Source organism: Polypterus senegalus, chromosome 2 (assembly GCF_016835505.1).
Source record: "Polypterus senegalus isolate Bchr_013 chromosome 2, ASM1683550v1, whole genome shotgun sequence".
NCBI lineage: Eukaryota > Metazoa > Chordata > Cladistia > Polypteriformes > Polypteridae > Polypterus > Polypterus senegalus.
This window is the reverse complement of record NC_053155.1, coordinates 279,099,497-279,171,585: the sequence shown is the minus strand read 5'-3', so window position 1 is coordinate 279,171,585 and position 72,089 is coordinate 279,099,497. Positions and strand designations below refer to the sequence as shown.

The 72,089-nt window shown below is 37.8% G+C and overlaps 1 protein-coding gene and 1 pseudogene across 1 annotated transcript; one reads left to right on the top strand and one right to left on the bottom strand.

Moving 5' to 3' along the window:
• The first annotated feature begins 7,512 nt into the window (after positions 1–7,512).
• Positions 7,513–8,517, top strand: LOC120524532 (annotated as a pseudogene).
• A 46,394-nt stretch (positions 8,518–54,911) lies between these two features.
• Positions 54,912–67,125, bottom strand: LOC120524531 (olfactory receptor 51E2-like). Its single transcript, XM_039746367.1, has 2 exons — positions 66,325–67,125; positions 54,912–55,925 (listed from the first exon to the last, which is right to left on the bottom strand). The coding sequence occupies exons 1-2, from the start codon at positions 67,123–67,125 to the stop codon at positions 54,912–54,914; spliced, it is 1,815 nt and encodes a 604-aa protein (XP_039602301.1).
• Positions 67,126–72,089: the final 4,964 nt, after the last annotated feature.

Genomic DNA, 72,089 nt, shown 5'->3' with positions numbered 1-72,089 from the left:
ACCCTGTAGTTAGGATATAGCAGGTTGGATAATGGATGGATGGATGAAAATTCATATTAAAAATAAATGTAAAAAACAGTTTATGTCTCATTTAGTTAAAATGATTTTTACCAATGTTTAGTGAGCAAATATAAACAGTCATAGAAAATGCTTATGGTCACGAAGCTGTAGTAGAAGCAGACAATGGCCAACAGTGAGATGAATCACGTTGCCGTCGTCGTCGAAGAACTCCAGGCACTCGACAAACAGATTCAGAAACTCCTGTCCAGACGAAGGTACCTTAGAGACTTGAAGGCTCGGCTGCTGGATAAACCATCCTCGAAATCTGAAGTCGACGTAACATAAACCCCACCTGGTGCCGCTCAATTCCAAGGGCAAGTAAGCTTCACCCCCGCACCTCGTAGGAGCGACGACGATGCCGATGAAGACCTCGGCGTGTTTCAGCTATGCAGACGGGGGTTCAAGGCTAGAACACCCCCATCGGCACAGTCGAGCACCTCAATCCAGAACCGGTTCGACCCTCTCCGCATCCCCAGTTTGCCTTCAACCCCGGGTGATGTAATCGTGGTAGGTGATTCGATTGTACGAAACCTCAATATCACATGCCCTAATAGAAAATCTTTTGTTTCTTGTTTTCCCGGTGCTCGAGTCCGGGATGTGATGAGACGTGCGCCGACCATCTACGAGAAGCATAAGAGAGCAGTTGGATCCATTATTTTACATGGCGGCATAAACGACATAAGGCATCGACATTCGGAGGTTCTCAAAGCTGACTTCGCAGCACTAGTTAAAGACACGAAGGAGAGGACCACATCGACAAAAATCTTCATCTCGGGTCCACTACCTCTCATCAGACGATCAAATGAATACTACAGTCGTCTGCTGGGTTTAAACAACTGGCTGAAAGGCTTCTGCAAGACTCAAGACATCGGGTTTATTGACAACTGGGACCTCTTTTGGGAAAGGCCGTGTTTCTTCAAGCGGGATGGACTGCATCTGAATAGATTTGGTGCCCGGGTCCTCTCCGAAAACATTGCTAAAGTAATTTGTCTATCTTGACTATCTATTTCTACTGTAAACCCCTTCCGTAAAGGACATAATGGCTTAACAAAGTCTTCCGTAAAAGTACACAACATTAATATTCTAATAACCAATCTTAATGCATGTAAAAAATCTAGGCAGTGCAGCATAAACACCAATAATTTAATTGCAATTACTACTTTAGATCAACAATGCATTAAAACTATAAAAACAGATTGTAGATTACATAAAAATACACACAGAGCGTTAACAAAAATAACTTAGTTTTTGTTCCAAATACCAATAACGCACATAGAATTCAGCTCTGCCCCTCCAAAACATTAAATATGGCACTAGTAAATGTTAGAGCTTTAACTAACAAGACATTTTTTATAAACGATCTCATTAGTGATAGAAACATTGATTTTATTGCACTAAGTGAAACGTGGCTTAACTCAGATGCGCGGCTGTTTTAATCAAATCTGCGCCCCCGGATTACAGTTTTACTCGTGCAGACCGCCAGGGAAAAAAGTGGGGCGGCTTGGCAAACATTTACTCGAGCCGGTTAAAATGTAAAGATGTTAGTTTTGGTAAATTTAAGTCCTTTGAGTATCTTGCCGTTGTTATTCATGAAGATTCTCACGTTCTAGTATTATCCGTGTATAGACCTCCTAAATTTAATGCGTCTTTCTTTGAGGAATTCTCGACTTAATGTCAATTTTAATTACGAACTATGACACACTCTTAATAGTCGGCGACTTTAACTTTCATATCGATAATCAGTGTGACCAAAAGTAAAGGAATTCATGAACCTCCTGGACTCTTTTGATTTGAGACAGCTCGTTAATCAACCTACACATAAAGCAGGTCATACGTTAGACTTAGTGATTACTAAAGGACTAAAGTTGATATAAAGCATCATTGATATTGGTCTATCAGACCACTTTCTTCTACTATTTAATATAGAAATAATGATAGAAAGCATTCATGAGAAGCATATTGTTAAAAACGCTTCTTTGACTCATCAGCAGCTTTAAAACTTACAAACATTCTAAGCAATCAGTCCGTTTATAGTGCCAACTATAATAGCGAGGATAATGTAAATAGTAAGGTGGAAAACTTTAATTCTAAAGTAAGAGCTACTGTTGACATAGTTGCACCTGAAAAGACATGGAAGACCCAAAGAGTGCCTGATTTAAAAAGAACATGTCATAGAGCTGAGCGTAAATGGAGGAAAATTAAACTAACTATCCATTATGAGATATTAAAGGTTAAAATAACAGAATACAATAACAGTCCGTCTTGAGAGGTGCTGCTATTTCTCTAAGATTATAAATAACAATGCTAGTAATCCCAGTCTTATTTTAAATTGATCATCTTTTAAACCCAGGTAACACAAAGGAATGCCCCCAGAATACTTTCAGTGAAACCTGTGAGAACATTGCTGTATTTTTCAATCAAAAAATTAATGATATTAGAAATAACATAGTATATCTCCCCAACACTGCAGAACCTCCTAAGCCCCAGTACTCCATTATAAACAAATTAAATACTTTCACCAGGATAGATTTACCTGATTTACAGGTACATAGAATAATCTCTCAACTGAAACCCTCCTCCTGCGTCCTTGACCCAATACCAACAAGGTTTTCCAAGGAAGTATCAGATGTGCTAATTGATAATATTCTTTACATAGTAAATTCGTCATTAAATACGGGGGTCTTCCCAGACTGTCTTAAGACTGCTGTAGTTAAACCTCTGCTCAAGAAAAATATTCTTGACCCCTCTGCTTTTGAGAATTTTATCTCTAAACTGCCCTTCTTAAGTAAAATTCTAGAGAAGGCAGTCATTTTGAAGTTAAATGACCACTCAATAAACATGCTATTCTTGATAAATTTCAGTCAGGTTTCAGAACAAATTACAGCACAGAAACTGCACTCGTTAAAGTAGTAAATGAGTTGCGGGTAAATGCAGACAGAGGCCAATTATCTGTTCTCATCCTCCTAGATCTGAGTGCCGCATTTGACACCATTGATCACAATGTTCTTAGAAATTTCCTTAGTCAATGGGTGGGCCTCTCTGGCAGTGTCTTAAATTGGTTTGAATCCTTCCCTGGCAGGGAGAAAATTCTTTGTGAGTTGTGGTAGACCTCTTATATCATTAAAGGATGCTGAGAAATTAATTCACGCTTTTGTTTTCAGTCGACTAGATTACTGTAACGCACTCCTCTCAGGACTACCCAAAAAAGACATGAATCATTTGCAACGAGTGCAGAATGCAGCTGATAGAATCCTAACTAGGAAAAGAAAATCCCAACACATTTCTCCAGTTTTGATGTCTCTACACTGGTTACCTGTGTCTTTCAGAATTGACTTTAAAATTCTGCTTATCTATATTAATAAAAGGCAAAGCCCTCACTCACTTACTGACTGACTGACTCACTCACTCATCACTAATTCTCCAAGTTCCCGTGTAGGTTGAAGGCTGAAATTTGGCAGGCTCATTCCTTACAGCTTACTTACAAAAGTTGGGCAGGTTTCATTTCGAAATTCTACGCGTAATGGTCATAACTGGAACCTATTTTTCTCCATATACTGTAATGGACTTCAGCTTGATGGCTGTGGAGGGCGGAGTTCCGTCTTACATCATAACGCCTCCCACGTAATCACGTGAACTGACGCAGTACGTAGAAAACAAGGAAGAGCTCCAAAGTTAATTCATAAGTGCAGCTACTGTGGAAACAAAGCACAGTGTAAACGTAAGTTTAAATGAAGTTTATAGACACGCTCATACTAATGTTTGTCATGCCTTCGACGAATACTTCATTCGCGAGGTACAACTTTAATGACTTTAAAGACACGAGGTATAAACGAGACTTTGGATCACTTTGTAACAGAGTTGAATTTGCTGTAGTGAGAAACTTTTAACTATAAAAGGTTGCATTGATTTGTGGCAAGATTGCTTTTCTCCTGGACAACTATACGTTGCATTCTCAAGAGTGAGCTCGCACAGCTTCGTCATATTACAACCGGAGTGCAGCCAGAAACGTTTAAGTGCCGGGTCTTTGCTAACATTAAATAAAGCCGTGGACATCGCAACCTCACACAAGAGAGCAGCTCACGTGAAATGCCTGAACAGAGTACGAGTAATCACTTCCAAGCATCAAACCTGTTCAAAAAACGCATTACACAATTGACAAGGTGATGGCTTTATATGTTGTTCGTTTATAAAACAGGGGAGAAGCTGTGTAAAGGCTGTTTCACAAAAAACCAGCGGAGCATCTTATATGAGCAGGCAGTCAGCTAAAGAAGGGAATCAATAAATATCTATATAATTGTAATAAACGAGCAAAAATTAACGTACAAGCCGCGGATTAAATAAAGGAAATGGGTACCTGAACAGTAAAGTAAGTCTGGAATAGCTACACAATAACTATAAGAATCGTAATAAACGAGCAATAAAACAGTACAGAACCACGAAGCAAGGAGAAATGATGGCCTTATATGGCGTTCGTTTATAAAGCAGCGGAGAAGCTGTGTGAAGGCAGGTACACAAAAAAACAGCAGAGCGCCACACTCTGAATGTATTCCTGGCATCACCGTTATACCCTCTGATCTCCCATTTCAATTGAAATGCCTTAAATTTCCAGTAAGGCTCTGCTTCGCGATGACAATTAATAAGTCTCAGGGACACACTCTAATAAAGGTTGCCATTGATTTGAGGCAACATTGCTTTCCTCCTTGATAAAACTATACGTTGCATTCTCAAAAGTAATAAATATATATACACACACCCCAATCTACATACTGTCAAATAAACAAACCAGACACAGTGGTGCAACATGAGAGGCTTCGCCTCTAGCGCTGACGTCCGAGGATCGATTCCCGAGAGGGGGTGCAGTGAGTGTGTACTGCCTGATGAGCCCAGAATTAGGGCGAAACACGTGCCACGTACTGTTTCAATTATTTGACAGTAAAACTATTTCAATATATTCAATATATATATATCAGCGCTTCCCGATTCATTTTACCGTCGCACCCCCTTGGTTTGAAAAGAAGTATGAAAAAATATGAGGTTAACGCAGAAAAACAAGTACACCAATTGAAGCTTTATGAATAATGGATACTTTATTCGCCATCAATAATTGTTTTGGTAAAGCCATACTCAGTGTAATCCTCCTTCCATGTTATAATTTTTCCGCGACTAGCCATGATTAAATGAACGGTAAAAAGTAAGTGACTTATTCAGGCAGGCGACAGCTCAATAGCTCGAATTTGGATATAAGTAGGTTCTATTTAGTCGACAGAAATATCTTTGGTAGGAATGGAAGTTGAATTTAGTCTTTAAATATCTATGATGAAGAAAAAAAACTTATGCAATGATGACTAAATTTAACTTACATTCCTACTAAACATATTTCTGTCGACCAAATAAAAATTACTTATATTTAAATTTAAATACAACTTCAAACAGATACGATAGTTCATAATACCCACGCAGCACTAAGTGCATGTAAGAGCAGGAGTCATCTGTTTTAACAAGCAGCGTATTGCACTGATACGAAATAGCCTGCCCATTTAATTATTTAGGAATGGATAGATAAATTAAGATTTTGTACAAATAATGTTTTTCATTTTTCTTCCTCGATGGATTCTGGCACCCCCAGCAACAGTTGCTCGCACCCCAAAGGAGATATATGTATATATAGATATATATATATATATAGATATAGATATAGATATAGATATAGATATAGATAGAGATAGAGATAGAGATAGAGATATAGATATACATATATAGATATAGATTGATATAGATGATGTGGAGCCGACCCGGACACAGACAGGCGGACGTGTTGTTCTTCACCACCACACGTATTTATTATATACAATATTTACAAATAATGGTCACTCAGACCCAGTTCAATGTGCACAAACCCCAACACACAGTCCTGGCCTCACAAATGCCTCTCTTCGGGCCGCCTCCACACTCCTCACGTGCCTTGTCCTGCTTCCACCTGACTCCAGTCCTGAATGAAGGGAGACGGCCCCTTTTATACGCTCCCAGATGAGCTCCAGGTGGTTCCCGGCATTCCCTCGTTTGCCACGCCCCAGCGTAGTGGAAGTGCCGGATGTTACCCCGGCAGCTCTCCGGGTATCCATCTTAATCTTCCCCCCTGCACTTCCTGGTGTGGAGGAAGTGCTGAGGTCATAAGTTCCCAAGGCATTGGGGCACCTCCTGGCGGTGACCACGGGCCCCTACAGGGTGGGCTTCCATGCCCTGAACCCGTGGCCCCCAAAGAAACCAGGAAGGCGGCCCCCACGTGATCCCAGATGGGCACACACCCACTTCCGGTCCTCCAAGGTGTCCCAGCCAGGTCGTCGCCCCTGTCATCCGCGACAATAGATAGATAGATAGATAGATACATAGATAGATAGATAGATAGATAGATAGATGTGTATGTATATGTGTGTGTGTATATATGTAGATGTGTATGTATATATATATATGCCAGCAACACTCTTGACAATGACAAAACAATTACATTGTCAATCATGTTATGTTATTATTAAAATGTTTCCTTTTCTTTTTCATTACTTCTTTAACACACTACTTCTTCCGGTTTCTTCGCGCCACCACCACCTACTCAAAGCATCATGATGCTCCAACATTGATGGACTGAAAGCCAGAAGTCTACGTGACCATTATCATCAAGTCCTTCCGTGAGAACCCTAAATACAAAGAGGACTATTTCATTTATGTTAGGTAGAATGCCCAGAGGGGACTGGGCAGTCTCATGATCTGGAATCCCTGCAGATTTTATTTTTTTTCTCCAGCCGTCTGGAGTTTTTTTTTTGTTTTTTCTGTCCACCCTGGCCATCGGACCTTACTTATTCTATGTTAATTAATGTTGACTTATTTTATTTTTTACTGTGTCTTTTATTTTTCTATTCTTCATTTTGTAAAGCACTTTGAGCTACATTTTTTGTATGAAAATGTGCTGTATAAATAAATGTTGTTTGCTTGTGCCAAAGTTAACACGTATTTGTTTTCAGATCTTCACAGCTTCAAGGCACATAGCAGATGATGTCTCATGTGTATCATTAAAAAAATACTGGTAAATGGTTAAATAAAATAACATACGTATTCCTCTGGGCAGTCTAACGTCTCTCACCAATGAACAATGAAGACTGTAGATGTATAAGTAGGCACTTCTGGATAAATTTTAGTTTTGCTGTTACTGGATAGTACGTCAGACTGTCAAAAAATATATATGTGAAAGGTTTAGAAAAAATCCATTTAATGAAAGTATTGAATATTGTCAGCAAAGTACACATCGTAAGTTTATTAGTTTATTTACTACTGTCTAAAGCTGTTTACATGTTTAGAATATATATTATTTTAAAATGAATTAGAGTCATAATTTGTGTAATCTTTGATAAAAGGTATAATTTTTAAAATCTGTCTACTAAATGTATACCTATACTTTTAATGATTCATATTATTTCTGTTTATTTTGCAGAGACCGCAGCAATGCCAGTGGGCAATATCTCCTCCCTGCATTCACCAGAGTTTGTCCTTCTTGGGTTTCCAGGGATGGACAGTTACCAGCATTGGCTTTCTATTCCTTTTACTGTCATGTACCTTTTAGCTGTTGCAGCCAATTTCATAATCATTTTCCTGGTTCGACTTGAAAAAAATCTACACACTCCAATGTATTTGTTCCTTTCTCTTTTAGCACTAGTGGATCTTGGTCTATGCACATCAACGTTACCCAAAATGCTTCACATATTTTTCCTTAATGAGAAAAGAATAACCTTTGAGGGCTGCTTTGTTCAAATGTTCTGCATTCATTTTTTTTCCTCTCTTGAATCTTCCATATTAGTTATTATGGCTTATGACAGATATGTTGCGATTTATAACCCTTTACGTTACACTTCAATATTGTCAAACAAATTTGTGGCTAAAACATTTTCAATATTTCTCATACGAGGTTTTATTTTAACTGGCTTGATTCCAACTCTTGCTTCAAGATTGCCTTATTGTGCCACAAACGTCATTTCACACTGCTATTGTGATCACATGGCCGTTGTAAAACTGGCATGTACTGATATATCAATGAATAGCTACTATGGTCTCTTTGTCGCATTTTCTATATTAGGTTTGGATGTTATATTTATTACATTCACATACGTGATGATTTTGCGGACAGTTTTAAAGCTTGGCTCAAAGTCTGCTCAGCTGAAAGCATTTCACACATGTGGCTCTCATCTTTTTGTGATTCTTTATTTTTATATTACATCATTGTTCACTTTTTTAGTTTACAGAATTGGTTAATCTGTGCCACCCCAGATACACATTATGTTTGCAGTTTTATATCTTCTTGTGCCACCAGTGTTAAATCCTCTTGTTTATGCTACTAGAACAAAGGAAATTCGAAATGCATTTAATAAGCACTTTGCAAAAATGCAAATTAAATCAGTAAGTAATCTTTAAAAGTAAGTGAAATTTCTTTCATTTTATGTTTTATATATGTGCAGTATGCAGTATTTTGATATTATAGTGGGGTACCATAGTTGTTTGCTGACCAAACAAGCTTAATAGACTCAATGGTCTCCACTAACCCGTAAAGATTTTTATGTTCATTTCTAAAGGTTTTGTGGATGTGAATCAGATGTGCAATCTGAAATCAAATAATTGGTATTGAATCTGAATTGGAATAACATGGCTCTTGAAAGGTTTATATAGAGAAATAAAATTTTTCTTGGTCAATTCGGATGGTGTATTGGCATGTATCGCAAAGGTTACAAAGCCTTCCATAAAATTAAAACATATTTAGCACAGTAATCAGTAAAATATATGTCATTCACTCCTTTAGTACTAACTTTGATATTACTGTTAGGCTAGGTATATCATCAGAACCCCGACTATATGTATTTTTTTACAAAAGTGTATGAGGTGGTGGTTGAAAGAATTTGAAAGAGAACCCTGATGTACGCATGCAGTCTCACAGTTGTGTTTTGTTTTTTTTAATTTAAAACATGGACAAGAAAAAGTAGAGAAACTTTCATTTATGCCAACACATCCAACTTGGCAGTGGCATTTCAAAATAGGGTGGCGCAATGGGTAGCGCTGCTGCCCCGCAGTTAGGAGACCCAGGTTTGCTTCCCGGGTCCTCCCTGCGTGGAGTTTGCATGTTCTCCCCATGTCTGCGTGGGTTTCCTCCCACAGTCTAAAGACATGCAGGTTAAGTGCATTGGTGATTATACATTGTCCCTAGTGTGTGCTGGGTGTTTGTGCCCTGCAGTGGGCTATCGCCCTGCCTGGGGTTAGTTTCCTGCCTTGCACCCTGTGTTGGCTGAGATTGGCTCCAGCAAACCCCCGTGACCCTGTGTTAGGATATAGTGGGTTGGATATTGGATGGATGCATGGATTTCAAAATAGAGGGTGTACATGCTCAGGCAACCAGGGCTCATTAAATGTTATTGTCAGATTCAGATTCAGGAGTTCTCGGTAACTAATTTTCAGTAAGAACTATGACATTATGAAAGACTGAAATGCTGCACTTGTGAGTACAAGCAAAAGGGGCAAGCCAAAATATATCTGATTGTTTCTGAAAGACTTTATCTATCATGAGAGCTTTGAGTTTCATAAGTTTCTGGTACCTTGATTCAACTGATAGCTTTTAAAAAGGTAAGGTTTTAGGCATTTCACATGAAGTATGGAGCGAACATTGCAACCATTGTCATAGGTGGTGCTCTACCAGAAGCATTTCACAGACCAGTGTGCTGCACTCCATCTCTCTAGGTAAACCAACCATAATGTTCTCCTTTTTTCTGCTTAGAACATCTAACAAAATGCTTTTAAATTAATGTTATGGCTTGAATAGTGCCACAGCAGTTAAAAGTACTACCTTACAGAGAAGACTGGAACACTGCATTGGTTTTAATCAGAGTACTGATTCTTCCACATCCTAACAATGTAGGTATTATATTCAGTGGCATCTTTAAATTACCCTGTTATGAGTGAGTGTGCCCTGCACTGGACTGGTGCCTCATCCAGGGCTGCTTCCAGACCAGATAGACTCTGTCTCACCCAGTCACATTCCAAAACTAGATACATTGATTAAAAATGAATGCATAAATAGATAAAATAATCGTGTTCATAAGAAATAAAGCATATTATGTGGTATTTTGTTAAAATTATTTTTTCAGAGTGGTCAGTAATTTAATTTAACAGAGTTCTTAAACTTTTTTTTTTTTTTTTTGCACAAAACCTCAAACTATCTTGCATATATTTAGTGTATAAAAAAGATACAGCAAGAAATAGTAAATAAAGCTTTTGGTCACTTTATAACTTTTAATGTCACATTTTCAGTAGATTTAAGATTCATATTATTATGGTAATGTATAAACATTATTCTTTTCCATTAAGCACTTCAATTCTAGATGAAATTAAAGTAAAAAAAACTCAGTAAACTGGTATGTTTTATGATCTTCTTATATCTTACAAATAAATATTAACACATAAAATCTCTAGAAATGGGTACATGTTTAATGTCTTTTTATCTTGGTCATGCTTGAGTATGGATATCCATTATGAAGAAGCTATTAACAGAATATACACGTTTTATTAAAAAACATAAAAATTGTATTTATGTGTATGTTATGAACAATAATAAATTATCATTAAAAATAAAATAAGAAGACTCCTGAAACATATCCGTGTCATTGTTCATTGTTTTATGACATGTTAATAAGTATTAAAAAATCAGTTCTAGTGTGGAGACATTTAAGAGAACATTATAATGGATACCTAAACTAAAGTGTTATCTTTCTCTCCCAGTTGTACTACTTACATACATTAAGAGATTCTTTTTTGATCAGTAATTATTTTCTTCTGTCCTCCAGTAATAAATTAGATTGGTTCATACCTCACACCTGATGCTGCCAGTATAAAAATTTAAATTCCTGTAACCTTACCTACTTTAAGCAAGTTTAACAAGGCAGTAAATGTATGGATGTGCATAACATTCGGGTGTATTCAATGACTTAGTTAACTAATGCATTTTACACTTTTTCAGTTACTTCAGAGAACCGGTTTTCATATTATTAAATATTTTAGTAACAGTGAGTCATATTCAAAAATAACAGTGATAATAGAATGAAGTAACTGTGCATGTGAGCAGTTAGTGACTACTTTAAATACATGCTTTTCATAACAGTACTATATGATGTCATATATAGGGTTGTAAATAGGGAGAAACTCAAAAGTTTAAGTTCACAAAGTGCCCAAAATAAATAAGAAGTTGTCAGATATCAAAGTCGCTGTGAAAAGGTGAGTTGTAGCCCATCGTCTGAGAGTCATATGGAAGCTTATTAGGGTACAGAGAAAAGAAAAAAAAATAGGAACACAGTGGGGAAAAAAGCTTGAAATGTCAACTTTAATATCGAAATTTCCACTTTAATCACAGTTTATTTTGTCATTAAAGTAGAGCATCATAAACTTCACCTTCAAATCATTTAATTTACTTAAAAATTAAGTAAATTAAGTTTCTTAAGTCCCATTGTAACTAAAGTAGCACGTTAAATGCTTTGTTTTGTATGTGCTCTATGTGTGTGTATCACTACGTGCTTCTTAAATGGGCTTTCCTTCCTCCGACAGGACAAAGAATTAATTATACAATACAATACAATTTATTTTTGTATAGCCCAAAATCACACAAGAAGTGCTGCAATGGGCTTTAACATGCCCTGCCTCTTGACAGCCCCCCAGCCTTGACTCTCTAAGAAGACAAAAAACAAAAAACCCTTGCAGGGAAAACAATGAAAGAAACCTTGGGAAAGGCAGCTCAAAGAGAGACCCCTTTCCAGGTAGGTTAGGCATGCAGTGGGTGTCAAAAAGAAGGGGGTCAATACAATACAATACACAAAACAGAACAAATTCTCAATACAGTATAAAAATAAAAAAATTACAAGTACAGAGCAGAATTTAACAGTAGACGATATCACATAATAGGATTTGGATTTGTTTAGAGACCTGGAGGCCTCAGCCATCAAGCTCCCTCCCCCATTTGGCCATTCCACAGCTAAAACAGCGCTGGGCCAGAAAATCCAATGAAAGGACGCCTCTACCCCACGATTCCTGCGATCCTCCATCAGGGATGACTTTACCTGAGGCAGGCAAAACAACTTGGCAGGTGAGCTGTGGCACCAAGTGCCACATTTGAGTGCCGAGAAGAGAAACAGAATAGGTGAGGGTTAGTAACAAATTATAACTATCATGTTACTTATGTTTTTTGGTGCTAATAACTAACAACAGAGATGCAGTCTGTACAGTTGATCAGCAGCTCTAGTCAGGATATGCTAAACTGAAGTAGTGAGCCTTCAGCTGGGATTTAAAAGCTGAGACCAAAAGGGCATCTCTTATAGTAGCAGGGAGACCATTCCACAGTTTTGGGACTTTGTAACTAAAAGCTCGACCTCCCACTGTTATTTTATTAATCCTTGAAGTCATAAGCAGACCAGCATCTTGAGATCTTAATGTGCGCTCTGGTTTGTAAGTCATGATAAGTTCAGACATGTAAGCTGGACCTTGGCCATTTAATGCTTTATATGTTAAAATGAGGATTTTGAAATCTGCCCTAAACTTAACTGGGAGCCAGTGTAAGGATTTAAGAACTGGAGTTATGTGTTCGTATTTTCCTGTTTTTGTAATAATTCTTGCAGCAGCATTTTGGATTAACTGGAGGCTGTATAAAGAACAGTTAGAACATCCAGTGAACACAGCATTGCAGTAATCAATCCTACTACAAATAAATGTATGAATTAATTTCTCAGAATCCTATTTATTTAGAAAGCGCCTTAATTTCCCAACATTTTTAAGATGGAAGAAACATGATTTGGACAACTTTGTAATGTGCGCTTTAACTGACATGCTAGATTAGAGTCAAAGATAACTCCTAGATTGCGGGCAGATTCAGTAAAATTAATCATGATTCCAACTGAGTTAAATGATGACAAAATATTCCTGTGATCAGCATCATTCCCTCTAACAATTAACACCTCTGTTTTATCTGTGTTTAAAAACAAGTAATTCTCATCCATCCACTCCTTTAATTTACTACCACAACAATTACATTACATTTGTGATATTACAGATCTCTGAATAATTTAAATAATTAAATCACGTTATTAAACATGGGAACGTGATGGCACAGTGATAGTGATGAGCTCACACCCTGTTCAGAGATTGTTCCTGCCTCACAAAAGATTCTTGCTGCACCGTGCCCAACCTTTGATGAAATAATTTATTGCAGCAGTACTGTCTCTTTCAAATGTATTAACCCCCAATTCCAGTCCTTCCTTTTCTTTCTCCAGATTCCCAATCGCCACACAATCAGCTCTGTAATAGATGTAAAACCATCTGTAAGCTGAGAACATTGATTCTTCAAAACTTTTAAGGAACATTGAAATATCTTCGTAGTACATGTTTAATTATTCTATCCTCCTATCCATTCAGGGTCATGTCAGTCCCAGCAAGCATAAAGCGCGAGGCAGGATCAGTCCCTGAATGGGGTGCCAGTTCATCGCTACTGCTGTTCACCATGTCCTCACATATTTAATTATTAAATTTTTAACATTTTATCTGTATAATGTAATAAACATATTTTCCTGCATTTCATCTTAAAAATGATGTCATATATAAATATGCGCTTTATAAAGTGGTTCAGATTGTGCAATATTATAACTGTATCGCAGGTTTACAGTGAAGTACTTATAACTAGAAACAGTTCTACCAGGAGCACTTGATGGACTGATTGAGTATGTTAATTAGTGCTCCCTAATTTTAATTATTTATTCTGTCTTTTTTCTCTTTCTTCATCATGTAAAGCACTTTGAGCTACATTGTTTGTATGAAAATGTGCTATATAAATAAATGTTGTTGTTGTTGTTTATAGTTCATGGGATGAAACTGTTTCTGAACCGCGAGGTCCCTACAGGAAAGGCTCTGAAGCATTTGTCGTATGAGAGCAGTTCAATAGACAGGACACATGGCTGAGGCAGTGTGTGCTTAATGCTTTTTCTGATAATTTTCTTTCTGATTAGCTGCTGTAGAACTGTGATTCCCACACTCAGATTCAGTGGGATAAATACTTTGAGTAGTGCACTGAGAGTAACAATGCTAAAGCAGCTATTGTATTTGGAAAAGTTTGGCCATTCTGTGAACCATAACCCTAATCCAAGACCCCCAGTTGCAGATTTACAAATTCTTTCCCTTTCAAGGTGATACGACGGCCATGAAATTTTCTGACTTTTCATTTTGTGTTGTCTGCTTCTCAATACCTTAGTGCAAATAAGTGGTACAGTAGCACAAAGTAGTTGAGGGTCTCTGAGACCCCCCATTCATGGAAACATTACTATTTTTGTACGAGCATTTTTGCTTGTTTTATATTTGAATTTTCTATTTAAATTTGTATTTTCTTTGGTTTAGATTTTCTTAGTCCTGCTTGAGGTATCGCTGGCGTATAGTTTGTTGAGGAGCAAGTCCAGTTGATGTGTTTATGAACAATGAGTCAACGACCAACAAAGAAATGCAAGTGAAGCCCTGGCTGAAATAATGAAGGAGTTGTCAGATTTCGATACATCAGACAACTGAAATGAAGAGGACAATGATGATGGAAATGACACTGTGTCAAGTGATGAATAAACAAAAATTGATGATGAAACAGCCCTGTGGAGATGCAGCAAATGTAGCTAAGAAGCAATGCTGTCACATGTGCCCAAAGGCAAAGGAGAGAAAGATAAAAGGCTGCTTGCTCCCAGTGCAAACTTCCGGTTTGCCAGGAACATTCAGAGCGTTCCCTTGTGTGTCTGGCCTGCAAACAAGTTGAAGTTGAGGCAGATTCTGAGTGACTGTTTTATATGCGAATCAGTCGTGTAACTGACGTCTTGTTTTAGTGCTACTATGACTGTATTTTATATGATTTGGTGAACACTGAACACGCATTACTATTAAAAAGGTAACATGTAAACCATTGAAAATTTACATCACATTTACTTCATTTCAGAGGTAATAAAAAATTCTGAAGTTATTGTATTGCTTTTTAGGCAGATTTAACCAGTTTAAAATGGTCTGCAAGATGGGGGTCTGCAAGACCCCCCATTCATGGAAACGGCATTCATGGATGAGGGTTAATTACAATCAGATGCCTTAAACTAATAAACAATATGCAGTTTGATTAATTTGATAAAGCCACGTCAGGGATGTGGATCTAAAAAAGAAAGGCAAATCACACTGGAACAAAAGCACTGCTTTGATGCTGGGTGCCACCAGTTTGCAAAACTGAGCAAAAAACTTGCGTAAGCCAAGGATTGAGCTGGCGTGAAAATGTGTGTGGCTTTACACCAAATTTTGTTTTTATACATTGCGATGTGAGCGTGGAAATGGGCGTACACAACATTTTTGCGTGTATGTACCTTTTATACATGAGGCCCCAGGTGAAGTTATGCTCTGGATACACTATCTCCAGAAGTCCTTCCAGCATAGAGGCATCTCAGCTGGGCAAGGGCCCTGACCGTATGCCACACCTGTCAGTACAGCAAGATTGCAGTATACAGTCACTTTAAGGTCAACCAGTTCTTTCTATGAGCTAAGGCAGAGCGCCCAGTCTTAATATTTGTTTTTGAACATCAATTGATTCTTATAACTGACTAGCAAAATACCCGTGCTACGCAGCCGAGAAGTAGTGTGTTAAAGAAGTAATGAAAAAGAAAAGGAAACATTTTGAAAATAATGTAACATGATTGTCAATGTAATTGTTTTGTCACTGTTATGAGTGTTGCTGTCATATATACAGGTATATATATATATACACACACACATATAAACATATATATACTGTACATATACATATCTACATATACACATACATATACACATACATATACACATATATATATATACACATACATATCTACATATACACACACATACATATACACACATATATATATATATATATATATATATATATATATATATATATATATATATATATATACCCTTTGGGGTGCGAGCAGCTGTTGCTTGGGGTGCCAGAATCCATCGAGGAAGAAAAATGAAAAACATTATTTGTACAAAATCTTAATTTATCTATCCATTCCTAAATAATTAAATGGGCAGGCTATTTCGTATCAGTACGATACGCTGCTTGTTAAAACGGATGACTCCCGCTCTTACGTGCAGTTAGTGCTGCGTGGGTATTATGAACTATCGTATCTGTTATTTTAAACATAAGTAATTTTTATTTAGTCGACAGAAAATATGTTTGGTAGGAATGTAAGTTAAATTTAGTCATCATTGCATAAATTTTTCTTCACTATAGAAATTTAAAAACTAAATTCAACGTACATTCCTACCAAAGATATTTCTGTCGACTAAATAGAACCTACTTATATCCAAATAGAACTTGAAAAGATATATTTTTTTGAATCTGATCGCGCATTTTAGATCGACTTGACGTGCACTACATCGAGCCCGCGTGCTGTTGTGCTTTCGCCTGCTTGCCTCAATAAGTCATCGTCGATTCACTCTTACTTTTTTACCGTTCATTTAATCATGGCTAGTCATGAAAAAATTAGAAAATGGAAGGAGGATTACACTGACTATGGCTTTACCAAAACAATTATTGATGGCGAATAAAGTATCCATTATTCATAAAGCTTCAATTGATGATCTGTTTTTCATATTTCTTCTCAAACCAAGGGGGTGCAAAATCAGGATCATCCATCACAGGGGGTGCGAGTGTAAAATGAATCGGGAAGTGCTGATAAATATGTATGTGTGTGTGTGTATATAATATATGTGTATAAACATATATATATATATATATATATAAATAGTTTTACTGTCAAATAATGCAGAGTACGCGGCATCAATAATAACTCATAAACTTGCAATATTATTTAGGAAAATCGCAAAATTTTACTCACCCAAAATTCAGATTATTTGTAAACAAAATCCATCCTCCTCTCTTTCCTCAAAAACAGTTCAATTACTCTGTCGTACGGATTATCCGTGTGCTTCAGTTCCATCAAAAGGTCCCTTTCTATCGCCATTGAAGCTAATGCTGAACGTCAAACCTGCCCTGTCGTATTTCTGGCATAAGTTTTAATTCGCTTTAGGAGTGAAAATGTCCGCTCGACAGAAGCAGTGTACATGGGAATAGTCACCACCAAATATACCAATGTGAACAGCTGCCCCATGCTCTCATTCAGATTTTTCTGATGAAGGAAGTCAAGGAGATCAGTGGGAGATTTTCCTGCAAAATCATCCATGGCATACATTACAGTCAGTTCTGTTTTTATCCGGGACAGATGAAAAACAGCTCCGTGGCTCTTGTGTTATACTGGAGAAGGCTACATGCATTTAATTTTTCTTGTATTCCCGAAACTTCTGGGGCTCGAGGAGCGTGATAAACATCAGGTTTTCATGGTCTTGAAATCTGGTCTGGGTCTGGCAAATAATATTGTCCAGAATCCTGCCATGGAGTTGGCTGTAGTGCGCACGAGGACGCATCGGAACGTTTGTGGTGCGTTCAGTGGCCTCGTAGAGTTCCTCATATCGGCTTCTATCCGATCAATGGGTCTGAATACGGTGACGTTGCCGTACGCCTGCTAGAGAGCCCTACTGACACCAACTCAAAATCTGATTGGTTGAAGCAACAGGTTAATCGACATTTATTCTGTATTAAAGTGCCTGCACAACGATTGTGAAGGCCTCTCTTCCTGGCAACAAATGATGGCTGAAATGTGATTGGTTAAATGCTTTAATACAAAAATACATGCCTGGAAGCAGGACAACCATCGGAAAAGCTATGAAAGGAAGCAAACAGACTATTTGGAATTATTTAATAAGTATTCATGGACAAAATTTTTACTTATGAATATGCTAAGCACAGTCCTTGACCCGTGAATATTTACCTTATATGAGCAGGCACTCAATTACGTGGGAGGCGTGATGACGCAACACGCAACTCCGCCTCCCACGGCCATCCAGCTGCAGTCTATTACAGTATATGGGCGAAAATAGGTTCCAGTTATGACCATTACTCGTAGAATTTCGAAATGAAACCTGCCCAACTTTTGTAAGTAAGCTGTAAGGAATTAGCCTGCCAAATTTCAGCCTTCTACCTACACGGGAAGTTGGAGAATTAGTGATGAGTGAGTCAGTCAGTCAGTCAGTCAGTGAGTCAGTCAGTCAGTCAGTGAGGGCTTTGCCTTTTATTAGTATAGATTGACGAAGAAGAAATAGTTTATAAATGAATTCCAAATATTCATGAATAAAGAGTCAACCTATTTGGGATCAATTTGTCGGTTAGGATGCCCAAAGAAAACATTTTCTCCAGGAGAAAGGTGACAGGAGGAGAAGAAAGATACAGTAGGAGATAAATATGCGCTTTTAGTTGGAATGAAGAATAGGGGAGACATATGACTAATGTTGAAAATAGAAGGACAGTTCCAGAACATAAGGAGAAACATACCAGGAACTTTACTGAGGCAGACTTTAGGCAGTGGGCCAGAAAATCAGCCCATAGCAAAGCATTTATCAGGTGTGATAATGTATATAGTCAATGCACAATTTGAAGTTGGGTCTGTTGGTAATTTAAATTTCTAGATGTAAATGTTATATTTCAAAAATGGTATTACAAGATGAGGTCATATTTGGAGGAAAATGTTGTTACCATATTAAATATAAATAAATTGAGCTACTGGAGCCTTTACTTAGTTCCAAATTAAGTGAAGAGAGTGTTTTTTTGAAAAGGAGAGAGGGAAAAAGGAAAGACTGTGGGAGGATGAATGGGGAGAGGAGTCATTCCACATTTCCTGATAACCAACTCTAAGTTTCTCGATGCCAGATTTTTAATGTATTTGGAAAAAACGGGGCCTAACTTGGAAAGAAGGGATTTTAGATTCATTGAGGATAAAGGAAGTACAAACGATTGCGGGGTTCAGTTCAATAAGGAAATAGGACAGGAGAATCCTGCTCCCTTATTGATATTTTTGTAGCACCATGACAGTTGGGAATTCACTTTTCTTTTAGGTTTTAATTTCCACTTTTGCTTTGCTCCCTGCTCGTTTTTATCATTTCATTCTTTTAAGTCAGTTAACTATACTTGCTTAATGCTGTTGAATTCTTATTTCTTTCCTACATCTTTTCTTATTAAACAAGCCAACCTTTTTTTTGGTTTCAGTTTAATTAGTTTATTGATCACATAATGTTTCTTTTGAGTTTTAATTTCATTAATTGCTAAATTCTCAATTGAATTTATTACTAAATAAATAAGAGAAGTACTATCTTGTGGCTTTATAGAGTTGAGAAGGGTTTTCGGCCTTATTATTTGGGCACATTCAAAACACCAGAGAATTCCTGGCTGATTAGGCATATGTGCCTTTGTCTCCAAAAGCCTCAAATAATAGTTTAATAAGGGTGTCTAAAATGTTAATGCTCAATTAAGTAATCAATGTCCAGGGATACAGGTGAAATTGCAAAAGGCCAAGCTGTACTTATTACATAAAATTAAACTTACCTTTACAGGACCAGCTGTTTGTACTTGCCAAGTAACCAAAATACCAGTCTGTGCAGTAGGCCCCTTTAGAGATTGATTCTTATTCCGTTAGTAGAGTGATCAAATTAACTCACCTCAGGTAGATCCCTTTGTGAATTGCTTGTCTCTTTCTCTGTAATTAAATTAAAGATATGGAGTCTCTCAAGACCCAGTTCAGGTTCAGTTTGGCAAGCTGTTAAAACATTGCTTAGTGTAAATAGAAAGATTTTTTAAATGGCTGCAATACAGCAGTACTGGTGTTATTGATGTCTGGAAATATCTGGAATTCTTTTGATAAAACACAATTTAGTTAAAAGTAACTTAAATCAGATTACTAATGGGCATATGATGGTGTTTCCACTTCACAAATGATATTTTTAATGACACACTTCTGATAGTCACACATTGTGAAGAAGGCAGTTTGTGTCGCAAACCAGTCTAACTGTATTTACACTCCTCTCTGTGTACACACAAGATAAGTTGCACTATTTAAGCTGTGTACATCTTCTAGTGTAATACATTTTTATCTGGCTTGTTTTAAATCACTAATCTGATCTCTCTTAACTATGGCTATGCTAGACTCCAAATTACTTGTGTTCTGTTTGTGGGTCAACACGCAATCCCAATGGTCATTTAGTACATTTACATGCACTGCAATAACCCAATTATTCACAAAGAAATTGATTTCTAAAATGTCATGTATACCCTTATTTCAATTAGAGAAATCTGGTTATTGGCCTCTGAGAAACCTGGTTACCCGAGGTAGATTTTGCAGTGACTAATTAAGGATTTTGTAGACTGCGCATATCCGTTGCATCCTGTTAGCCTGTATGTGTTTGCTTCACTCACGCTTTCAGCAGCCACAGGCAGATACATCCGTATCAGCAGCGATCATTCCTTAACCTGGCTAAAATAATCGGTCTTGATATTTTGGATATTGCAAAATTTATGTTGATGAGTGGAATGTACTATCTCGAAAGCAATTAGTAATCTAATTATCTATTTGAAGTTAATTAATTAATTAATTAATTAATTAAGATGCACATGTACAGGGTCCTTTGCAAGGCCCAAAAATGAGTTTGCTGCTTGCAATCCAGTAACATAAACCTATAAATAAAGTGACAATTTCACTAAACTTCTTTCTGAAATATAAGAAATTTATTACAGACATCATGCTTATTTTCAAATTCAGGCCATTATTTCAGTTTAACTCTTTTTCTGCATAGTTTAATGATGTTGGAGCGTTTTGCCAGAACATTAAGAAAACAAGGTTTCTGCCTTAAACAAGTTATTCACCTTAACCTGATTATGTGTGTACATGTAAACAACCCTGACTGTTTACGAGTCCAGGAAGGTCCAAAGAAATAAAACAGACCATAAACCATATTACTGTCCATTTGTTTTACTTGCAGCTTAAACTAATACACCATTTTTTGATCCAGTTTAATTCTCATTTGTGCCTCATTAAGAGGATAAAAGTAAGGTGGAAAGATTTCAGAACTGGCTTGCTTCCATATACAAGGAACGTTGAATTACTTTTGAATAAAATGGTTGATATGTCACAGCATGTTCGGGTAGTATGGCATTTTGTGTATTGTGGAGAACTGTCTTGAACACTTTATTTCAGGCACTATTTAATGCTAAATGGATTTTATCTGATTTGATCATAAGGAGTGGATAAAAGGCAGGAGAGGGACTGGACATTTGTGCAAATGAACAATTAAGTAAAATCGAGTATATTACAATTAAAACTAAAATGTGTAATCCAGACATTAAACTACTACCCGTTCATATTAACTGCCTAGGGAGATGAGTTGCATCACCCTGATTAATGTTTGTATTCCTCCTATTGCAAACAGGGACTTGGCAACAGAAATTCTTTTACCAACACTGTAATGATGAATACAGTTATGATATCTGATGACTTCAACCAGGAGAGTTAGGAAGGAACAACGACAAACTTTCATCAGTATGTGTCATGTTCCATTCATGGACACATACTCCACCTGCTTTATTCAATTCATCATGTTCTTCTTCTTTCTCTTAATCTTTTCCCATTTCTATGTGGGGTTAATGTACATGTCCATTCCACTTCAATCTACTTTACTTTCTTTGATACCTCTCTCACTCTTGTTGTACCTTTGATTGTCTAATTTTTTATTCCTTCCATTTTTGTAACTCTACACATACATTTCAACGTTTTTGTTCCTACCACAACTAATTTCTCCTCTGCTCCCATTACTGCCCATATCTCAGCTTTAAATGTAACCTTCTGTCACAAATGGGCAGATATGAGCAGATTTTTACATAATTCAACAAACTGTTTTTAATAACGCAATAATTTCTGAGTGATGTTTACTGCTGCAAAGTCCAGGTTACTCTGAATTGTTTGAAATCCTATATTAATGATTCTGCTGATTCCAAACTGTGGATTCAGAATTTGGTAAACACAAAGAAAAATATTCATCTCTGCTTCTAGGTATTGATTCTTGATAACTAGTTTACCAGTTAAATAGTATTTGCTCATAAGGTCCCATTGAGGCAGCTTTTATCAGTGTTTTTTGGCATAAACTTGTGTTCACCTGCATGTGGCATTTTGTTGTTAGCAAAAGAGGGCACTCCTGTCTCCAGCAACACTGCTACTAGATATTAATTTTCATAGTATTACAACAATCGCTTTTTCAATTATATACTTACTCATTGTGACAGTCATACAACAATCTGTGTAAAGCAGTCGTAAAATATAAAACTCTTAGGAGGGTTCAAAATACTGTCATGCTTAGGTTTAAATAAATGCTTCAAAGCACTGTATCCAAAATTGTGTTTGGTCACTGAGTATTATAACAATACATTTTATTCCTCCACTTCTTATTTATACCAGTAGGTGGGAGCCTTGACTCACTTGAATGCTTTGGGCATAATTAATTTGGTTGCTGATTAATTATTTTTAAAAAACAAATCACATGAAAACATTTAATATTAGCCACAATTGAGAAATGTTTGTAAGACTGTAGCTGTCAGACTCTGTACAAGAAATTCTTAGCATCAAGAGTATAAAATTACTTTAACCCAAATAAATAATAGTAAATACTATGTAATCCTAACCCTGCATTATTTGCTGATGAATCCCATTACCACCAACTCTGGCATCTTTGGTTCTTGATTTTAACCTTTATAATTTTAAATATTGTCCATGTAAATAGTCTTCAAAGAATGATTGAAAGGAAGCAACAGCTGATCCCAAAAAACGAGAGGTGAAATCATGTTGCCCTATCAATGATGAGACTAACAGAATTCCCACTTAGGTAGGTACGACGTGTAAACAGAAAAACTGTGTGTCCATTTTAAATACAGCAAAAAGACTAAAATTCCTGGAACTTTAAATTCAGCTGGAGACTATAGGGTTCAGGAACCCAGTGTTTCCGCATTTGTAAACAAAAATGGAAGAAAAGTGTTATTAAGGCACAACAGTGCAGTACAACACCATAAATAGACAAGACTCGTGAATGTAAGATGTTTAACAGGCATTCCCGGTATTAAATTGTGCTAAACGTACCATGGTGTGACGTAAGGGGAACTAACTGTAAAAAGGCAAGGAGCCGCGTATTTTGAACAAAAAGGGAGAAGAAAGTGAAGGAGCGGAAAAGTGAGAATGAAAACTGTTTAAATAAAGGGCTAGGAAGGTGAATGGAAAGAAGCAGCCAGTGATAAAGCAAGGAAGACTCCGTAATAAGGACGGTTGGGTGCACGTAGAAGGTGTAACAATAAGATTGTTAAGCCTTATGATAATGTTCCCGCATGGAGGGTTTAGAGACACACACTGGGAGAAGTATAGAATGGGGAAGCCCGTGTGACTGTTCTGCTGTTCTCCTTCGAAAGTTCTGTGGCTCTGCATATTTGTATGCACCTCTCTAAAGTCAGTTTGTCTTCTCTCAGTAATCTTTGTTGCAAACTTGCATCACTGATTCCGCATACAATTCGGTCACGTATAAGGGAACTTTTAATCTTCCCGAAATTGCATGTGCCTGCCAATGTTCCCGCTAAGGAGCAGCATATAGTGAGCAAGAAACATTGTTTATGAGCGACATTTTGTTGAAGCCAAAAATTTATGAGCACTAATTTTCGCGATAAGTACGAGCGACGCCGTCGGAATGAGCGATCGTGCGGGAAGTATAAGCGACGCTCTGAATTCGTGTCAGCGATCGCTCACGCGCTCAGCTTAGAGGGAACATTGGTGCCTGCTAACACTCTCAGATCTGTGACGTGGTTGTCTATATTTTCTCCCCTTGCCTGATTTCTTGAAAAAAATCTGAACCTCTCTACAGTTTTGTTTATTTTCAGGTTGTAATGTTCATCAAATTTACGTATCATCAAGCTCATGGTTAACTCATCAGGTCTTACATCACCGGTCAGCACCTGACACAATTCTCTGCCGCTCTCTCCAATAAGATAACGGAATAATCTGACCTTAGTGTTTTCCTCTGCCTCCGGCATTGCAAGTTCTGTGTATAATCTGAACTTGTCCTTCCATGTTCTCCATGACTTCGCCAGGTCTTTAGCATCAAGGCTTTATACCCTGCGTCTTCTCATTAAACTTGTATCTTGCGAATATCGTATTCGTTGTAGGCATGATAAACGCCAGCGGCAGCGTGTCTTTGAACTTAATTTAAACTTAAGGTTTACACCGTGCTTTGTTTCCACAGTAGCTGCACTTATGAATATACTTATATGCGTCACTTGCTTCATATTCTTTTGCTGCCTTCTCAATTGTGTAATGCATTTTTTGAACAGGTTTCATTCATCGAAGTGCTCACTACCCAAATCGGTACTCGTGAATCTAAGATGTTTAATAGGCATTCCCGGTATTAAGTTGTGGATTTGCCTGTGAATATTTAGCGGCATCGTTTCTATGAACGTAATTTAAACTTAAGCTTTACACCTTGCTTTCCTATTGATATGTGTACAAAGGCTTGTTCAGCGTCAGAGGGTTTCCGCAGTAGCTGCACTTATGAATATGCTAAGCACAATCCTTCACCCGCGAATATTTACCTTATATGGGCAGGCACTCAATTTGCGTCCCGCATCATCACACCTCCCACGGCGACCGAGCTGCTGGCTATGGCCGTATATATGGACGAAAGTAGGTTCCAGTTATGACCGTTACGAACAGAATTTCGAAATGAAACCTGCCTAACTTTTGTAAGTAAACTATAAGGAATGAGCCTGCCAAATTTCAGCCTTCACCTACATGGGAAGTTGGAGAATTAGTGATGAGTCAGTTAGTCAGTCAGTCAGTCAGTCAGTGAGGGCTTTGCCTTTTATTAGTATAGACTAGCAGTAACACTGGGCATTGCCAGGTAATTAATTTTAAATTGTGATTCTTTTGTCTGCTAGTGTGAATTCAGTCTGTTCTCATATTTCCCTTCATGTGGACCCCAGTGACACAGGTGGCACTGTCCTTAAAGCATCAAAAAAATAAAAAACTTAAAACTTAAAAAAAAAAACAACAAAGGTACCCCCAGGGTCAAAATTTTGAGTTCTAAAGTTGTCAAGTGCCTCTTCCTCTCAAAGTGGGATATGTGTGCAAAATGTTGTTGAGATTGGGCCAAGGGTGTGAAATTGTTTAAAGAAATACACACCTACAGTGAGATTTATATATTAGGTTTAAATTACAAGCTAAATAATGTCTGTAGAAGAGAGGAGGGGTTTAGGTATTGCCTTTTTGATTCACCAGTAGTTTTCAATGGTAGTTTGAATTTTTTTGTCAAGTGAAATTCCTCTACAAGTTCTTGAAATTCTTTTCTAAGTTAATTTTTTGAGAAAAAGATTGTGCCAAACCAATTTGTTAGACTTTTTTAAATAATAGACAAAAGCAAAGTATATGATAACTTATTTAGACTTTAATTAAGTCTTCAATGTGGTTCTATGCCAAAGACTAATTTCAAAAATACAGGCATCAGGGCAATTTTGAAATGTGAATTAGTAGTTTATTCAGTAGGAGACAAAGAACGCAGATAAAGAGTGAATGCTCCACATGCAGTGACGTCATCAATAGAGGGCCTTGGGGAACTGGCCTTGGGCTATTACATTTTCTAAATTATATTAATGACAGATTCCAGTTTAGTTAGTAAACTTGTGAAATTTATTCATAACACCAAAGCTGGAGGGACAGCAGAAACTGAGGAGGCAAAAGAAATGATTCAAAAAGACCTGGACAATCTACAAAAGTGAGTGAACACTTGGAAAATGCAGCTTAATGTAGAAAAGTTCAAACTGCTGCATGTAGATAAGATGATGAATATTAAATGATAAATTTTAAATATAAATACATGGATGAAAGACACTATCTTACAACAAGCAACCTTAGAAAAGGATTTAATGGCTTATGTTGACTTAAAATTCAAATCATTTAGACAAGTGCAGAAGTCATTAAAAAGCAAATAAAGTGTTATACTATAAACCAGGGGTCTCTAACACATTGCTTGCAAGCTACCGGTAGTTCCTTTCCAAGTAGCTCGCCAAAGGGTTAATGAATCCTACATAAATTTGAAAACTTGATTAGTCAAATTAGGGGTGGGCGATCTTTCCAAAAAATCATATCACGATCCTTTTAACACAAAATCACGATCCACAATCTGAATTGCAATCTCTTTTTTCAATGTAGCATACACTTAAGAGAATATCTGGACTCAAACTCATCAAGACCTAAGTAATACTTTATTTTAAATATCAAACAGAGTTGAATTCAATTGTTCTCTCATTCGCTAGCTAAGCGGAGTTAAGGAACACACCCCGAAGCTGCGTCTCTCTTGGATTCGCGTAAAAATAAAAATAAATCGGTACTGCAAACGAACTATGATACATAGCGAAATGAGAGAAGTCGCAAAATCAACCGGAATGTTCAAGCAAATTATAGAAAAAACCCGATCTAAATCCATTAAGTAGTTCTCTTTTGAAAAGCGGACAGAGAGACAGACTGACATTGGATTTTATATATTATATATTAGTAAACCTTCAAAATAATGAGCAGTTATAGTCTCAACAGCATTCTCAGCATTTCTGGAGCTTAGTAGAGCCAGATAACTATAAGAATCTTCACCAAGCAGCTCTGAAAATGTCAGCTTTGTTTTAGGTCTCCATACCTCTGTGAGTCGGCCTTTTCTGACTTGAATGTCATGAAATGAAAGTTCAGAACAAGACTGAGAGATGAACATTTAAATGACTCCATAAGAGTGAACCTAAGTGGCTCCACTCCACCATACACCTGCCTCTCTTGTTGACTCCATACAGTACCAGTCATCCTCACTAACTAAAAAACACACCAGACATGCAACTGGACCTGTGAATATTCTTGTGAAGTGAAACAGTGATATGTAACAATATAGTAGTAGTAATAATATCTGTGTATGTATCAGACATACAAAATGCACTTGCAGGTGAACTAAATATTTTTTTGTGATGCTTTAATGCAAAATGTCAGTTGTGGACAGCAACATTTTGTAAATGTTCAGGCAAAAGAAGCTTATTCAGTTTGTTTGGGTTGAAATTATCTATGAGAATAAACGTTAGAAAATATAAGTAGCTCGCGGCCATTTTCATTTTGTAAAAGTAGCTCTCGGGGGCAGCACGGTGTCGCAGTGGGTAGCGCTGCTGCCTCGCAGTAAGGAGACCCGGGTTTGATTCCCGGGTCCTCCCTGCGTGGAGTTTGCATGTTCTCCCCAAGTCCTCCGGGTGCTCCGGTTTCCTCCCACAGTCCAAAGACATGCAGGTTAGGTGCATTGGCGATCCTAAATTGTCCCTAGTGTGTGCTTGGTGTGTGTGTGTGTGTTGCCCTGCAGTGGGCTGGTGCCCTGCCCAGAATTTGTTCCTGCTTTCCGCCCTGTGTTGGCTGGGATTGGCTCCAGCAGACCCCCGTGACCCTGTGTTAGGATATAGAGGGATGGATAATGGATAATGGATGGATGGATGGATGGAAAAGTAATACTGAGGGGAAAAAAGGTTGGAGACTCCTGCTATAAACAGTGTTGAATATAAATTAATAGATACAGTCAATCCTTAGCTTTTGCAGGGGGAGCACTGTTAGAAAACAGCATGAAAGTCAAATGCGTGAATGTCAATATATTGAACCTGTGGGAAATAGAGGGTTAGGTTTCCACAACCACCAAAAACTGTAATCTTTCAATATAGATTGATCAAAATACGCTTTCTACATTGAAATATTTATAACAAAGCATTATTTCCAATATGGACTTTTTATAACCCATGAAACAACACATAAAATGCAGTACACAAAATAAAATTGGTAACATGCAAAACATTTTTCTCACTAGCCATTCCCAATCATTTTGTGATCTTTTGTGCTAACATCTATAAATAATAATGTTTAGTCACTTCTATCAGATAACACTAAGTATGGCAATGTCTCAACATTACATCCAACACTGTGTCCTTCATGGCTAGACGATGATGTTAAAGTTTGTGAGGAACGCTCCAGTTTGAAATAATCTCAGTGTCATCTGTTTATGCACCGCTTGAGATTAAAATTCTCAGAAAATGGGAGCATATCAGAGGTGATTTGGAATTTAACTTTGAGGCTGTGGTCAATAATGGGATCGGCAGCCTCAGTGTCTCTTGCCAGTCCCTACTTACCTCCTTTTTGCAGACATAATGAACTGTCAATTCATTGACACCAAACTGGCAGTTGACTGTGGCTGCTAAAATTGTACCACAAAGCTTAAATAACACCACTGATTTTGCATTAAGCCAATTCACCGACCTTGGTTTTAGAGCCCAAAGGACTTGCACTATGATTTGGAGGCATAATTGTAACATAAAACTTGATTTTGATTTTTTTAAGCAAAACTTTGAAAATATAGAACTAAATCCACAGGGAGCTCTTTACTCTACAACAGTAGATTGGACAAGACTGGTAAAAAGCCTAGTAGAATGTTAGTCACTCTCCACACATTGCATCTCTCATTTTGTTGTCTATTTCACATTTGTGTGAGGCCCACAAATGTGCACAGTTGCCAATGTGAAAGTAAAAATGGGGTTACTAATATAATCGCCTGAATGCTTGAAGGTAATCATGCAAATATTGAGTATCAACTACATTACACTTAGGCTATTGTGGAAGATCAGCCCAGCTACAGTCAGACATAGGACACACAGAAGTCCAAAAGCACACACATTTATTATTTTTTTTACCTTGTGGGCAACATCTCTCCCATTCCCACAAGCTCAACACAGTCCAGCACATGCACAAACCCAAAACAATTCTCATCCTTCTCTTTCTCTTCTTTCTTCTTTTTCTTTTCTTCTCCCACCTCCACTCCTCTCCCACAAGCTCCATCCTCTGCCTCCCAACTCTGGCTCCTCGAATAGAGTGAGGCGGCCTATTTTTCTGTACCCTGAAGTGCTCCAGGTGCTCCACAATCATCCTCCGGCAGCACTTGCAAAGCTCCAGAGCTGTCCAGATCCCCACAGTGGCCCCAATGCAAACCAGGAGGGCTGCCCTGTTGTGTCCTAGGGGTGGTACTGCTGTTGACATGTCCTCTCCCCTAGTCCTCTCCTTAGAAGGGCGTACCAACGGGGCAAGACCCCCGGCCGTCTGCCACACTATATAATGCACTAATACGACTGCATCTGCATTACTGTGTAGTTTTGGTGTCTGTGGCAAATAAGTCACAGCAGCACTAAATGCTTTGTATAGTAGATCAACCAAGTGCATCCTAAAACCAACGAGCGTGTCCTTCTCTGACAGGGAACTAAATGTTTTTATTCTTGAGAAAAGAAGGCTGGTTCTAGACCTAGCCAAGGTCTTAAAATACTCAAAAAAACAAATAAATAGAATTCTTTTGATGAAATGTCTAATAACATATTTGAGGACACTGGTGGAAATTAACGTATTTCAAACTGAAGTCAGAAAGCACTTCTTCATGCTAAGTGACATGGAAATCTGAAACAACCTACTCAGTCCTGAAGTTGAGGAAGACACCTTGGTAACTTTTAAGAAGCAGCTGGAAAAATCAGCTAAACAAGCTTGATGGACTGAACAGCTTCCCGTTATTGGTCAATTATGTTCTTATGCTTTTAAATACAATATTGTATGTATATATGAATCTAGGTTAACACTGTTATGTGAATTTATAAATTTACCAAAAATACTGTACAATATACATGTCTGCAAAGCCAATTAAAACACAAATCATAGGGTTTAATGCAACCTTATGTTACATACAATATATACATTATCTGCACACCTCAAAATGTCTTGGCTCAAAGAACATGAGACATTTGGCTGCATTAATCAAGGATTATGAATAAAGAAAAATATACAAAGATCAGTCCAACAGACAGGTCTTTTATACTACTGTTGTCACCAGTTGTTCAGAACACAATTTCCTGCATCATAATAAAGGTTTTCAATGTCCAGATACTGAGTTAACCAATGTAGATTTAGAACAATAATATATATGCGAGAAAAAAGTATCAAAATAAGCAGAAATGATTTAAAACAAATCCCCCCTGCTGCACTGGCCTTGCTAACACTGGTATTGTGTTTTTGTCCTTCCATTAAGAAGGCTTGCTCACTTGCCAAATTGAAACACTCTCTCTCACCTACCACTCTCTTTCATTTTATTTTATACCACAGCTACATTAACTCTAGACAATTTGACCTTTTTCCAATAATCCACAACAGCAGTTTGAGGAATAGCAGTGTCCTTTTCCTTCACCCTTCTGATGATTCCTTGTATTCTAGAAATTGTCTTGGGTCTCTCTATTGCTTAATTCTTTTCAGGGCTGCTGATAACAATATATGGACTATAATTAGATTAGATTAGATAAATTTATTAATCCTATTGGGAAATTTATATGCATATAGCAGCAGAAACTTAATAATCAAGGATACAGTCTTACGGACAGATAATAATATCAATCAATTAATAAATCAATAAATATATAAATAAATTTAATGAATACATCAGGTGGAAGCATTGAATTGCCTGATTGCAGTGGGCAGAGAAGACCCCCAGATGTGCTTCTTAGCACACCATGGTGGAATGAGATTGTGGCTAAAAGTGCTCCAAGAGTGTACCTCCTTCAGCGAATGTAGGGGATTTTTTATGATGGCATCTTGTTTTGCCATCGTCCTGTTTTCTACAACAGCTTCCAGTGTGTCCAGGGTTCCCCTGTGATGAGAAGGCTTTCTTGATAAGATCAGATAAGGACAGGAATTGTGCTTCTTTTGAGCTTAGTTTGCTTCCCTAGGAGACTGCGGTGTAGAACACTGTGCTGGCTACTATGGACTGGTACAACATTTCCAACAGCTTGCTGTACACATCAAAACACCCAAATCTCCTTAGCAAGTACAGTCTGCTCTGGCCCTTCTTGCACGGCACCACTGTATTGTCAGACCAGTCCAGTGTAGCTAGAAGGTTATTTGTGCCAAATGTAAATTTATTTCACAAAGCCATGCAATTCAACTGAGACAGAGAAACTGCCAGGGAGATTGACAAATGACTGTTGTCAGTCAGGTTAGGGAGGTAGGCAGAAAACAAGTGAAGGACACAAACAGGTTAATTTAAAAGGTGCTGATGTCTGCTTGACCAAAATGGCTGAAAACCCAGAGTCTTAAACGTATTAATAACTAGCCAGTTCTTCTGGTAGTTGCCCTTATCTGACATGAATTCTATGAATATGTAATTATGTGAGTGTTTATAATGACGAGGATCCAGCACGATGTCAGAAGCTTCTCACTATGCCACGGACATTCTTCATTGCTGGATGGGACATCTTTGTGTCAGCATTCTCCCACTTGGCTGTGATGTCCCTTTGATTCTCTCCGGCCTGAATATGTATGTATACAGGATTATGCATTTTATTCTGGCAATTAATGTTATCTTTTAAAGCAAGTTAAATAGATATATCTCTTTTTGTACCATATTTCTCTCTTGTAACTATTTTCCACCATGGGTACAAAAAGGATGATTTTGTTTTTAGTCAATTCTGCATCAAAAACCATTAGCAGGGGAGAAAGAATGCCCCCTCCTGGATTCATCCAGTTTGTTGCTCATGTGACCCTCCAGGTACTTGTATCTCTGCACCACTTCCATGTCCTCCCTCTGAATGGTGACTGGTCTCAGGGGCTTCTTGGCACACTGGAAGTCCACCACCAGCTCTTCTGACTTGCTGATGTTGAGTTGCAGTTTGTTTCCCCTGCACCACAAAGACAAAGTCCTCTACAACCTTTCTGTACTCTAACTCTTTTCCACTATTGATGCAGCCTATGATAGACGAGTCATCTGAAAATTTCCGTAGATAGTGTTTGTATTATGATGGAAGTCTGTTGTGTAGAGGGTGAACAGGAAGGGAGACATTACAGTTCCCTGAGGTGCTCCAGTATTACACACCACCATTTCTGACACACAGTCCCTCAGCCTCACAAACTACTGCCTGTTGGTCAGGTAGTGCATGATCCAGGAGATTGTGGTAGCATCAAGTTTCAAAGCCTTGAGCATTTTCCCACAGTCAGTGAGGCAGAATGATATTAAAAGCACTAGAAAAATCAAAGAACACTATCTTGACTCTGGAACTGAATTTGTCCAACTACGAGTAGGCTATGTGGAGCATGGAAAAGGTGCCATATTGTATTATTATTATTATCCATCCATCCATTTTCTAACCCGCTGAATCCGAATACAGGGTCACGGGGGTCTGCTGGAGCCAATCCCAGCCAACACAGGGCACAAGGCAGGAACCAATCCTGGGCAGGGTTCCAACCCACCGCAGGACACACACAAACACACCCAGCACACACTAGGGCCAATTTAGAATTGCCAATCCACCTAACCTGCATGTCTTTGGATTGTGGGAGGAAACCGAGCGCCGGAGGAAACCCACGCAGACACGGGAGAACATGCAAACTCCACGCAGGGAGGACCCGGGAAGCGAACCCGGTCTCCTAACTGCGAGGCAGCAGTGCTACCACTGCGCCACCGTGCCGCCCACTATTATTATTATTATTATTATTATTATTATTATTATTATTATTATTATTATTATTATTATTATTATTATTATTATTATTATTATTATTATTATTATTATTTAAATGAGGACATCCTCCATACCCATCACAGTCTGATAGGCAAACTGTAGAGGGTCCAGATGTTTTGAAACCAGTGGCCATATCTGTTTTAGGACCACCCTTGCAAAATTCATCATGATTTATGAAGTATGAACAAGCATAAGTAATTAATTTTTCCCCTATAAGGTTCTTGTAAGACTTTGCCTCTGTCCAGCAGCCATCTTAATATCTTGTAACTCCAGTCCTGACCAGGGAACACTTTACTGCTGTGACTGGTAACAAGTTTATGGTTCATCTAGTATCCTAAAGTAATTGATTTATTATTCTGCATATTTCATATTTCGACATCTGTCTTCTAAAGCTCCATGAAATTAAAGAACTCTTAACCTAATGCCGTTTATTTCTTCTTATCCATATAATTCTGTCTATAGGCTATCCAGTTGTATTGTGCAGAGGGCACCTTAAGCTTGGATTCCTTGAGACAGATGACCCCCTCCTTTGGCAACCTAGCTTGACTTTTAAATGTAAAAAGTATATGATACCAAAGGATACTGAATAGGCAGGTTCATAACGAAAACTGCCAACACTTCACTTACCAGCTGTTGAGTAAACCTAATAGTAATCAGTGACAGCTCAAGACATTTTGGCTTTCTAACTTTTCGTTCTTAACTTATCAGAGAAGTGGAAGGTCTTATCTCAAGCATGACAGTTACAATTGCAAGAGGGGTTGGTCAGTCTTGGTCAATCATATTCAAATCAATTTAATTTATTAATCAGACTGTTAATCTAAATTTAGTTAAGAGTTCTATTGTTAATATCTAGAGTTCAGCTGTTCTTTCATTTGGCCAACCTGCTTATTCCAAATCAGAGTATTGGGGGACATTGAGATTGCACTGGAAGTATTGGATGTAAGGCAGGACCAACCCCATTTCAGAGTTTACTTACACACTGCCACACCCAATTGACCTTCATAGCACATACTACATAGCACAATCCATAGAGTACAATCATTATAAGGTATTTAACAAACATTTTAGGATCCCGAAGCTCTTAATAAGTTCAGGCCATCTTTAATTTCTTATTACTTTAAAAATACTGGAGCACACAGTGCCCAGTAATATTCACGATTATTTGTCTTGAAATGGCCATTCTTAATCAATCAATCAATCAACATTTATTTATATAGCACATATTCATACAAAAAAAAATGTAGCTCAAAGTGCTTTACAAAATGAATAGAGTAATAGAAGACACAATAAAAGATAAACATAAGTCAACATTAATTAACATAGAATAAGAGTAAGGTCCGATGGCCAGGGTGGACAGAAAAACAAAAAAAACTCCAAAAGCTGGAGAAAAAATAAAATCTGTAGGGGTTCCAGACCAAGAGACCGCCCAGTCCCCTCTGGGCATTCTACCTAACATAAATCATCATATTTTCATGGAAGGACCTGATGATGATGGTCACGTAGACTTCTGGCTTTCAGTCCATCATTGTTGGAGCATCATGATGCTTTGAGTAGGTGGTGGCGCAGGCCGCCACCACAAAGAAACCGGAAAAAGAAACAGAAGAGAGAGTAGGGGTCAGTACGGATTTTAGAGCCACCATGAATAGTTATTATGAAGAATTGAACAAACAGAGTATCAGGATTATGTTAAAGTGAAGTTATAAAAAGGCCATGTTAAAGTAATGTGTTTTCAGCAGTGTTTTAAATTGCTCTACTGTATTTGCCTGGCGAATTCCTATCGGCAGGCTATTCCAGATTTTAGGTGCATAGCAGCAGAAGGCCGCCTCACCACTTCTTTTAAGTTTAGCTTTTGGAATTATAAGGAGACACTCATTTGAAGATCTAAGGTTACGATTTGGAATATAACGTGTCAGGCATTCCGATATATAAGATGGAGCGAGATTATTTAAGGCTTTATAAACCATAAGCAGTATTTTAAAGTCAATCCTGAATGACACAGGCAACCAGTGTAGTGACATCAAAACTGGAGAAATGTGTTCGGATTTTCTTTTCCCAGTTAGGATTCTAGCAGCTGCATTCTGCACTCGTTGCAAATGATTTATGTCTTTTTTGGGTAGTCCTGAGAGGAGTGCGTTACAGTAATCTAGTCTACTGAAAACAAAAGCGTGAATTAATTTCTCAGCATCTTTCAATGATATAAGAGGTCTAACTTTAGCTATGTTTCTTAAATGAAAAAATGCTGTCCTAGTGGTCTGATGAATATGCGATTTAAAATTCAGATTACAGTCAACGGTTACCCCTAAATTTTTAAGTGCTTCTATTATAGCTTTCGAGTCAAGGAAAGTGCTGAGACATCTCTGGTTATAGCAACAATCATATGTTTGGGTAGTTAATGCACATCTTATAGACGTATCTTACTGCTGGTGCTGTATAAATCCAAAACTTGACACCATAAATCATGGTGTTTTGCCTAGAAACTGTCAGGTATTCTGGGATTTTTATGCATTCAATTGCAGTGGATGAAGAACTATTTGAGTAACAGTCGTTATTTACATTTTGGTAGCTGTATGTAAAATGTGACTTACAATACTCAAGGTGACCCACAGTGATTCTGGTCTCTCTTCAAGGTCACACTTTAGTACTATTCAAAAAGTGTCATTTTTCATTTAAGAAATACAGTCACGGTATTTTACAACCCAGAAGTTCCGTCACACAAACAACTTAACTAGTACATGCAGTTATTATTTCATGTCTAGATTAACATACAGTGTTGTTGAAAGGGCTTCCACATGTTGATGTGGTCAAAAATGTTATACCTTGTCTTCTTGATCACATATCACACCACACTTATGTTATTGCTGTACTTTGGAATCTTTTTAAGAATATATGAAGGCTAGTATAATCGTTAATCAGTTTAACCAATTTTAAGATAATCTAATTACAGCTTCCACTTTTTACAAAATACATTTACACACTCTATAAGCTCTACAAGTGACTTGTAAGACTTGTGTCCATTGCATTTTCTCACTGAATACTTTCTTGTGAATCTCACCATTTCAAACCTGTTTTAAGAATAACTCGATAGAATCTGTATTTCATTATTATTTTTATTGTCACTGACCATATCAGTGTTCTTTGCTTTATTTACATTTTTTATTTGATTATACAGTATACTGCATCCTATGTAATGTTGTTGTTTTGTATCATCTGTTTGTAATTTTTAAATTATTTCTGGGCATTGAGCCTGGAAAAGGTATATTGTATAATAAGTAAATGTTTAAAAACAATAAGAGTATCAAATACCTTATTTTTGTTAATTTCTCACTGGAATCTCACATGCTGTACTGATACTTCTTAATCTCTAAATGTTTGCATGCTAAGTTAATTTTCAAAACAATAAATTTAAGGCTGAAGATTTCTTAACCCCGGATCATGTTATAGAGCATTGCATCCATAATGTGAGTCATACAGAAATGTGCACTTGTTAAAATGGTTTTCATCCAGAGACTCCTTTTGAATCCTGAATATCTACTTACAATGAAAGACAAATAAAATTGCACTGGTGGATTTCCACAAACAGATATTTGTGGTAATCTGTCTATGTATGTGTTTAAAGAAATATATTTATTGGCCAGAGAGAGACTGGTAGTATAATGCACAGTATTGTTCTTAAAACTGACTCTAGGTAAATAGATTCAAAGCATAAGGTTTCTAGTAAACTGGCCAAAACTCTTGTGTTTATTCTAAAGTTGTTTAAAAGTACTGACAAAATATTTTTATTTATATTGCTTCCCTGCTCACCAGGCAGCTATCTATCAACATGTTTCCTTTACTGTGAGGTAAAGAGCCAGTATGAGACACATGTGAGGAGTATGAGAAGATTATGAAGGTGATTACCATTTTTCAAAGAAGGATGGGGCAGTGATGGTGCTACTGCTTCACAGTAAGGAGACCAGATTTTGCATCCTGGGTCCTCCAAGGTGAAGTTTGCAAGTTCTCACCTTGTCTTTGTGGGTTTCTTCCAGGTGCTCCAATTTCCTGCCACTGTCCAAAGACTTGCAGGTTAGGTGAAATAGCAATGCTAAACTAGCCCTAGTGTGTGTGTTCACCCTGTGAAGGACTGGTACCATGTCCAGGGTCTGTTCCTGCCTTGCACTTTGTGCTATCTGGGATAGGCCCCAGCACCCCACAGGACCCTTGTCTGGATTAAGCAGGTTAGAGAATAAAATAACCTTTTCAAAGAGCAGTTTTGCACTGTATTCAATTTCAAGATTTTAAAATATGTTTAGATAGGGACGAAATGCGCATTTCCAGGTAATTGTAGATAGAACTTTATGAATGGTATATTTAAATGTTTTAGCTTCCTGTTATGTATATTCAAAAATATTTATATATGATTTTATGTACAATACTATAGTCTGAAACTCTGTTTATAGGTAACTTTTTGACTGTATTGTCAAAAAAAGTTCTTGCAGAAAATGATCTGTTTTTCAGGCCTAATAATTCTAATATCGATAATATTGCCAATGTTGTTTAGTATTAATAATTTTGATAACTATAATATAGTATCAATTGATGTGCAGCTTTGTTATTGCCAAAAAAATCACAGCTCTCTGTGTGCATGTTCATATTTTAATAGACAAATCTGCCTGAAGCCAATTTTTGTTAAGTGTAGTGTGTCTGCTTCATGCTGTAACTCTATACTTATGGGAATTAAAACATCCAGCATACTGTAAAGTTGTCAGAATAATGCACATTGTGGCAATGAGGAAGGAAAACTGAAAACCCAGAAAATCCCATTGTGAGATCATGTAAGGGCTACACAGGGATCAACCAACCTGGGAACGAAACACACACCAGGGGAGTCATGAGACAGCAGAATTAGGCAATGCCTTATGAGAGACAGCAAGATTAAGCACAGCATTTATACCCTAATGAAAAAAAAAAAAACATTTTCTCATAAACATGTTTGTTTTATTAAGTAAATTGGTTTTTAAGCTGATTACAGTAACAGGATAACTTACAAAAACAAAATATTATTCTATCAGTTTATGATCAATACAGCTCTAACATTATGTGCTAATAAGTATGTCTAAAGAGGAAAATATTGTAGTATCTATTTTTTAAAAAACTGTACCATATGAGGACGTGATTAGTACCAATACATCTATAGATTGTTTGTTACCATGGTGTAGATATTCGTTATACTAATAATATTGTGAAGTGTTCTGCTGCCTGATGACCATTTAGAGTTGCTTTTATCCTTCTGTCCATAACTGCAAGGATAAGCTTTAGCTCCCTATGATTCTGGGTTGAAAAAAGTGAGTTGTGTGTATGAATGGACAAATAAAAATGGAAGAATGAAAAAAATGCACTACTGTTAGACCGTTTCAGCATACTGAATTGCTGTACTAGGCAGTATTTTTATCGTTCTAAACTGCATCAGTTGTAGATTATTTTACTAGACATTTGTATCTTGTTGTGGCACAGTGGCGCTGTGGTAGCGCTGCTGCCTCGCAGTAAGGAGACCTGGGTTTGCTTCCCGGGTCCTCCCTCTGTGGAGTTTTCATGTCCTCCCCGTGTCTGCATGGGTTTCCCACGGTCCAAAGACATGCAGGTTAGGTGCATTGGCGATCCTAAATTGTCCCTAGTGTGTGCTTGGTGTATGTGTGTTTGTGTGCCCTATGCTGGGCTGGCACCCTGCCTGAGATTTGTTCTTGCCTTGCACCCTGTGCTGGCTGGAATTGGCTCCAGCAGACCCCGTGACCCTGTGTTAGGATATAGCGGGTTGAACGATGACTGACTGACAGTATCTTGTTTTTGTCATAGTAACTTTTTTGGTACATTATCATAAAATACAATGTATTTTAGATTTGATGGGTCTTGGGTAATGCTAACTTGAGAGTCACAATACAAAAAATTAATTCAAAAGGACTTACAAAAAATGAAAGGCTTTAGACATAAGTGATTGAAAACAGTAAATACAATGCATTACATTGTATAAAGTGTATTGTTCTCTCAATTCAAACACAAAGATACTTTTTTGCCATACTTCCTCTTTGTTTCTTTATTTGAATTGACATGTCACAGTGCTATATAACTCAATTTCAATTTACTGTATACTTTTACTACAGTTGTTCAAAATGCTATGTATTCATTATTTTCTAATATTTTGCTGAGGCAAAATCTTATTTTAGGAGGGGGATGGGATATTGCTGCAAAAAGTAAATTCTTAAAATGACAAATAATTTTTTGTATTTTAAATGAGCTGTAATAATGTGGAATGTTTTGCAAAAACAGTACTGTGCATATTATGTTACTAACACTTGTAGGTTTTTCATTATAAAATTATTGAAATATCGACCATAACCTGAACCTGGTGTGAACATTTGTTCCATTCTTCATAAATGATACAGAATGCAAAAAGTACTCCCTAGCTGGAAACTATTCTAATTGGCTTTGGTGTCATTAGTGTGTAACTGTTTGTTTTTGTCCAGGGAAAAACAGATGTCCACTGCTAATTTATTTTAGCCAAGCAAGTTGCTTACAGCTTATTAAGAACAATTGGTATCAAGAGGATGTGGATTTACCTGAGAGAGAGTAATGTTTACCCAAACAAACAGCAGACAGAATTATATTATGTGGTAAAAGAATGTAAAAGTCCCTCCAACTGAACTGTTGACATATGAGCCTAAAATATTGTTACAATTACTAATAGCTTTTCTGAACCAGACAATACGTAAGGAATGGTGTTTTAACAAAATAAAATAATTTTCTTTTACAATAAACATGCATTTGGAATCTTTTGAATTAATTTTCCATTAAGATGTGACATCATTTTAGTGTGTTATAATTATTCTATTATATTTATTATAATAATTTAAAGTAGAATTTAACAACTTGGGTAGAGAAGTGTGGTCTGTTTTAACAAAATAAAATAATTTTAACACATATTACACAGGCATTTTGAACTTCAAACTTAATTTACATTTTAGATGTAACAACACTTTAGCTTGCTATAATTATTCTCTTTATTCTAAACATTCTATAATAATTCACATTAAAATTTAACAGCTTGGGTAGAAAAATGTGGTCTGTTTTTGTTTGATTCACAACACAGCTGGTCTCCCAGGTCATTCCATCTTATCCCTCTTTGCATCATCTAACCAGGGGAATGAGTTCAAACATCAAGACAGGAAAGCAGCACTGAAGTAATTGGTCCAGTAGAGGCCACCGGCTTTATCAGGAGAGTAACACTGTTTTCAACAAGTTGTTTATAACTTTGTTAATGACCTCTACTGTGACCATGCGCAGCTGGCCATTAGGTGTATCAAAAGCATCTACTCCCCTGTTGAAAGATACTGTTTCGGCGAGGCCAAGTTATATGAACATATTTCTAATGAAAATAAATAAATAAATACATCTGTTCAAAGAAGTAACTCTTAAATCATCTTATAATCTAAACAATTTTTGATGTCTGCTACAGTGAGGATTGGATTTATTTTTGAAACAATAGTTTACATGTTATGCAGCATCCTTCCTTTTTTAAAAAATGTCTTTTTACTTTGTTACAATGAAAACAATGCAACACGCTTAGTCAAGCAGCCCAAAAAAGAAAAGAAAAAAGAAGAAATAATGAACTCTGTGGAAAGAAATTAAATGAGGACATAGCTTTGTAGTGTTCCATTTTTAATTCCTACAGTTTTTATGCCAATTAATAATAAGGAAAAACATTTCTAAATTTATTTTCTTTCCTCAGCATGGATCAGGATTTTAATTTTTGATTTCTGTAACACCTTTACGACCAAATGCAGCACTAGCACTTCATACTCTCTTAGGGTTATAATGATTTCCACATCAATAAGCTGTTTGTTTCAAAAAGTTAAGCAAGCATTGAAAACATGCTCAGTAGGTATTTTCTCTAAAGTTTACTAAGAGTATTTTGTCCTGTTTCCAGATTTAACTGGTGGTTGTGTGAAAGATTTAGGCAGTTTGTCTATTCTGTACAATAAAGCAAATGTTTTTCAGGGGAGTATGTGTCCTCCATAGACAACAACATGGAGTAAAGCCCACTAAAACACAGGGGAGAGTATTTAAACATCACACAACAGGATATGAACCCAGATCTCTTAGGCAACACTAACTGCTGCACCACTATGCTACATAGTATTTAGTAATATTTCATTTGGTTTTTATTTATTTATTTCTACTATGTCAGTTTTGGTACCTGCAATTTCAAGGAAAAAGTTTAGCAATAAATAATTAAAGAGCATTTGTAGTATTGTGCCTGAAGACTTCCCCTGCTAGGTCTTATTCAAAATAACAAGAAAGCTACCAATTACTTATTAAGTAACTGTCTTAATTGTCTGGTACTTTATAGCTCATGTTGTTTACTTTCTAAATTATCTTTGATTGAAAGTAATTTATTAAGTGATTTAGCAAAGGATGTTATGTAACTTAATTATTTTACTAATCCATATTTATTAGCAATGGTCAGTGCTTCCGACTGATACCTCCAGTATTCTTAGTTCCAATCACATCCTAGGCCCTCTCTGTGTTATCCCCGTATATGCATGTGGTTTAATTTTGGTATTTTACTTTTTCTCTCATATCCAGGTGAGAAGCACGAATGTCTGGGTAACTAGCAGCTCTAAATACATCTCATGTAAGTGTGTGTGTGTATTCCACATGATGAACTGGCACGCCATTCAGGACTGGTTTTCTGCCTTGTGCCCACTGCTGCCAGGATATTATCTGGATATCACTGAACTCAGATATTAAAAAAGATCCAAATGCACAGATGGGTGAATAACACACTAAATTGCAGCCTGTTATATCATCAGAGGCAAATATCTCATGGAGAGTCAGGCAATGTTGTGTTTTTAAAAGTTGTTAATCAATAAGTCTGAAAAGTCCATGTCAAAACCAGACAACAGTGAACATTTAAACCAACAAGAAGAATTAAAAAGCAGTGTGTGCCAGATGCAAGATGACAAACAGAGACATTTTGTGTACACCCATTAAGAATTATTGGAATTACTTTTTCAGAATGGGGAGAATAAACATGGAACTGTGACATAAACTTCAGATCTTTGTAGTATCGTGTAATGTCTCATTTTACTTTTTATCTGGGTAATTTGTTGAAGTGTTGATATGAATAATACTTTTTTAGTGATAATATCCTGCATGTATGCTGTGCTAATGTATTTCCTTGTGCTACACATACCTAATCTTATTATGTGTGCTTATAAATTTAGTTGAGCCAAGCTGGATTAATAAAGATGGTAGCTGTGAGCACTTCTAAGTTCCTGTGCTAATCTATGGACAAGGCTATGTTATAAAAATGAGGTGAATTAAAAGAGACAGAGAGTGAAAAATTATAGCTCTACAGTGTGCCTTTCAAATATTTTTAGTACTTCCTCATAAACTTTCAGGAAAATAGTAAAACCAGTACTAACTGCATTATCACATCAGCTGAGTAGATAATATCTTTTTTATAATTCTATAATTTTTTCCAGTATTTTCCACATACTGTAATGTAAGTTAAAATGAGTGCATTTTGTTATGTAATGGTTACATGGCTGAATGCAATCAGTCCTTTGAAACTGCAAAATACTTCTTTATGGACCCTAAAGGACTTTAAAGACAACCTTTAATAGTAGATTTGTTTCTTTTTACTTCTATAATATTATTAGCAAACATTTTCTATATTATTCCAATATTTCTTGTAGTTACTAAATGACACACAAGCTGTTAAATATAAGTCATGTTTTGTTCTCTAATCTTATTGACATGATCTATTTGAATGAATTAAAATAAACAATTAAACAAATAATAAAACATATTTTCCATGATATTCATTGCATCACTGAAGATTTTTTTCTGATTTTTTTCAAGTATGCAAGCACTACTAGTGAATCATTGAAAAAACAGGCATTTGTCATACGTGGTGGAAAATGACATGTGACCAGTATAAGGCATAGCAGGTTAAACAACAGGACTGAGGCCCTGAAGAGAAGACTATAAAAGGGCAGTAGCCAGTCAAGGCACCATTATCATCATAAAATAAATTGTGTAAATACATATGTGTGACAAAGGAGAATGCAAAAATGAGCCTTCTTCACAAACCAGAATAACGTATATTTCTTTAATATCTTTAAGTAGTAAAGCACCAGAAAGAATGTGTATTAATCGCACCTCTAACATCACCAGAATGTGAAGATATGAAGCAACGACATTGCAGCATAAGGAAAATATACCTGCAATATATTATGATATTGTTATCAACAGTGTCATAAATTTTAACAAGTCAACAAAGGTAAAGTATACAAAATGGCAAGTACCAAGCAATGAAAACATGTGTAAATGTCACAAAACTAATTCAATGCTACCAAAATTCTTACAAATCAAACAATTATGCAGATTTTATGCATGAATCTGGGAATATCCATATCCATATTTATAGAGGTTAAAAGACTAAATGAAACACTAGAAGGAAATGTTTGCATCCTGGAAAACAATAATATTGTGACATGCAAACATCTGCTGGTTGACTATGAGCGAAAAAAATAGTGAAGTACTTTAAGTGATGGGGCTGGGAATAAAGAAACCAGTTTTTTCTGCCTCACTCCGCGCTGTCTGTGCAACGAGGCCGCAGAGAGCTTAAACAACAAAACATCCACATAAAAACAACAAGGGGTGAGTTTTCTTGAAGGTTTTTACTGGACGTACCACATTGTAAACTGAAATATATACAAAAGAAACACACAGGTATATACAGGTGTACAACCAAAGACAATAAAGAATGGTTTACAAAGCAATACATAGCAGAGAGTATACATTAAACAATAAAACTTTAAAAGACACTTACAAGGCGAGTGATTTCCACGGTTGGATCAAGACAAAGAGAAGTGCGTAGACAGAAGTTCAAATTGCTGCATACCACAACTAACCAGACCCAGAGGTTTATATACCTTAAAGATACGCTTCGGATGTGACCGAAACAAGACATAAAGAGGTGCCTACGTGAGACACATGGGGTGTATTGTATTCAAATGATTATTATGGGATCTACATGCTTTATGTGAGTTTCATAGACGTTTATGGCATCACTGTGAGTGTGAGACATGACTGACAGGTGTGTTAATAAATGACAAGACAAATGGGAAGCACAGCTCAACAAATAACAGCTAACAACATGTGGGAAAGAACACAGTTTGTAAGGGGCAAGCACACCTCTTATAGAATGAGTGACAAAAGCAAAGCTTAAAAATGTTGAGGAGTAATACATAAGTCAGGAGACAGCAAGAAGAAGCTTTTTCCAGAACAGGAAAGGAAGCAACTAGAGTCAGGCAAAGCAAATTTTTTATGGTTTTGAGGTGTGAGAGAGCAAAAGAAAGGTCACCATTTGTTACAGATCCCAAAGTCAAACTGAAACTCCTAAACTCTCAAAATCACTGAAACTCCCATAACTCAGAATCCTGTGAGGTTTATTCACTATGCATTTGCTGTTATAATAGTTTACCAGCTTACAAGAGAAGCCTTAACACTGAGCAAAAAAGATGCCAGAAATCAGATTAAAATGTGTAATAAAGCTGATCTGTCTAACTGGTAGCAGCGCAGATTTTTTGACCAATTAGGAACTTTAAAATTTATTAAAAGGGCGGAGTGGTGGCTCTGAGGCTAAGAATCTGCACTGGTATCCCAAAGGTTTCCGGTTCAAATCCCCGTCACTGTCAAAAGAGATCCTACTCTGTTGGGCCCTTGAGCAAGGCATTTAACCTTCAATTGCTCCAGGGTTGCTGTACAATGGCTGACCTTGCACTCTGACCACAAGGGGTATGCGAAAACTAACAAATTCCTAATATGAGAAATTGTATAAGGTAAAACAAAAAAAAATAAACACAAACTATTTTCTTAAAACTCACAGACACAGGGGGTTAATCAGCTACTGCAAGTATTGAGCCAAAGGTTTACCAGGGTTACCATGTGGCACAGAGGGAATCCCAAGAAGAGCCCCTTAGCAATTCTACTCCTAACCTTTCCGCTTAACTTTGGAAAATTTTCTAGTAGAACTATCATCCTGCATTTACCCAAACACTCTGGCTAGGTTTAGAGCTGCAGTGTTGGTATCAGAGTTACTATCAAGAATCAGCTGAACACTTTTGATGCCCTGGGAATCTGTGCCTGTCTGGAGTGGGGTATCTATCTGTGACATTCTTGTGACACACACTATCTCTGTAATGAACAAGCGGACTGGTCCTTCAGTTCCATACTTAAGCCAGTGATCTTGGCATAAATGTCAGCAAATTTAATTCCAAAGTCTACTTCACTGATAACATTTAAACATGTAGTCTCTAAGCTAGTATCATTTTGTATACTTAAAATGAAATGTGTGCCTTTGTTTTTCACAGACAAATTTTTTTTAAGTCTCCAGGCTTTCACATGCAAGGCAGGTAACGGCTTACTGCATCAGCAATAGAACTTATGCACAAACACATTTTAGACGTTGGAGTAAATCAGGAAGGTCTGGAGAAAGACTGGCACAAACACTGGAGAACTCTGCAAAGAAAGTGCATTGGCTAGAATTTGAACATAAAATGTGAAGCAGTGATGCATCAACACAGACAAATACACAGCAGCACCTTACCCCAATGCTTCAAATGTAGAAACTGTATATACAGTATATAAAAATGTCATTTGTATATCCAGGTATGCAACAATTGTTATTCTTCTCTGAAATATTATTTCCTGACCTTTCCAAAACTATCTGTAAACTGAGGACACTACATTTAGTGATACTGTTAGTTATTTACTTCCGTCAGTAATTTAGTTTGTAAACTGATGACTATTACATTGTTTTATTCATTAAAAATAAAAAAATAATACTTTAAAATAGTTCACCTTCCATGTAATTTCAAAATTGCTTATGTTATTTGGGATTGCAGGGAGGGTTGCATTATATCCTCACAGTATAGGACACAAGGGATGAGTCGAGCCCAAATTGAGTGCCAATACATTAAAAGACCTTCTCAGGCCTGAGCCCTGACTCTCTTGTACAGAGTGGGTTTAATGTCAACCTTTAGCCTAATAAGAATATATTTTAAGATATGGGAAGCAAACTGGATTAATTCATGGAAAACCATGAAGAAATGAGAAACATGTGCAAACTTCAGATACTGTACACAGTGAGAGTACTGTAGGCTAAGATCTGAACCCAGGATTCTGGAGCTATGAGGCAGCTGTTCTAACCATTGTGAGCCCACACCAGCCAAAATGATAGCATACAGTATGAAAATAATACAAAATAACATTATCAAAATACTTGTTTAACTTTAATGCAAATAGCTTTACATTTTCAATACTGTGTTACATATAAAAATATTCCTGGAATTTATTTCTGAGGAGACAAATACTAAGTAACAGTGAAATGTAATTACCGAAAGGACATTAAGGAGCTCAGGGCTTTTAGTGTCCCCTTGAAATGCAGTAATATGAAAGTTGCATTTTATGATTCCACACATCTACTTTTTACATGAAATGAAGTTAGTTGTAAATAAAGACAAAAGGGTGCTAATTAAGAAATAGTGTTGCTTATGCAAGATGCACTTAGTAAATATGAATAAGTAGGTTTTGTAAAAGTGTTCATGTCCTCCATTTATTCTATATTTTTGTTAAACTGAAACTGATAAATGCCATTTTTATACATGATTTATTCAAAACCCACCCACCCATTTTTAAATGCCATTTTTATAAATGATTTATTCAAAACCCACCCACCCATTTTTGAACCTGCTTAATCAAGTTCAGAGTCTATCCAGGCAGCTTAAATGTATTTTTCTGACAAATAGGTCATAGGTCAGCAAAGAATGAAAAAAATATATTTCGACAGCATGGGCAAATATTAGCACTACTATTGTAAAAATAAATTATAGTAAGATTTTAAAATAACTCTGAATTTAAAAAAAATTTAAAGTTTAAAAAGAACTTTGAAGTTAAAATGTTAACTGAATGCCCTTGGGTTGTATTCATTAATATACTGTATTGCTAGTGAAATACCTGTCAAGAAACTAAAAATCAAAACAAATATAATAAATATTTGTTGTTTTTTAACTTAAATAAATATGGTAATGTGGATAAGGATGGTTTCAAGGCTTCTACCTCTTATGAGAGCTACATTTGCCAAAAGGTTAGTTGTAGCTGTTGTACTGTACATTACTCTAATCTGATTGGTGTGATGTAACCAGCAAAATACCCTAATTTTTGGAGCATCTTGAAAATGACACTATTTGACTTTTTCTAATGTTTCACTTGTTAATTTTAGCTGGCACCCTCTTCTCATTATATGAGCTTTGGAATTCTGAACTGATGGGCTATAACTTCTGACTGCACTGATTTTGATTGACCCAAATACTCAGAAACAATAAGTTATTGGTTTGACATCCATACTGGAGCTTTGAAACTTTCCTCTAATATCATGTATGATAATCATTTCTTTCTCATCCTTTAGCTTGTCCTGGGTATGACGTTACACTGCATCCAGCCCTGCAAGACGTCCTCCAACTTGCAGGGAAATCATGGGGGTTGGTGGCACGAATTCCATTCCAGCCACCTAAAAAAACTTCACACAGCTGTGAAACAACAAAAAGGACTTATTTTTGCTCTCCGCAGGAGTAGCTGTAATGCAGCTGCCCAGAGGAAGGCTCCTCGCATCATGAAGGTGATTGGGGAAAGCCCTCGGGAGCCCCATCCCTGGGAGAGTTGAAACTGTTGGAGAGCCAATGGGGTCAGGCCTGTTGGGGATCAGAACTGGTGTGCTGAGGCATCGCCCGCTGAAAGGCAGCACTTGGGTCCCAATTTGAGGTGGCCCATCCAGTTGGCGGGTGGTACATCTTGTCTCTCCGGCATCTTCCACTTCTGTCAGAGGAGCTGCGTAAACTCTGCATTTCAGTGGTGGCACTATCCGAAGTGCGCAGACCTTGGACTGGCCAGATATTTGTAGGTGGATACTCCTTTTATTTGACTGGCTGCTCTGATGGCTGTCATACTGGAGGAGTAGCTGTTGCTGTAGTGGATTGGCTTCTTCCAATGGTGTCTGATGTCCTTTCAACAAGCGTATTACTGTATGAGTCTCAGATTACGGCACTCCCTGGGTGCCTTGTCTGTTGTTTCAGTGTATGCTTCCACCACGGCGAGTGATGTCTCTGTGATGGAGACATTTTATTTGCAACTTCGCTTGGTGGTTGATGAGTGCCTGCGAGGTGACACTCCTCTGGTCATGGGTGACTTCATTGCAACCACTGACACTGACAGGGTTGGCTGTGAGGATTGTCTCGGTCCCCATGGGTCTGGTGACTGTGGTGAAAGAGGCTCAATGTTCCTTGACTTTGCAGAAGGTCAGGAGCTGAGAATCACTGGATCCTGGTTCCATCGCCCTGAGCCACATCGTTGGATGTTGGATGGTGGTGTGGTGAAAGAGATTGATCATATCCTCATAGGCAGACGCTGGAGGGTATTGTAAAACTGCAGGGTCTACAGAAGTGCCCAGTTTGTGAATTCTGACCACAACCTTCCTGTTGCTACTCTGAAGATTTGTGCTTAGGTCCAGTAGGTTACCATGCACTAGGAGAATGAGGCTGGACTTGGCCAGACTCCAAGATCAGGCTTTTTCTAACAAGCTTGCATGCAGTCTGTGTGAGAAACTTGCATTTTGGGTGTGACAGCTGAACCTAATGTGATTTGGTGAGACCTTCCATGACTAAATCCTGAAGGTTGCTGAGGGTTGTGTTGGTGTTACCAGTTTTTCCCAGAAGGATGTGTTTCATCTCGCAGGGTACCCTGGATATCATCGAGATGAGTAGCAGCACACGACTTGACGGCAACTCTGGTCTGTGCCAGAAACTGAAAAGGATGGCTTTGAGGGCAATGGGGGCACATAAGGACCCACATCCTGCTTACAGAGGAATCAAAGCATTACACACATCCGAATCTGTTCCTCGGAGAGTAGTAGTCAGGGCGGTTGATCCAACGGTCCTTACGGATGACAATGCAGTTATGACCTGCTGGGCTGATCCTCTGCCTAGGACATTGGATATCTCTGGGTTCATGGTCTTGAGGATGATCCTCCAATTGGCTGTGAGCCACCCAATCTCACTGTCATTGCACAGGTTGTGTACTAGCCAAGGGAAGGGAAGGCTGCAGGGATCTTTGGTATCCAAGGTGAACTTCTCCAGACTGGTGGTAAGGCTGTTCTCCTGGCATTGCAAGCAATCTTTTCTTCCATTTGGGAGACTGGTGTCATCCTAAATGACTGGAAAAGAGAAAGGCAAGGGTGATTGCCTGGATTGCGGCAACTGCAGGGAGATAACACTGCTCTCAGTGCCGGGTAAGGTACTTGCTAGAGTCATCCTCAATAGGATCTGTGATCACCTGCTCACCTACCAGCAACCGGAGCAGTCTGGCACTGAGGTTTCTCATGGAGTGCAAATATCCAGCAGAGTTTCTTTGCAGCGTATGTTGATTTTCACAAAATGTTTCAATTAGTTAATTGAGCTGCCCTGTGGGTCATCCTGAGCGTTTGTGACCGCAAGGTTGCTGGATATCATGGTGGGCCTGTAAACTGGTACTGTGAGATCTGTGCAGAGTTTAGGAAGAATCTCTGTGTTTTTCGCAGTTGATTCTGGGGTTCGTCATGGGTGCGTTCTTGCTCCTACTCTGTTCAATGCTTGCATGGACTGGGTGTTGGGCAGGGTCATGGGGTCCAGTGGCTGTAGGGCATCTCTTGATGAAGAAAGATTCACTGATCTTGACTTTGCTGATGATGCTGTGATTTTCGCAGAGTCAATGGAAGCTTTGATTGGGGCTCTCGAGAGACTGAGCAAGGAGTCTGAGTGTCTAGGCTTGAGAGTGTCCTGGATAAAAACCAAGATCAAAGTCTTTAATGACCTCTTGGACACAGCCATCAGCAGTGTGTCTGTTTGCGGAGAGAGTGTCGACCTTGTCAAGACGTTTACTTACCTCAGCAGTGACATTCATGTCTCTGGTGACTCTTCCTATGAAGTCAGTAGACAGACTCGGAGAGCATGGGGGGTCATGAGGTCACTGGAAAGGGGTGTGTGGCACTCCTGATAACTATGCAAAAGGACAAAGGTCCAAGTCTTTAGAGTCCTGGGGCTTCCTGTTTTGCTATATGGTTGCGAGACATGGACACTATCCAGTGACCTGAGATGAAGACTGGACGGTTTTATGTTGAATAAGCGATTGCTCTAGGAGTCCCAAATGAGGCACATTACCTGAATTGTGAGGGAGAGTCAGTTATGGCAGTATGGCCATGTGGCATGATTCCTCGAGGGGGTTTCAGCTCACAGGATCCTCATGGTTGAGGACCCAAGTGGATGGACCAGGCCAAGTGGACGCCCACATAACACCTGGCTGCGGCAGATAGAGGGTCATTTCTGGAGGCTGGGACCAGACTGTGTGTCTGCCTGGGGTGGTGCCAACCAGGATCCCAAGCTATTTCGTCTTGTGGTGGGTGCGGCAATGCACTGTACCAGTGCATGCCCCCCAGCCTGATCTAAACTGACCTTCAGCAACACCTTAGATCTAGAATATAATGTACAAGTAAACCACCAAATTACATATTACTGTACAGACAAAGCAAACAAATCATACATTGTATGTTATAGTAAGCACAACTGTCTCTCTAATTATTCTGTCATGTATTAAATATAATGCAACAATACAAAGAAATGTGTTTGTTTAAAAGGACGGGGTAAAACTGTAAAACATTATAATAATAGAAAGTTAACCAAAAGTAATTGCTGAATTTAGTTTTACTTAGAATAACAATTACAATTATGAATATCTAACAGCAATTCTAAATACATAAAAGATAAATATAATTTTTTATAAATATAAAAATCTGAGATACAACTCATTTATCAGTATCAAATTACTTAAGTGACCTAAGTAAATAAGTGTCTATGTTCATTATTGAAAGTATTACATATTACAGTTACAAAAGTATGCATAAAGATGGGGTTTGGATGAACAAAACACAGTGTAAAAGAGGTGAAACTGGGGCAATTGAACTGGGATTTCTACTCAGCAACCAAGTGATTAAAGAAAAAAAAGTACAACCAACAGAAAATGCTAAAAATTAGATATTGAGGAAAAAGCATGCAAAATAGTATAAAACACCAAGGAGAAAGTCAAAAATGATGACATCAGTGTTTTACACAAAGTTTTATGATCTGACAATCTGCTTTGCTTCCAGGTCATTGTCTATAAAGAGAAGAGTTTCCATCCTCCACGCTATGTGATGTCATGATAAGGGAACAATCACAAATACCTGGAAGAGTCTAAAATGGCAAACTATTATAAAAAATCAAAACTAAAGTTAATAAATAAAAATAACCAAATTGGCAAAAAATGTACTCAGCCGGTTATAGAAACTGACAGTTTGATTTCAAATGTTTGAATGTTTGTGCAACCTAGAAACTTTGAACATCATTCAGAAAGTTGTAAGGAAATTTTCATTCAAGTAGAGCTGAAGGAGAATGGCCAACACTCCAAAGCAACTGATGATCAGAGTAAAGACCATCAGAGTAAATGACCATCTGAACAAGGAAATGAGTGATGAGTCTCATCTTTATATACTGTATAATACGCTACCGTGGCTGTTTTTTTTTGTTTATTCAGGATTTTAAATCACCTGTAGCTCACAAACTATTTGACCTATTGACCTGAAATTTGACACACATATACTACGTGAAGTCTGCTATCTGCTTTCATGGTGATGGTTGACCTCCAAGATGATTTCTCTTTTTATTGTTACAGAACATTGTACAGCAGCCAGCAGGGAGGCCGTGCAGCACATGCATATTCTCATCCCTACCACCTTCGCCATCACTTCCCCTATCTCTTCATATTTTAAATCATTCTTGAGGCAGATTGAAGAAATAATTGCCAGCTTAAGTGGAAAATTAAAGAAAAACGTATTAAGTAATTGCAACACAAACACTGACTTAATCAGTTTTAATGCAAAAAGATGCCGATGAAAGAAGAGAACAAGCGGGCCGCTAGGGTGGAGAAAAGAAGAGCTGCTCAGGGAGCAGCAAGCACATCAACTACTGAGCAAACGAATGCTAAACGTAAAGAGAAAGAGTATGAAAACTACAAGTCAAATGTATTCAATGCATGTTATCGTGCAGCGTGCCGTTACTGGTCAATTATATTCACCTTTACATGAATTTTAAAATGAAACAATCCCTGTAGCAATGCACTGAATTTTTCTTTTTTTTTCAAATCTTTTTCTTACCTTTTTTCTTACTTAATATTAAAATAATTCTGTATTCTTTGGAATATTGGGAATGAACAATGTGTGTTCACTTATTATGATAAAGGATTTAGTAAACACAGTAGAATTCTGATTATCCAGGCTAATTGGGACCAAGGTTGGTTCTGTTAACTAAATAGTTTGGATAATCAAACATGCATGAAAATATCTAGTTTATATGAAGCAAAGGTCTGCAATTAAATTATTGTACGCAAGGTTGCTGCTCTATTTCTAAATATGAAGTATTATAAAAAATGATTGATTTAGGAAATGGTATGTAATTAATAACCAAAATCACTTTGAAGAAATAATGTAAATTGTTTTACATGGTTTCAGCTATAAATCATGTTTTTTTTAATAAACAGAAACAGAGAAACATAAGTAATTGCACAAAAGTTAGAGTATAATACATTTTAGGAAAGTGTATTGTTTAAGCCAGGCAAGACTGTCTTTTTTTTAAAGTGAGGTCTCTCATCCTTCTTAATAGCAGAATCTCTGCAGAAATGCATTCAGACTGTCATTCAAACCATGGCATTATAGGTTATCACCTAACCACATATATTTTAATCTCATTTGCAGCCTTTAGTCCTTTGTACTGTAAATATATAACACATAGCATGGAGAGAGGGGCTGCAGACAGAGAGCACACACCAATTGCATTTTGGGGATGTTTCCTTTCTGATTAAATCCATTGGTCTGGGTTGTTGGCTGCTAGCAAACCTCCAGATGGCTCCTGGCTTGAATCAGCTTACAGAGTTGGGTAAAGTGAGTGCAGATGGTGTCATCTCTAACCTGAAAAGAGCAGTGCAAGGCGGAATCAGCAGCATGAAAGTGCAGACAGGCAGTTTGTCAGGCACAAGAAAGTGCATGGAGCAGCAATGAAGAAGCTGTAAAGGTTCTTTTCACTCAAAAACAAATTTAAAAAATGGCAATTGCAAAATCGCACACAAAGCAAATTTTTGGGGCAACTTTACAAAACTGTTTATAACATGAAACCTTGCTGCTTAGCTATGGGGCAAATATCTTCAAATAAATAATCAGAGATTATCGCATTAAGCAATAAGGGCCGGAATCTGGGGGTTTTGGCTTCAGTAATTAATGGTTTGGATGATTGCTGTTGGGATAATTAATGTCCACCTGGAAATGCATTTAAAGTGTTAATCACAAAAACTGAGGCAAAAATATTTTGTCAACATCGTTGCTTTTATTTGGGTCACTGCTGTGTTTAATTCTAAAATTAAAAGCATTTCTTTCTGCCTGCTTTTCGTAAGTACTTTAGTTTTTTCAAATTTATTTTAAATTGTTCTTGCTTAGGGCTATCTTTTTTAAGATATATGTCTTTGCCACCAAATAAAAAGAAAAGGTAAATAAAACTGGTTTAGTACGTCAAAATAACAACACTACATTTAGAATGTTTTTTGTTCTTTATAATTTATTGTTTTTAATTTTCATTCACTTGTAGAATAACACAATTGTAATCAGCTTTACCAAATGCATTTTAAAAATAAAACTAATATTAAAATATGTAAAAAAGTGGAACAATTTAAAGAAATCTGTTTATTAAGAACAAAGTCTGATGATAACAGTTTTAACAGATTTGCAAGAATACTACCAATAAAATATTGTTTAAAGCACTAATTTAATACATGCTTTCAGTTCTCTTTGGATTTCACTATTCCTTGGTTTTATTTCTATTTCTGGTCAATCTTGATTATGGAAAACTTAACAATAAAAAAAAAAGGTTTTACTTTCTTATTTGTAAATGGCTGGGTCACAGCTCCAAGCTCTGCCTGTTTGGAGATTGAATGTCCTCCTTATGTCTGCATGAGTTTTTTCCCTGGGTACTGGTAATTGGCAACTCTGAACTGGCCATGGATGGCTGATTGTGAGTGTGTGAGTTTGCAGATTGAGGGGCTGGCGCCTGTACAAGGATGGTGTTTGTGTTAAACCCAGCATTGCCACGATAGGCAACAACTTCCTGTGAACTAGATAAGTGGTTCAGAAAATAGATAAATGGATGGATATTTGTTGAGATGGCATTTTATAAAGTGTATGGTTCTCCATAACCAGAATTTTTCAGGAGCTGTAGAAAGTATCAGTTGCTGGGACTCCTGTATCTCACCTTAGATGTCTTGGTTTGAATTCATACTGAATTACAGGTTTTGAGAACTTTGCATGTTGTCTTTGTGTTTTTTCTTCAGGTCCTCTTGTCTTCCTACACATATCCCAGAGGCCTGAAGGTTAGCTTAAATATCGAGTCTAAACTGGATTGGCATGAGCGATCTCTGTCTGTGTAATACCTGGCCATCCAGTGACAGTTCCTTCCTTACTCCCAATGCAGCAATGTAATTAGATAAAACAGGTTTATAACATGGATAGATGCTACATACCGTACATGCTAGCCTAGATAATATCTCAGACACCCATTTTATTTGATGAGTGCACTTACATTAGTTAAAATAATATACATACTGCTTAAAATCAGAACAGAGTAAGCATTTTTATACTAAATGCTTGTTTACTTGATTAATTTCTTACTTTGCTTAGAAGTTTTGTTAAATACTGCACCAGAATAATGCTTTTACACATATTTTAAAGAAAACAGTTTTGGAAAGGTTTGGCAAAAGCAAATACATTTTATATAAAATATTTTACACTGGTCCTTTTATTGTGAAATATACTTGTTTTTTTCTTTATTCTGCAGAATACTCCAAAAACACAATCATAATACTTTTTTTTTATCACAGAAATATTTTGTTTTCCATATCGACATATGAACACAGTTTTCTTTCTTACATGCCACCACTGAATGTGAAAATTTGTGATTGAAAAAAAAAAAAGAAATGCAACACACTGGCTGAATAAGTATACATCCTTTATGCTTCATCATTTTTTTACAGATAAAGGAAAATGTGTGTTGATGGCCATTTTCCTTTGTTTAAATATTTTCCACAAATATTGTCTAATTTCTTTGGTTCGTACTCCATAAATGAGTGGATTTATGCTGGCAGGGAAAACTAAATAAAGCACACCTAACAAAGTATGGAGATCAGTGGAAATTGTGTTGCTAACTCTATAAGCCACAAAAGTTACACTTCCAGAAATATAGAAGAATGACATAACAATCAAATGTGTTCCACAAGTATTAAAGGCTTTCTGGCGCTCTTTGGAAGATGCTGTTTTGAGGACACTTTGTATAATCTTGACATATGAAAAAGCTATGCAAAATATATCAAACCCAACAATTGTATATGCCATTACTAAGCCCATTATGTTATTTAAAGTGATGTTGTCACAAGCCAGTGTAACAAGTGCCATATGTTCACAGTAACATTGTTTAATTACATTTGACTTGCAAAAATGCAATGGAGTAGCAAGTATTATCAGTATGGACATTAATGTTCCACTTCTTAGCACTGCAAAAAGACCTATTTTTAAAAACACTGAATAATTCATAATTTCAGCATAACGCAATGGATTGCAAATGGCAACATACCTATCCAGCGCCATTGTAAGGAGGATGGTGGATTCGAATGATGATATAAAGTGAACAATAAACATCTGAGCCAAGCAGCCAGCCAATGAAATCTCATTCCAGTCAAATAAAAAGCCAAACAGCATGTTGGGAACAATTGCCAATGGAACAATTATATCTACAGCAGCCATGTATGAAATTAATAAATACATGGGGCTGTGCAGGGTTTCTGCTTTTTTAATAACAAGGATTATAACTAAGTTGCCAATCAATATTAGGGCAAATAACAGGAAGAATGGCACAAAAAGCACTCGTCTATATTGGTAGAGGGTTGGAAATCCAATCAAAACAAATTTGTTATGAGAAAAATTGTTGGTAATAAATTCTTCTTGCATTTCTGGTGATTTGATGAAAGCCAGCAAAACCTACATTAAAAAAGATAAGAGGGAGCATTCAATGGAAAATATCTTCCTGAAAGTCAAGAAACAATAATACAACTTAGCTTACCATTCATTAGAAAATGTTGCTTTGCAACGTTACATAACAGTTCAGAAATGGTTGCTTAAAATTAAATGAGCATGTTCATTAAAGTTATAATGAACAGGAAAGTCAATGGCCTGGGATGAATTTCTGCCCGTATATGACCTGGGTTTAGAAAATGGATTGATGGATAGATTTCAATTATAATTTCTCATTTTGTTTTTAGTACTAGGGTGTTGTACTGTGTTAGCCATTATGAATGTAGAGAAAAGCCAAGCAAATACATCTTGTCTGAAGAAGGGGTTTGAGTTGCCTCGAAAGCTTGCATATTGTAATCTTTTTAGTTAGCCAATAAAAGGTGTCATTTTGCTTGGCTTTTTTCTCATTTTGCTTTCAAACAATTTCCATGTGATAAAACAACACAATATATAATAAAATAAATGTATAAATAAAATAGACCATTTTAGAAGAAAGTATGTAGTTCTACAGTTAAAAAACCAGTTTGTGCAGCTTTTAATACTACATTGCTGGATGTAAGTTGTCAAAGCATCAAAATATATTCCACTTAAGAGTCTCATTGTTAAGCAGATTACAATTAGGCCAGATATTAGCACTTACCCAAAAGAAACAGCAGCAGCCAACCTGCAGCCTGGAGATATCGCTCCCTTATAAAAGACCATTTCCCCAGGTAAATCTTAAGTAAGCAATATACTGCATTTATCCTTTTGACTGTTCTCCATAGATTTAAAGTCATTTTTCTCTAGGCTATTTATAACTTTTAATTGGTTACACTGTACAATTATACTACTTTTTAAACAAACTAGTTATCTTAACACAGCATACATTTTTAATATTTAAAATATTATTTTGGATACATTTTCAAAACTTCAAATTGGGTACAAGAAGTTGGTAAAACATTTACCTCCTTAGAACAAATGTAACATATAAAATCTGTATTCCTAAGAGAAAAGTATACAGCACTAATTAAACATGAAATGTAGTTCAATATGTACAATTGCCAGTGACATGTTTGAATAATATATGATGAAAAAATGTGTTGTCTCCTCTATTCAAGTATTTAATTGCTTTGTAAAAGAAATGACTAGTTTAAATGCTTTGTTTGGAGATTAACTGTTAAGAACACAGTGGAGTGCCCAAGGATTATTGTGAGCACTTCAAAAAACCAGGGGCCTCTTGTATAAAATCTAGCTTAGACTTCATACAAATATTTTGCTTATGCTCAAAAGGCAAAAACAGCATATACACAAAAAAAAAATCAGATTTATAAAACTATTCATACTGCACATGTCATTCTAAGTTCCTTTATGAATCTCTTTACTACAAACCAAGAAAGAACCAGAGGAAAGAAAAATTCAGTGATTGTGAACTAGAGGTATTTACTAACTGAAGTGGGGAGCTGCAGAATCATTTATTTTGCTGGACTCTCTGTGGAAGTCACAAATTAAAGCAAAAAATAAGAGTGGGAAAAGCTGAGTGGAGAGAGCAACAGCAATGCAATATCATACAGTACCTGGACTGCTGCCAGTACACAGCATGGACTGGCAGAGACTGTATGTGCAAAACTGTGTGATATTAAGAAACATTTTTATTGAACTTGTGAAAAGGTGAATTATTTTTTCCAAGTAAATGTCAATGTTTCTATACATTTGTCTCTTTACATTTAACATTCAACATCCAAATGTCCTTTAATTGCCACTGTGTTGATGTCCTGATTGACAGGATCTGGGTAATCCATGTCCTAATCTTGAACTTTCTCATGAGATAGAGGCAGTCCATGTTTCTGCACTATGTTGTGTAGCACCTCAAAAGCCATAACAATGTGGCAAACCTTTGTGGGGCTGTACAGAAGTTCAGTAACGAGTTTGCCATCCATCTTTTAATGAACCAATGATCAGTACCATTTTTGTTACTATTGTTTAGCTGATACTTTCATCCAAGGGGAATTACAAAGCAAGAAATTATACATAATTTGTATTGTTACTTAAAATATATTTTGTATACAGTTACTCTCTCTCTCTCTATATATATATACATATATATATACATATATATATATATATATATAGTCAGGGATGCCAGGGGCGACGACCCGGCCGGGACGCCATGAAGGATCGGAAGAGGGCATGCGCCCACCTTGGACTACATGTCACCGCCAGAGGGCACCCAGAGGCCTTGGAGATCCTGGACCTCAGCACTTCCGCCACACCAGGAAGTGCTGGAGGGAAGAGAAGCAGGGACACCCAGAGTGCTTCCGGGAGTACAGCCGGCACTTCCGCCACACAGGGGCATGTCGGTGGAAGATTGCCAGGAAGCACCTGGAGCACATCCGGGTGTGGATAAAAGGGGCCACCTCCCTTCATTCTGGCCTGGAGTCGGGGGGAAGTAGGACGAAGCAGGAGAAGCAAGAATGGAGGTGGCCCGAAGAGAGGCATAGTGTGTGGCCAGGACTTTGGGGGTTTGTGTGCACTGACTTTTGTAAATAGATTTTGTAAATAAACGTGGGGTGGTGGAAAAACATGTCTGCCTGTCTGTGCCCGGGTTTTGTTCACAATATATATATATATATATATATATTATATATATATATATATATATATATATATATATATATATATACACAATATTTTATACAGTTACAGTCTCTCTCTCTCTCATAACAATTTTCCTTCTCAGTCCACACATTCTCATAACAGCCACTTTGGCTCAAAGGACGTATTTGCCACCTGGAGGTGAGCTTCACCCAATTACCACTCTCTGCATTCTCACATTCCTAGTCCTGGGCTGTAAAAAATTGATGACTTTTTTAATCAGTTGTCACAATTAAGTTGGAATGAGGTGGACCTACATATGAAAAGTGGACTGCTCAACTTGTAATTGCTTATTGCACCAACATCTCTAAAGGCTGAAATTATATGCAGCTGTGCTGGTAAGCGGCAGCATGCAACTTTACTTTTAAGGGCTTTGCTGGAGAGGCATTGATCAGTCAAGCATAGTGCTTTGTGACTGCTTGCAAGTTAGAAAAAACACAAGATTTTAACAATTAACTCTTATAAAGCTTAAAGCCATCTAGTTTAATACATTATATAATAAGTTTGAAATTAAACAGGAATACGCTTTTAATAGCTAATAGCACTAAAACTAATAATAAGGCGCACTGATCCTTAAACTAAATTCTCAAGATAAGGAAATTGGATGCATCTGGTCAACGTGTTAATTAAAGAATTCCATACCAAGGGCATGAAATAGCTCAGGGATGACTGTGAGACCCCTGACTGGCCAGCCAGTTCACGCTGAAAAGTACCCATCACCAAATACCTGAAGTTGTTAAAACCTGTAATGGAACATGACTTGCATGTTTTCTGCAGAATGATCTCTGTAATGTAGGCTCCAATTCATCACACAGCTCGAAGAAGATGGCACTTCTTCTTCTTCTTTTGGCTGCTCCCGTTAGGGGTCGCCACAGTGGATCATCTTCTTCCATATCTTTCTGTCCTCTGCATCTTGTTCTGTTACACCCATCACCTGCTTGTCCTCTCTCACCTCATCCATAAACCTTCGCTTAGGCCTTCCTCTTTTCCTCTTCCCTGGCAGCTCTATCCTTAGCATCCTTCTCCCAATATACTCAGCATCTCTCCTCTGCACATGTCCAAACCAATGCAATCTCGCCTCTCTGACTTTGTCTCCCAACCGTCCAACTTGAGCTGACCCTCTAATGTACTCATTTCTTATCCTGTTCATCCTCGTCACGCCCAATGCAAATCTTAACATCTTTAACTCTGCCACCTCCAACTCTATCTCCTGCTTTCTAGTCAGTGCACCGTCTCCAGCCCATATAACATAGCTGGTCTCACTACCGTCCTGTAGACCTTCCCTTTCACTCTTGCTGATACCCGTCTGTCACAAATTACTCCTGAATCTCTTCTCCACCCATTCCACCCTGCCAGCACTCTCTTTTTCACCTCTCTTCCACAATCCCCATTACTCTGTACTGTTGATCCCAAGTATTTAAACTTATCCACCTTCGCCAAATCTACTCCCTGCATCCTCACCATTCCACTGACCTCCCTCTCATTTACACACATGTCTTGTTCCTACTGACCTTCATTCCTCTCCTCTCTAGAGCCTATCTTCACCTCTCCAGGGTCTCCTCAACCTGCTCCCTACTATCGCTACAGATTACAATGTCATCAGCAAACATCATAGTCCATGGGGACTCCTGTCTAATCTAGTCTGTCAACCTGTCCATCACCATTGCAAATAAGAAAGGGCTCAGAGCCGATCCCTGATGTAATCCCACCTCCAACTTGAATGCATCCGTCACTCCTACCTCAGACCTCACCACTGTCACACTTCCCTCGTACATATCCTGTACAACTGTTATGTACTTCTCTGCCACTCCCAACTTCCTCATACAATACCACAGCTCTTCTCGAGGCACCCTGTCATATGCTTTCTCCAGGTCCACAAAGACGCAATGCAACTCCTTCTGGCCTTCTCTAAAATTCTCCATCGACATCCTCAGGGCAAACATTGCATCTGTGGTGCTTTCTTGGCATGAAACCATACTGCTGCTCACTAATCCTCACCTCACTTCTTAACCTATCTTCCACTACTCTTTCCCATAACTTCATGCTGCGGCTCATCAATTTTATTCCCCTGTAGTTACTGCAGTCCTGCACATCCCCCTTATTCTTAAATATTGGCACCAGTACACTTGTTCTCCACTCCTCAGGCATCCTCTCACTTTCCAAGATTCTGTTAAACAATCTGGTTAAAACGCCACTGCCATCTCTCCTAAACACCTCCATGCTTCCATAGGTATGTCATCTGGACCAACGGCCTTTCCATTTTTCATCCTCTTCATAGCTGTCCTTACTTCCTCCTTGTTAATCCGTTGCACTTCCTGATTCACTATCTCCACATCATCCAACCACTTTACTCTCTCGTTCTCTTCATTCATCAGCCTTTCAAAGTGCTCTTTCCATCTGCTCAACACACTGTCCTCGCTTGTCAGTACGTTTCCATCTTTATCCTTTATTACCCTAACCTGCTGCACATCTTTCCCAGCTCGGTCCCTCTGTCTAGCCAATCAGTACAGGTCCTCTTCTCCCTCCTTAGTGTCCAACTTGTCATACAACTCATTATACGCCTTTTCTTTATCCTTCGCCACTTCTCTCTTCACCTGGTGCCTTATCTCCTTGGACTCTTGTTTACTTTCTGCATCTCTCTGACTATCCCACTTCTTCTTTGCCATCCTCTTCCTCTGTATACTCTCCTGTATTTCCTCATTCCACCAACAGGTTTCCTTTTCCTCCTTCCTCTTTAAAGATGTCATCCCAAGCATCCTTCTTGCTGTCACCCTTACTACATCCGCTGTAGTTTCCCAGCTGTCTGGTAACTCTTCACTGCCACTCAGTGCCTGTCTCACCTCCTCCCTAAACTCAACATTGCACTCTTCCTTTTTCAACTTCCACCATTTGATCTGTGGCTCTGCCCTCCTCTTCTTGATCTCCAATGTCATCCTACAGACTACCACCCTATGCTGATTAACTACACTTTCCCCTGCCACCACTTTGCAGTCTTCAATCTCCTTCAGATCAACACTTCTGCATGGGATGTAATCTACCTGTGTGCATCTTCCTCCACTCTTGTACGTAACCCTATGTTCCTCCCTCTTCTTAAAATACTTTTTCACCACAGCCATGTCCATCCTTTTGGCAAAATCCACTATCCTCTCAACTTCATTCCTCTCCTTTACACCATACCTACCCATCACCTCTTTGTCTCCACTGTTCCCTTCACCAACATGCCCATTGAAATCCACTCCAATCACCACTTTCTGCCCCTTGGGTACACTGTTCATCACTTCATCCAACTCACTCCAGAAATCTTCATTCCCACCCATTGCACACCCAACTTGCAAGGCATATGCACTGATAACATTCATCATCACACCTCCAATTTCCAGCTTCATAATCATTACTCTGTCTGACACTCTTTTCACCTCCAAAATACTCTTGACATACTGTTCCTTCAGAATAACCCCTACTCCATTTCTCCTCCCATCCATACCATCCATCCATTATCCAACCCGCTATATCCGAACTACAGGGTCATGGGGTCTGCTGGAGCCAATCCATGATAGAACAATTTGAATCCACCTCTGATACATCTGACCTTACTCATCTTCCATTTAGTCACTTGTACGCACAATATATCAACCTTCCTTCTCTACAACATATCTGCTAACTCTCTCCCCTTACCTGTCATACTGCCAACATTCCTACCCTCAGTTCCACTCTCTTTACTTTCCTCCTCTCCTTCTGCCTCTGGACACGTCTCCCCCCTCTTCTTCTCCTTCTTCTTCTTCTGTCAACAATAGCCCAATTTCTGCCAGCACCTTGACAGCTAACAGTATTGGTAGCAGTCGTTGTTAACCCGGGGCTCAACTGATCTGGTATGGAAATTTGTATTGTTGTCTGCATATTGATTTGGCAAAATTTACACCGGATGCCCTTCCTGACGTAAGCCTCCCAATTTATCCTGGCTTGGGACCGGCACAAAGAAACACACTGGTTTGTACATCCCCTGTGGCTGGGTTTCCAAGAAGATGGCAATAAGAAGTCTAAATTGACTTATAAGCCAGTCATTATCATGAATCAAAAAAATCATTGTGATTCCTGAAAGTCTGCCATTGGTGATATCCTTCAATAGAACAAACACTGCCGTTACCAGTTATGTTGTAATACACCAAACACACTCTTTTTACACACTACAGCTAATAAGATTAAGCATAAGAATTAGGTTCTAAGGGTGACAGCTGTATCATGAGAATGTGTCAATGACACTGCTCAGGATAAATGGTTTTAAAAATGGATGGAAAGATGGATAGGTGAATAATTTAACATCAGAATGTCACTGACACGTCTTTTAAATGTGCAGTAACACAAGATTTTCTGTATATTTCATTGTTCTGCCACCTGCACCAACACTAAAAAAGTCTATGTAGAACTTACGTTTGGTTGAAATTTGCCAAAATGTTGAGCCAATTTTCACATTAAGTTTGTGTTTTATAAATCTTGACTTTTGCATATGAAATGGCTTATGGATGTTTTCAAATGTAATCATATTTTATACATAAGGCTCAAGGACGTGATAATGAGCAACAAGAACGTAGTCAGAAATAAAAAGGGTCAAAGCCAAAAAGATCAAGTCCAACCAGGGGACAGGGGACGGCATTTCTTATTTTTTATTTTTTGATTTCTGTAGTTGTTTCTTAAATGTCACTGTTACAAGATTCAGAAGTAGTTTGACAATCTTCTAACTTTTTTTGCTCTTGAAATGACATCAAAGTTGTTGCTTTAGAGTAGTCACTTTCACTTAATCGACTTTAACATGAACTTACATCACAAAGTGGGTCAGCAAAATTGCCCTCTCAAAGAAAAGAAAATAGTTTCCTTCACTATTAATAAAAACACTTCCTCTTTTATGATGTCAAATGGGATCTTTTAAGCTGATTGGTTTAAGTGGGTGTCTTTCTCACAATAATTGTTTTGTTCTAGGAGTAACAGACACCTAAGGAAATCAGATCAGCCCCTCTACTTCTGCTGCAGATGACAAGTGACTGAATTAAATATGAGATTTATTAATACAATAATAAGTAGAGGATGGGAGTTTGAAGAAAATAATATTTAATTGTTCATGTCTAAATGGATCTGTCCATAAGAGGAACAGTCTTCTGACCTATTATCATTTATTTTAATGGTACAGATTCAAATCCTTTATTTTCAGTGAAACTAAGGTGCTATCAAATTAAGGCCTCAAACCAAAATTATTACTCACTAAGGAAAATTAAAGGGATTATTTTATTGTGTCAGTATGATGTATGTTATATTTTATAGTACCTGATACACTTGATAATAGTAAAAATCCCAAGAAATGCCGAAATAAATATTTTTAACTTTGTATTAACTAAAATCTGCAGATAAGCATGGTTTGAACAGCCTTTGAAAAACATGTTGCAGAAGTTAATCCTACTAGAAAAAATGCAAGAAATTAATTTCTTAGTATCTCTGACATTCAGAAACTCTCACTTTCCAATATTATTAAGCTATAAAAAAAGGTTTTAGTGAGTGTTGTAATGTGTGTTTTAAAGGGCATATAGGACACGCTGATTCGGTAAGATTAATATATAGCCAAACAAAGTTAAAATAAGTGACAGATTACTGTTGCAGTGGCATCATTATGATCCCCCAAAATTTTCACTTTCTTCTGTATTCAAAAACAAGTACTTGTCATCCATCCAGGCACAATTAATTAAGGACACTATTGGACAAACATTATTTGGTGTAAATGAAAGATATACCCAGCATCTTCATATGAGTGAAATGAAATGTTAACTTTTCTAATCACGGTTCCCATGGTGTTGTGACAGGGAGTTCCAGACATGGTGTCTGAGACCTCCACTGAGACCTTCACTTAACTGTCCAGAAGAGGATCAGCTTAAATCATCCAGTTCTCAGATACTACTTGCTGGCTTTGGCCTACACAAAACAAAAAAGGGAGCTTGTAGAATCCAATAAACTAGCAAGAAAAATCCAGAAATCCAAAATAGATCAAAGAAAATATTAAATTCAAACTCAATATTCATACAAACTCAATGAACCACTTTTGAGAGCCCAACATAATTGTACAGCCTGTATAAAAAATAGTGTGGTCAATGGTGTCAAAAGCTGCATTTAAAGCTAACAACATAATTACTGTAGAAATCCCTCATCAGAAGTTTTTCGATTGTCATTTACAACACAGGTTAATGGCATTTCTGTTCTGTAACAAAATGACAAAATGGATGTTCCTAAATAAATTATGATGAGCTATTGATAGTGTCAATAGTGGATATTGCAGGAACAGTCATTAAGCATTTCACTAATTTTGTTGGAACATGGGCAAGGGGCAAGTTGTATGTTTCCATTTAAAAAGTAAAGTTATATCTTGTGTTCTGTTCACATGTTAAAATTACCAAAGTACTGCACACAAAGAGAGATAAAATTTCACTCTGCAATATCTGAAGATGCTGAAATCTGGGATTTTATATTCTTAATGTTATCAGAAATAAGTTCATACAATCTGTATTTGTAATGTTTATATTTTGTATGGTAATTCAGAATTCTTTGTGTAAAGAAAAACTTCCTAATGTTTATGTGAAAGTTTAGAAAATTTTCTAACTGTGTCCCCGTCACTGCCAAAAGAGATCCTACTCTGCTGGGCCCTTGAGCAAGGCTCTTAACCTTCAATTGCTCCAGGGGCGCTGTACAATGGCTGACCCTACGCTCTGACCCCAAGGGGTATGCGAAAACTAACAAATTCCTAATACGAGAAATTGTATAAGGCAAAATAAAGAACAAAAAGAAAATATTGCACAGTTATTATCAGTACCATTTAGATATAGGATATTGCACAGTTGATGGATAGAAGGAAGCCCAGGGGTGGGGGGTGTGTAGTCAGTGCATGTGTGAGTTTAGAATGGTTATGGCTTTTAGGAGAAAACTGTTCTTGAGTCTGTTTGTCCTTGTTGTTATGCACCTGTAGCAGCTAACTGAAGGCAACAGGTCAAACAGATCAGAGCCAGGGTGGGAGCTGACCTTGATGATGTTTTTTGGTCTGCTGAGGTAGCGGGAGGTGTAAATGTCCATCAGGGAGGGGAGAGAGCAGCCGGTGATCTTCTGTGCTGCCTTTACTACTCTCTGAAGCCTCTCCCTGTCTGCCATGGTGCAGCTACTGTACCATACTGTGATACAGTACGTTCGCAAGCTCTCGATGGACGAGCGGTAGAAGGTCAGTAGCACGTTGGAGTCCAGGTTGTGCTTTTTGAGGACCCTCAGGAAGTGTAACCGCTGCTGAGCCTTCTTGATGACTGCTGTGATGTTGTTTGTCCAGGAGATGTCAGCGGAGATAAGGACGCCGGCAAACCAGAAAGTATGGACCCTCTCCACACACTTGCCATTGATGAAAAGGGGGGCTAAGTCGGTGCTGTGCCTCCTGAAGTCAGCAATGATCTCCTTGGTTTTCCTGGTGTTCAGAGCCAGATTGTTCTTTGAACACCAGGCTGCCAGCTTCAGGACCTCCTCTCTGTAAGCTGCCTCATCTCCCTTTGAGAAGAGTCCGACCACTGTGGTGTCAGCAAACTTGATGATGAGGCTGTTGTTGTGGGCCGGACTGCAGTCATGGGTGTAGAGACGGTACAGAAGGGGGCTCAGCACACCGCCTTGTGGGGTACCCGGGGTTCAGTGTGCGAATGCAGGAGTGGTGAGGGCCGAGTCTCACAGTCTGGAGCCGGTTGGTAAGAAAGTCTTTTATCCAGACACATGTGAGAGGGGGGAGACAAAGAGTGACCTGTTTGGTGATGAGAATGTCAGTAATGATTGTATTAAAAGCTGAGCTGTAATCCACAAAGAGCATCTGGATGTAGCTCTGCTGCTTCTCTAGATGGCTTAGCACAGAGTAGAGAGCTACGGTGATGGCGTCTTCTGTGGATCTGTTCGCGCGATATGCGAATTGGTAGGAATCGAAGTCTTGGGGGAGATAGTCCTTGATGTGCTGGAGAACCAGTCTGTCATAGCACTTCATGATTACCGAAGTGAGGGCCACAGGGCGATAATCATTTAGGCTGGTGATGGGAGACTTCTTCGGCACTGGAATGATTGTGGCTGATTTTAGGCAGGATGGAATGACTGCCTGGGCTAGGGAGAGGTTGAAGATTTTGGTGAAGATAAAGGTGAGCTGGTGGGCACATGCTCTGATCACCCTACCAGGCACGCCATCAGGGCCGGCAGCTTTCTTGAGGTTCACCGCCAGGAGCTCCCGTCTCACATTGTGCCCCTTTACAGTGAGTGGAGTAGTGCAGGGACCCAGTGAGGGTGGGAGCAGGGCTGGAGCAGGTGAGTGCTGCTGTTGTGATGATTCAAAGCGAGCAAAGAAGCAGTTTAGCTCCTCTGCTAGCTGCACACTCAGATCTCCTATTGTTTCATCACAGCCTCTGTAGTTTGTGATGTTTTGTATTCCCTGCCACACCTCCCATGTATTGTTGCTGGAGAGGTGGGACTCTATGCTCCTCTTATGGTCCATCTTGGCTTTTTTAATTCCACCTTTCAGAGCGGCTCGGCTAGCCCTGTACAGAGCTCTGTCACCTGACCTGAAGGCAGCGTCGCAGACTCTGAGGAGTTGTGCGGACTTGGCTGGTCATCCAGGGTTTCTGGTTTGGGAAAACCCAAATGCTTTTGTCCACAGTCACTTTTCCGATGCAGAACCTGATATAGTCCAGTACCGTTCCTGTAAATGTTTCCAGCACTTGGTGTTCAAATATGTCCCACTCTGTCTGTTCGAAGCAGTCCTGTAGTTTGGAGAGTGCATTTCAGGCCAGGTTGTAACACTTTATGGTGGGCTTGGCACTGGATCTGAGGGGGGTGTAGGCTGGGGAGAGCAGGAGAAAAAGATGGTTGGACTGTCCAAGTTCAGGGAAGGGGTATAGCTCTGCACGCATGCTTGATATTGGAGTAAACATGGTCCAGAGTGTTCTCCCCTCTAGTAGAAAACTTAACATGTTGATAAAATTTCGCGAGTACAGTCTTCAAGTTGGCCATGTTAAAGTCTCCTGCAATTATAAGAGCACTGTCAGGGTGGGCTCACTGCTGTTCGTTAATGGTATTCAGTAGGAGAGAAAGTGCCGTGTTTACATTGGCATCGGGTGGAATGTACACAGCCATGACAATCACTACTGTTAGCTCTCTCGGTAGAAAAAAAGGCTGGCATCTTACAGATATGTACTCGAGGTCCGGTAACAGTGTTTGTCTATAATTGTCCCGTTGTTGCACCAGTTCTCATGCACGTAAATAAAGAGCCCCCTTCCCCTGCTCTTACCGGATTCCTTTGTCCTGCCCCAGTGGAGCAGAGTGCAACCTGCTAGCTGCATGCTAGCATCAGGTATCCCCGGGTGAAGCCAGGTTTCAGTGATAATTGAAACACAACAATTACAAACATAGCGATTTCCAGTGAGTTGTAATTCCAAGTCATCCGTTTTATGCACCAGGGATCTGGCATTGGTGAGATACAGGCTTGGTAGAGGTGGTTTTCTTTAGCCTTAGCATAACACCGGATCTGCGGCCCCGCTTCTGCTTCCTTTCCCTCCTCCACCTGACGGTGCTATATAACCTAACATTCTGTTTGCCTTTTTAATGGTTTCTTAACACTTTGGGAAATCAATAGCTTAGAGTCCACTATGACTCCTAAATCCTTCTCATAAGGCATACTCTCGATGTTCCGACCACCCATTGTGTATTCAAACCTAGCATTTTTATTTCCTATGTGTTATTCTTTACATTTACTGACATTAAATTTCATCTGCCACAAAGCTGCTATCCAAGTCCTTCTGTAATGATATAACGGATTCTAAATTATCTGCTAATCTACCTATCTTGGTATCATCTGCAAACTTAACCAGCTTGTTACTTATATTCCTATGCAAATCATGTATATATATATTAAAAACAGAAGTGGCTATAGCACTGATCCCTGTAGAACACCACTCTTAACATCAGCCAATTCTGCTGAGGTTCCTCGCAACATCACCCTCTGCTTCCTGTGTCTGAGCCAATTCTGAACCCATATAAAAACATCACTTTGAACTTCCACTTTTTTTGTTTGATGACCAACCTCTCATGTGACACTTTATAAAATGCATTCTGAAAGTCAAGATAATAATATCATATGCTCCACTTTGATCATATTGTTTTGTTGCCTCCTCATAGAATTCCAGCATGTTAGTAAAACACAACCTCCCTCTTCTGAACCCAAGCTGACTGTTCCTAATTGCTCTTGTCCTTGTCAGGTGTTGTTCAATCTTATCCTTAACAATTCTTTACATTAGTTTCCCTGTGATGCATGTTAAGCTTACTGGCTTATAGTTGCAATGATCTGCCCTGTTACCCTTTTTATATAATGGGATGATATTTGCCATAATGGGATGTTATTTGTCATTATGTCTGTTGTCATCTATTAATCTAAAATAACAGTTAGAGTTGTCCATAAAAGAACATTTTATACCTGTTAGCATTGAATGTCCATGTAATCTGTAAAACCTGTAGCTTTGTTGCTCTCCACCTACCCTGATCTTCTCAGTATTCTAATTTAAGAGCATAAAAACTCCTTTTAAACCAGGGCTTTTGATTATAAGGGAGCTACCGTATCCCATCTGTCTCTCAGAGTCACATTATAATTATTCCATAATTAAGTTTGAGCTTGAGTATTTACTGTACTAATTTGAATGCAAAGATGCAATATAGATGTCCCTTGTTTTTATCTGTGATTGAACTGGTAAGGACAAGAACAATTTAGTGGAATACTTACATTTTTAATCTGAACCTCGTAAATAATCACTAGATTCAATGTGTGATTTTGACAATGAGTCGGGCCATTAACAATCTGGCAAAACCTCAGTGACTTTAGCAGATGAGCAAAACATTTGCTAAAAATGTCAGTTTCCACATTTATGTGAACATTAAAATCCCCCATCAACACTCTTCTTCTTCTTTATCTTTTCCCACTTCTATGTGCGGTCAATGTGCTTGATTCTCCAAACAGCTTAGTCCCGCAACTCCTCACCAGTCAAGCTCTTTTCCTTTAAATCAACAGTTTTTTTACCTCCTCTTTGCTTGATCAGCTGCTGGCTTGCAGCTGCTGTGCTGTGTGATCTGCATCTCGCACGGCGCTTCGAACATTTAAAAGTCTGTACAGCAGCTGTCTTTGTCATCTACTCTTTGTCTTTTATTTCCAGCACCAGGCATGGTTAAATCTGTTGCCACAAAGACTTGTCTCACGGGACTTAAGTTTTTGATATTTTAGTTTATAATTTAAAAATGGAATAAGAATCGGAAAATCTAACAACATCACATTAAAGTTCGATTAGTTCTTAAAAGAATGATACCAAATATATATATCTAGGTTTTAAAATAAGACTGATTTAAAGTGTGACATAAAATCGTTGCACAAAATTGTTGCATTTTTAGGCTTAGGATTTTATATATAGAGAGTAGATAAGCATTGATATATATTGTTGTAAAAGAGAGCAGAGATAATACAAAGCCCAGCTTTTAAAAAAATAATTATGTTTAGGTCAGTTAATTCAAATTTATCGTTATGTTTACACAGTATAATAAACTCCTACTTTCTCACAAACTAGGGACAACAGTACAATTCCAGCTCTGGTTGGGGATGGTGTAGAATTTGAGTTTCATATGAAATATTTTATCACTAACTGCTTAATTGTTCTATACCAAAATATATTGAATTCTTAACTTTTACGAAAGTAAAGGTGAGGAAAAAAGATTATAATAAAGTGCTTTCATAGTTACCCTTCCCACTATGAGTTATGCCAAAGGAGGACAAACATTACAAAAATGACATTTATTGAAATAATTACACAAGGAAAAAAAAGAATGTACACAATTACATACAACATTATTTCTTACCATCTCTTTTTCTTTCTGTCTCTTATCCCATTTTCCACCAGCTGAGCCTTTACTCCCAGCTCACCTCATGATTGTAGGCTGAAAGTACCTCTATGAGGTAGCTTTAAACCTCCTGTGGGGGTAACTTGCAGTCCATTTCAAAACTCACTTCCCAAGCCAGAGGCCTTACAATTTGTATTACACAAACATCAGACAGTATCTGCCATCCCTGCATTTAGTATGTACTGTTCTTTTGCCTCACTAGCTCCCCAAAACGGAGTGTTAGAATGAGGTGCCATTATCTGTTGCCTTGCTTGGCCTATAGATTGCTAAGGAAAAATGTGCTTACATCCAAGCTACCACCCACTCTTCTTCCTTGTCTGGTGCATTCCTAAGACATCCAGCACATACATATTGCTTACTGCTATTTAATGCTCTCAGAATAACCTCACTGGTATCCGTAAAATTTCTGCTGCAAGTGCTGCTTTTTCTTGCTGGCCTTGGATGTCACATTCTGGCTGTTAAGTCTTCTAGTGCCCCTAAATCTGATAACATCTTGATAGCAGGGCACACTCTCACAGGGCAGTGGCTGACATCTAATTTCAAATATGTAATGCGTTGAGGAATGGAGTGGCAATTTTAAGTGGTAAGCATTAAATGCACAGTAACCCTTTTTCTAATTAAAATCTGATTTTAATTCTAAATTATGGACTGCATTTTTTTAACAAACATTCTGTTCCAAGAGTACATGTGTAGTACATAAACACAGAAAAGACTTCTCACAAAGCTGTATATTGTCATATTAGCATTTGAAATTGCATACATTTACTAATTAATTAAAAAAAATCAGGATGGCTCTGTATAGTGTATTAAAAGTTTAGAATTAATTTTATTTTATTTTTTCTTGAAAATGTAAACATCTACAAATGTTTTATAGCTCAAATTTAGAAATACGTTTAACATGATTTCAATTTTTAACAATGTATTTATTAGGTATTTCAGAAAACTTTAAAATATGAATACCTTCTGAACAATGCCTCTAACTACATTGCTTTCATACATTTATCACTATTGCTACTTAGCCTGACTCTATATTGCAATGGTTTATGTGAAACAATATTACACTGCAAGATAAAATCATACATTTTGATTGCTATGTAATAAATACAGATATCACAACCATTTAATACTGACCTTTTCATAAAAACACTTTATAAGTAGAATTAATGAATTTAAAGTAAACACTGGGCACTTTTTTACTTATAAATCATCTATGAGTTCAGATGCTGAAGCCCACTTAATACAATTTTAAAGGTGTAGAAAGACAGGGCCTATCCTTTCAAAATCAAGTGCAAAGTAGAATCTCACCCTAGATAGAGTGTCAGTAACTTGCAAGACATGTTCACAAGAAAAAAATACACTATTAAGTGGAAACTTTACTATGATTTCTCTTTATCAGTGTATAATATTAATGAAACAAAACACATGTCATATGACCATCTGGCTTTGCATATTATTGCTTTTGAATGGACATAATTATTTTTGAAAACATGCACCGCAAAGATAGCATACATTTTCAATCCCAGC

What these genes read in the sequence shown, in the direction of transcription:
- LOC120524531 (XM_039746367.1), bottom strand. Translation starts at nt 67,125, where the DNA reads ATGGACCATAAGAGGAGCATAGAGTCCCACCTCTCCAGCAACAATACA. An exon ending in TTACCAACCGGCTCCAGACT is followed by an intron (nt 55,926 to 66,324) that starts GTGAGACTCGGC and finishes TTTTTAATGTAG; the next exon opens with GTTTTGCTGGCTTTCATCAA.